Source organism: Henckelia pumila, chromosome 3 (genome assembly GCF_033568475.1).
Source record: "Henckelia pumila isolate YLH828 chromosome 3, ASM3356847v2, whole genome shotgun sequence".
NCBI classification, from domain to species: Eukaryota; Viridiplantae; Streptophyta; class Magnoliopsida; order Lamiales; family Gesneriaceae; genus Henckelia; species Henckelia pumila.
Window position 1 is genome coordinate 31560317 of NC_133122.1, and position 72089 is coordinate 31632405.

General features: G+C 35.6%; 2 protein-coding genes and 1 pseudogene across 2 annotated transcripts; 2 read left to right on the plus strand and 1 right to left on the minus strand.

The window, feature by feature from the left end:
- Nucleotides 1–30305: 30305 nt before the first annotated feature.
- On the plus strand, nucleotides 30306–31824 carry LOC140891147 (probable sugar phosphate/phosphate translocator At5g25400). The gene has a single exon (XM_073299478.1). The coding sequence runs from the start codon at nucleotides 30423–30425 to the stop codon at nucleotides 31476–31478; it is 1056 nt and encodes a 351-aa protein (XP_073155579.1). The 5' UTR covers nucleotides 30306–30422; the 3' UTR covers nucleotides 31479–31824.
- A 3830-nt stretch (nucleotides 31825–35654) lies between these two features.
- Nucleotides 35655–38694, plus strand: LOC140888390 (uncharacterized; annotated as a pseudogene).
- A 1865-nt stretch (nucleotides 38695–40559) lies between these two features.
- On the minus strand, nucleotides 40560–43318 carry LOC140892818 (protein NRT1/ PTR FAMILY 6.2-like). Its single transcript, XM_073301820.1, has 5 exons — nucleotides 43113–43318; nucleotides 42740–42957; nucleotides 41965–42512; nucleotides 41429–41769; nucleotides 40560–41335 (listed from the first exon to the last, which is right to left on the minus strand). The coding sequence occupies exons 1-5, from the start codon at nucleotides 43207–43209 to the stop codon at nucleotides 40854–40856; spliced, it is 1686 nt and encodes a 561-aa protein (XP_073157921.1). The 5' UTR covers nucleotides 43210–43318; the 3' UTR covers nucleotides 40560–40853.
- Between the last annotated feature and the right edge of the window lie 28771 nt (nucleotides 43319–72089).

Below are 72089 nucleotides of genomic sequence, written 5' to 3' on the forward strand. Positions count from 1 at the left end.
GCTGCTCGACGGGTTGAGTTACGTGAATTGCAGATTTTTTAGCATTGTGGTGAGGCTGCTCGAGAGTTGGTCTCGATCGATTCTTTGGCTGGACGCTTGGTTGGAAGCTTCTCCCTCCCTTACGTTGACGTCTCTGTTGATTCACTGTAACGGTGGCTCCCCTCTCTCAGTGACTTAGGACTTTGAAGCTTGGCTTCTATTTTCTGAGTTTCGGCGCGATTTGAGGTTTTTTGTTGTTGTTCTTGTTCGATTTTTGGTGTTTTGCGGCTGTTCTCATGGCCCCTTGCATTCATTTTCCGGTGGTTGCAACATATTTTGGATTGATAAATGGCAGACATTCATTTTATAGTTCTAAAGCTCGCGGGCTTCACCATTGCTGCGGGCAGTCATCTTCCTCCTGCCTCGTTGTTTAAGCTTGGTTTTTGGCGATTCAATCGTGTGACCGTTTGGAGCTTCCTCTTATTAGGGAAAGATGATCTCCTCCAGTGCAGCTCACATTCAAATGCTTTGGACCTCATGTTTTGAAGCAGGGAAATCCCATTAAGGGGGTTATCCAACGAAGCTGATGGATTGAGAATCGTTGACGATGAATCTTGAACATCTCACCCGACTTGGATACCGACTTGGAATAGATAAGTCTATTGCTTATTTTTAAACAATTAAAATCGTAATTGACTAATTTGATTATGTTCTCGGTTTATGGGATATCTATGTTGGATACCGAATTAATTATCATTTTTTTTGAAGCCCGATGTCAGGGAGCCGGGCATGAATATTTCGGTAGCATTGGTTTGAAACAATCAGGCCCACTGGTGAAGCTGTGTGGAGTTGGGATCGATGGATTCTTTGGCTGGGCTCTTGGTGGAAAGCTTCTCCTTCCTTCACGTGGGTGTCGTTTCTTCGGCAGACAGAGACGGCGGTGATCTACCTTGGCGGCTGGGTTTTGGGTGCTTTTGTATTTTTTCTTGAATCGACTCGGGTATAGGTGCTCATTTGTTGCTGGACGGATCTTACACTTTCGGCCTTTCAAGTGCCCGGCTAATTGCTTCTCTCACTGCCATTCAAGGTTTTTGGCTTAGCACTATTCTATTTTACAAGTGTTCCAATGATTGCATACTTTTAATTTTGCAACCCGGGTGATGCGAGGCCCCGATATGTTTTGATACCCGGGTGATGTGAGGCCCCGGTATATTTTGACAACCCGGGTGATGTGAGGCTCTCGTATATTTGGACACCCTAGATGATATTAGTCTCCGGGATATTGGGCATTACATATGCACTTGGCTGGACTACAGATCTACGATTTCCCACTCGAACGAAGAGAATCGAGATGAGCCCGAATTGAAGAACTCGAGAACTGATCCCGAGCTTGAAGCGCCTATTTTCTGGTGAAAGCATTTCCTCCTGTTGGTGGAAGAGTTGTAGCTGGAGAGTTCCTTAATTATGCTGGTGTGTGACCCAAAAGCCCGGGCTATAATGTTACTTGCCTCGGGTCATGGCTGGGTTTTTAGCAGAGAGAGTATGAAGGAGATGGAGCAAACAAGGAAAACCACCATATTACGACTACAACGGTAGCCTCATCTTCTCTCCTAAACTCAGCGTCCACCGCGCCGTCGGGGCATCTCTTGAGCTCGGGAAGGAATGATTCGCCAGGAGCGATATTATTATTGCACCCATTCTCGTGGACAGGTACGTGGGATATAACCAGTCACTCGGATTGGAGCTCCCTTCGGCGACTGCTGGAGGAGTTACTTTCCGCCGCTTGCATCAACAAGTTTCAACATATTCAAGTGGATGGAATCAGGCACATACTATCAGGCCTCAAGCAAGTTCGCGCCATGGATTTTCGAGGGTCATATTTAGGCCCCGGGTTTTTAAACTTACCTTCAATGCGAGTATGAAAATGATTACGGGGAAGATGTGCTTCACTCGAGAGGACGAGCAAGGGAGTTTCTTGGAGATAGAGAGACCGGGTCTTAAAGCCATCTCGTCATCAGCCAGCCCGGGTCTCTGTGCCGATTCTGTCCGAGCCAGGATGGGGTCCTCGGTCACAGATGGAGAAGCGAGGGGAGCATGCGGGAATATCAACTCCAAATCTCATCCGGGTTTTCCGAGCGTATGGACCAGATATATTTATTTGTTGGAATATCTAAATGACTTTGTGGAGGAGTCTGGGCTGCTGAACATGGTGAGGTTTGGGAGTGGAAGGTGACGTGTGAGGAAGGTGAGAGAATACAAAAATACAAATGAATGGTGAGATAGAAAGTGGGTCAAGGTATGGATGATTATGAAGTGTGATGCGGGGAGAAAGTAAGCATCTAGCACCCCTTAAATATTTGGGCCCTGCTCCTTAAACATTTATTTCTGTTAGTTCTTTTCCTTGATAATTTTATTGCCAAACTTGTTTGTGGGGCACGTGGATTTTGCCACAAACTTCTTGGTTGGAGTCTTAACTTTCAAACATGTGGACCAATCATATTCATGGGAATTATTGCTCACCATTCGTTTGCACTCACGGATATGCAAGTCGGGCACCTATTTTTTTTTATTACCCGAGCTGCGTTCTCGGTGACAGGAGCATTAAATGGGCAACACCGAGCTCAGGCATGCGATCTAGTAGTAAGGCCCTGATATCTTTATCTCGAAGTCCAGGAGATTTTCCATCCTGGCATTTATTAATAGCCCATGGTGTAGTGACCCGCAATTAATCAAGATAATTAAGGTAATTAATTACTAAATTATGCCTAAATAGTCCAAGATGGATCGGAAGCTCCGAAGTCAGGATCGGAGGCTCCGATCGTGATCGGACGTTCCGATGAGGGATCGGACGTTCCGAACACCGTCTATAAATAAGGGGTCCGAGCTCTCATTCTGTGCACCGATTTCCCTTCTCTTCTCTCTGATTCCTAAGCCTTCTAACTCAGATTTAGGGAGATCTAGGCGTCCTATGGGGAATCCGAAAGTGGCTTAGTGATCTAGACGTCGTCGGAGAGCTTTGGCCTAGTTTTGAGGCTATCGCCAGCAAAGGGCTAACGACGGACGCAGGTATAGCTTTGGCATCCTAAAAATATTTAGAAGTATGCAATAGCTTAGTTAAGGCTTTTAGAGCGTTTATAGTAATGCATAGACTTTTGCATGTGTAGACGCAGTAGAGCAGACTTGTAGGCCTTGGACCTAGACGGGTGTGCTAGGAGTTGACCTGCAGTGTTAGAGGTACGTAAGTACTGACCGAGATAGCCGGCATGATATTTATACATATGTGTGTGATGCATGATGTATGTGCTGTATTGGCTATGTTTTATTGTTTTTAGCACATGCATATGTTTTTACGGAGACTGCATCGGGATGATGTGAGTCATGACTGTTTCCATCAGTCGAGGCGATTCTTCCTGAGGATTCGTGTCTTAGGAATATACGAGTACCACGCGGAGTCGCTCTCTTGCCCGGTACTGTGTATTCCAGGCGCCATGAGTAAAGTGATTTAACCCTGATTTTAAAGTCATGTGCATGCTCATATTTGTATTTATATCATTGCTTCTGTATTGAGCGTTCTAGCTCACGCCCCTGTGTTTGGGTATTGCGTACCTTGTGGCGAGGCAGGTTTGATGCTGGACGGTCCCGGTGGTTTCCAGCAGGGTTGAGGTTGCTACCGTGCATAGGTAGTTTGTTAGGGATTCTGATACCCTAATTTCGTTTTTGTTGTATAAAGAATTATACATTGTTTCTATCGTCGGTTGTATTCTGCCGATTGGATTTGTTGTACTTTGGAATTATCCGCTATTTAACGCTCTAATTATTATTGCTTGCGTTAATCACTCTGATTAGGTAGTGGATCTGGGTAGGGTCGCTACATTCATTGGTATCAGAGCGCATTGCAATTGGGAATTAGTAAAGCGGATTTTAAGAATTGTCTGTTGTTATTGACAGATGGCAGATGATGATTACGAGAGTCAGGCTAGCGGTGGTCGTTGGGGTGATCCACCAAAGAGACATCACCGTAGACATCATCATGAGGATCATAGGCGTTTTAGTATGAACCATTTTCTTCAGATGACTCCTAAGCCATTGGTGGGTGGCGAGGCTCCTGCAGTTGCTTAGGACTGGTTGGAGCGTATGGAGAGTTGTTTTCGGGAGTATCAGTGTACTGAAGCCCAGAAGATGGAGACTTTAGCTTTTGTTCTAGAGGGAAATGCGAAGAGGTGGTGGAGAGCTACTTCTACTCCGTTTATTGCCGCCAGGGGTACCGCTACTTGGGCTGAGTTTAAGTCTTCCTTCGAGAAAAATTACTTTCCTCCAGCTTTGCGTCAGACAAAGGCGAGCGAGTTGCTGAGTTTGCGACAGGGTACTATGACCATTGATGAGTACCAGCAGAAATTCTTTGAGCTTCTTTCTTTCAGTCCCCATATTGCGAATAGCTCAGAGACGATGCATGATCTATTTCTTCAGGGCCTTAACCCTGACATTCATCAGTTGGTTGTCGTGGGCAGAGAGAGGAACTTCAAGAATTTGGTGAACAATTGTCACCAGGCAGAGGACAGTCTGTAGAGGAACAGGACTTTTGGATCTTCTGCATCCAGACCATCTAGCTCTTTGGGTCCAAGGGCCCAGTCTTTGAAGAGACATGGTGGTACTTCTTCTTCTTCTTTCGGATCTGGCAATGTTCATCGTTTTGGTGATTCACGACATTGTCGTTAGTGCAAACGGAAGCATCACCCAGGACCGTGTCCTCATATCACTGGTGTTTGTTTTCAGTGCGGCCAGGAGGGTCATATGAAAAGAGATTGTCCCACTTTGGCCGGTACAGTGAGTGGTTCGGGGAGTGTTGGTGGTTCTCAGACCACTATCTATCAGTCACCGCAGTATCAGCAGCAGCCTTCGCAGCAGCAGCGTCAGCAGTCGCAGCCATCGCAGCGACATCATTCTCAGTCTTCTTCGAGAGGACAGTCATCACGCCCGCGTGCTCAGGGGCATGTGTTTGCGCTGAACAAGGAGCAGGCTCAGGCAGACAGTGAGAACATGATTGCAGGTACTTTTAGTTTGTGCGGTTTTCCTGCTTATCTTTTGATCAATACTGGTGCTTCGCATTCATTCATATCAGTTCGGTTTGTTAAGATGCATAGATTACCTTTTGTTTCCTTAGACGTCTTGTTAGCGGTTTCGACTCCGATGGGTCAGGAAGTCTTAGCTAAGCGTCTTGTTTTGGGTTGTATTTTGGGATTTGAGGGACATCTGTTAAGTGCTAACCTGATGGTTTTAGCGATGGATGACTTTGATGGTATCATCGGGATTGATCTTCTGACTTCGTATCGAGCGGTAGTGGATTGCTACCAGAGATTTGTCCAGTTTCTCCCCGAGGTTGAGGATGCTTGGTATTTCTATGGTGAGGGAGCGCGACCCCCGATGCCAGTGGTTTCTGCTCTGAAAGCCCGACGTGCTTTAGAGTCTGGCGGGGAAGGCTACCTGATCTATGCGATTGATGCATCCTTAGAGGGTCCGGACATGGAGGAGATACCAGTAGTCAGTGAGTTCCCGGATGTGTTTTCCGACGAGATTCCAGGGTTACCACCTGTGCGAGAAATCGAGTTTGGCATTGACTTGTTGCCAGGGACAGCGCCGATTTCCCGAGCACCGTACCGATTAGCTCCATCTGAGAGGGGAGAGTTGCAGCAGCAGTTGCAAGATCTTCTTGATAAGGGCTACATTCGACCCAGTGTTTCACCTTGGGGAGCCCCGGTTCTATTCGTCAAGAAGAAGGATGGTTCGATGCGTTTGTGCATTGACTATCGTCAGTTGAACAAAGTGACAGTAAAGAACAAGTATCCTCTCCCGCATATTGACGATCTGTTTGATCAATTGCAGGGTACTACTGTCTATTCCAAGATCGACTTGCGTTCTGGGTATCATCAGTTGCGAGTTAGAGACGAGGATGTTTCGAAGACAACATTTCGTACTCGATATGGGCACTATGAGTTCTTAGTGATGCCATTTGGTCTGACGAATGCTCCAGCTGTTTTCATGGATTTGATGAACAGGGTTTTCCGAGAGCTCTTGGATAAGTTCGTTGTAGTGTTCATCGATGACATCCTTGTGTATTCTCGTAGCATGGATGAGCATGCCTTTCATCTTCGTACTGTTTTACAAACCTTGCGAGAGCATCAGTTGTATGCTAAGCTCAGCAAGTGTGACTTCTGGATTGACCGAGTTGTGTTCCTTGGTCATGTCATTTCTAGAGATGGAGTATCAGTGGATCCTAGCAAGACAGAGGCTATTCTTAATTGGTCGCGCCCGATGACAGCATCTGAGATTCGTAGTTTCTTGGGTTTGGCCGGATACTACCGTCGATTCGTGGAGAATTTCTCTCAGATAGCTAGGCCTTTGACACAGTTGACGCGAAAGGATGTTTCTTTTGAGTGGTCTTCTGCGTGCGAAGACAGTTTTCGTGAGTTGAGACGTCGATTGACGACTGCTCCAGTACTATCCTTGCCGACTGGATCTGGTGGTTTTGTAGTCCACACCGATGCTTCTCTTCAGGGTTTGGGATGTGTGTTGACTCAAAATGGGCATGTGATTGCCTATGCCTCCAGGCAACTAAAGACTCACGAGGGAAATTATCTCGTATATGATCTAGAGCTTGCAGTCATTGTCTTTGCTCTGAAGATATGGCGTCATTATTTGTACGGTGAACGATTCCAGATTTTTACTGATCATAAGAGTTTGAGATACCTGTTCACTCAGGCAGAGTTGAACATGCGACAGCGCCGTTGGATGGACTTGCTAAAGGAGTATGATTGCGAAATCAATTACCATCCAGGATCTTCTAATGCGGTTGCTGATGCGCTTAGTCGCAAGATTTATTTGAGTTCCCTTCGTACCAGTGCAGTGTCACGAATGGTTGAAGAGTGTTGTTCCTTGGGTTTCACTTTCCGTCATAAGAAGGAACAACAGGGAGTTCGTGTTGCGTCTGTGCTTGCCGAGCCAGCCTTGTATAGACGTATTCGTGAGGCACAGGGTGTTGATCCCAAGATTCAGAGATTAGCCCGATTCACTGAGGGTGAGAATTCAGCTGGTTTCCATTTTCAGGCGGATGGTTTGTTGTGTCTTTCTGGCTGTGTGGTTGTGCCTGACGATTCCACACTTAGAGACGAGATCTTATCGCAAGCTCATCATAGTAGGTTCTCAGTACATCCTGGCAGCATGAAGATGTACAAGGATCTACGTACTCGATTTTGGTGGAAAGGAATGAAGCGCAGCATTTATCAGTTCGTGTCCCGATGCCTTGTGTGTCAGCAGGTCAAGGCAGAGTATCGTCGACCCGGAGGTCTACTTCACAATCTCGATATTCCTGAGTGGAAGTGGGAGCATGTGACGATGGACTTTGTCACCCATTTGCCTATGTCTTCCAGGAATTGCGACGCGATTTGGGTTGTTGTTGACCGATTGTCGAAATCCGCGCATTTCTTACCATATAATCGGGATTTCACCTTCGACAGGATGGCACGACTGTATGTGCAAGAGATTGTTCGTTTGCATGGTATTCCACTGAGTATTGTGAGCGACAGAGATCCTCGTTTCATCTCAAGATTTTGGGGAAGCTTTCAGCGTGCTCTTGGTACCACTTTGAGTTTGAGCACAGCGTATCATCCAGAGACTGATGGACAATCGGAGAGGACTATCCGTACTCTCGAGGACATGCTTCGAGCTACCGTAATGGATCTTGGCCCAGCATGGCACGATCATTTTCCATTGGTAGAGTTCGCTTATAACAATAGCTACCATAGCAGCATTGGCATGGCACCATTTGAGGCTCTTTATGGACGTCGTTGTCGTACACCTTTGTTTTGGGACGAGGTTGGTGAGCGACAGGTGGAGGGTCCTCAGATGATTCAGCAGATGACTGATGCAGTAGAATTGATCCGACGCAGGATTAAGGCATCCCAGGATCGACAGGCTAGCTACGCGAACACTCACCGCAGGCCACTTCATTTTGAAGAAGGAGAGTATGTATTCTTGCGTGTATCACCTTTCCGAAAGGTGATGAGGTTTGGTCTCAAGGGTAAGTTGTCACCAAGATTTATTGGTCCTTTCGAGATTCTCGAGAAAGTTGGAGACGTGGCTTATCGTCTAGTCTTGCCACCGAATCTTTCGAAGATTCATGATGTGTTTCACGTGTCTTTGTTGAGACAGTACGTGGCGGATCAGTCCCACATCTTGCGTCCGACTGAGGTGCAACTAGACCACGATTTGTCATATGTGGAGAAACCTCTCAGGATTCTCGACAGGAAGGACAAGGTGCTTCGTAACAAGCGCATACCATTGGTGATGGTACAGTGGCAACGCAGAGGTACAGAGGAAGCTACTTGGGAGTTGGAGAGTCGGATGTTAGCCGAGCACCCCGAGTTGTTTTAAGATTTTGTACTCTGTTGTATCGAATGTATATTGTTCAGTTGTAATAAGAGCATTGATTTTGCGTACTATGTTTTCCTTAAGATGTAATTTCGAGGACGAAATTTTTTAAGTGGGGGAGAATGTAGTGACCCGCAATTAATCAAGGTAATTAAGGTAATTAATTACTAAATTATGCCTAAATAGTCTAAGATGGATCGGAAGCTCCGAAGTCAGGATCGGAGGCTCCGATCGAGATTGGAAGCTCCGTCGGCAGGATCGGAAGCTCCGATCTGGATCAGTGTACACGTCATCGGTTACGTTAGCACAGTGACATCATGGCTGACGTAATATCGGGCGATCGGAAGCTCCGAAGGGGCGATCGGAAGTTCCGATCGTGATCGGATGTTCCGATGAGGGATCGAACGTTCCGAACGCCGTCTATAAATAAGGGGTCCGAGCTCTCATTCTGTGCACCGATTTCCCCTCTCTTCTCTCTGATTCCTAAGCCTTCTAACTCAGATCTAGGGAGATCTAGGCGTCCTATGGGGAATCCGGAAGTGGCTTAATGATCTAGACGTCGTCGCGGAGCTTTGGCCTAGTTTTGAGGCTATCGTCAGCAAAGGGCTAACGACGGACGCAGGTATAGCTTTGGCATCCTAAAAATATTTAGGAGTATGCAATAGCTTAGTTAAGGCTTTTAGAGCATTTATAGTAATGCATGGACTTTTGCATGTGTAGACGCAGTAGAGCAGACTTGTAGGCCTTAGACCTAGATGGGTGTGCTAGGAGTTGACCTGCAGTGTTAGAGGTACGTAAGTACTGACCGAGATAGCCGGCATGATATTTATACATATGTGTATGATGCATGATGTATGTGCTGTATTGGCTATGTTTTACTGTTTTTAGCACATGCATATGTTTTTACGGAGACTGCATCGGGATGATGTGAGTCATGACCGTTTCCATCAGTCGAGGCGATTCTTCCTGAGGATTCGTGTCTTAGGAATATACGAGTATCACGCGGAGTCGCTCTCTTGCCCGGTACTGTGTATTCCAGGCGCCATGAGTAAAGTGATTTAACCCTGATTTTAAAGTCATGTGCATGCTCATATTTGTATTTATATCATTGCTTCTGTATTGAGCGTTCTAGCTCACGCCCCTGTGTTTGGGTATTGCGTACCTTGTGGCGGGGCAGGTTTGAGGCTGGACGGTCCCGGTGGTTCCCAGCAGGGTTGAGGTTGCTACCGTGCATAGGTAGTTTGTTAGGGATTCTGATACCCTAATTTCGATTTGGTTGTATAAAGAATTATACACTGTTTCTATCGTCGGTTGTATCTGCCGATTGGATTTGTTGTACTTTGGAATTATCCGCTATTTAACGCTTTAATTATTATTGCTTGCGCTAATCACTCTGATTAGGTAGTGGATCTGGGTAGGGTCGCTACACATGGCACTATCTCCGTCATGGCAGTCCAGGAAAGCCCGTGGTAATTCACGGCACTGCCCGTGGTAATTCACGAGCAGTTAAACCCAGGTGATCTACCACCCTGGTACTCAAAGCCCATGGCAACCCCATGACACTTAAACCCAGGTGATCTACCACCCTGGTACTCAAAGCCCATGGCAACCCCATGGCACTTAAACCCAGGTGATCTACCACCCTGGTACTCAAAGCCCATGGCAACCCCATGACACTTAAACCCAGGCGATCTACCACCCTGGTACTCAAAGCCCATGGCAGCCCCATGGCACCCAAAAGACTAGGCGATCTTTCACCCTGGCACTCATTTAAAAGTCCATGGCAGCCCCATGGCACCTACTCAAAGTCCAGGGCAGCCCCCTGGCATCTATTTGAGGCTCTGGCATCTACTTGAAAGTTCAGGAGGAAAGCTATTGCATGTTACTCGGGTTTGGAGACTAGCTTTTTTGGGACAGCAAAGCAGGTCCTAGCCCGACTATCTTTGGGATGAGTGGTGATACCCTGGTGAAATATCCCGAGTTATCACAAAACCCGAGTGGTTGTCAAAAGCCCGGATGCAAGATGGTTTCTAGGTTGGTGGCAAGAGAAGATCAGTGAAACAGGGAAAATGTGTCTTCCCTTCCCTTGCCAGAGGAGTCTTGCCTTGCCAAGAGGTCTCTTCCATTTCCAAGATGTGTTCTCCCTTCCCTGTCCAGGAGGAGTCTTCCCTTGCCAAGAGGTCTCTTGTCTTGCCAAGAGGTATCCTCCATTCCTAGGCAGAGAACCCTCCGGAGCACCCTGGCCCCGAGCACCCTGGCCTCCCAGCACCCTGGCGTCCAGCACCCTGAAGTCCAGCATCCTGGCCTCCCAGCACCCTGGCCTTGAGCACCCCGTCATCCAGGCTAGAGGACCCTTCCCAGGCCAAATCATAACACGGGTCCCATAGCATGGGCACCATCTGGAAGTGACAGAGAGTAATAATGAATAGGCATGGGCACTGTCCAAAAATCACGGAAAACATCTAATCACATTTAATAGATGTCAGAAACCCATAACGTACAATTATTGGGATCTCTCTGGAACTCTTATAAATATCAGGCTCTCTGCCTTGGCCATGGTATGTTCTCTTACGTTCATCTACATCTTCACATTCACACTCAATTTCTCTAAATCTCATAAGCCCACTCCATACATCTTAATCTAATTTAAGCATCGGAGTGGCGACGCCGGAGAACCTCTCTGGCGCCCCCACTGATGAGTTTTTCTTGTTTCTTGGTGCGTAGGATAGCCTTCACAACGAGGCAAGGAAGCTTGCTGCTATTTCATCCCCGGAGTCATACCCACCCTCGGGTACCCTTTTTATGATAATCGCATCATCCATGATTGTCACGCTTATTAACGAAAGCTCTCCAACCATTATGTGGCTACTGGAGTATTTACGAATAACAACTGGCCCCCTTAGCCCACTTCAATTCACAAGTAAAAGTCGATCATACTCTCATGAATTTACGACTGATTCTCTCATGGTGGTGCACGCAGTCACTCACCCAAAAGAGAATTTCAACTACTTAGGTACAATTGATTTGGATATTGTTCAAAAACTTCTTGATAGTTCTCATGGTTCTAAGTTTTTTTATGTTAGAAGAACGACGAACCAAATTGCACACTCTATCGCTTGTTTTGCTACTTCCTTCCCCTTCCAGTTTGTTTGGAAAAGTTGAGATTTTCTTATTTGGTTGGTAAATATCTTGTAATGACTGATTTATCTTTGTCATAATAATATTACAAGCTATAATTATCGTTAAAAAAAAATCGATCATTCTCCCCCTGTCTTGCTTGTGTGGTCGGTTGTTTTATGGTCATTCCTTCTAACTTTTGATTGGATTTTGTTATGATGGTGTACTTCGAATTCAGAAAATGATTGCGTCAACAGCAGCAACAAAGATGAACAAAGTCGAGGCGAGAGAAACTCTCTATCCGCAAGACGAAATTGCCCGTTAATAGTGCTCAACGTTGGCGGCAATCGTCTCTAAGATACAATGACTATTCAATCGAAATATAGCAGCACAAAAAATATCTCGATCTTCGTCGAACTAAAATATGTAGTAACTTTTACTTTTGTGAGAATGGGGGAAGAATTTGTAGAGAAATCTGATATTAAATCGTTTGATGTTATCAGATGTTTTTCAGATGTTTCTCTGCGTTATAACAGTCATATATATATATTATGACTCCAAAATACACGATTTATGGCGTAAGAATGCAACCCATGACAGAAAAAACCCAGAAACAGTCGTGACTTTTCAGTCTACAGAAGGCGCGCTCGGGCTATAATATTCTACCGCTCGTGCGGCCAACTTTAAGCCAACCTTCTGTCTCGCAATTTTGGCGTCGTGCGCGGGCGGTAAGATTTTACCGCTCGGGCGCAAGCCACTTTGAACGATGCGCTCGAGCGGTAATTTATTACCGCTCGAGCGCCCAACTTCTGCCAAGTTTCTGTCCCGCATATGAGGTGCTGCGCTCGAGCGGTAATAATTTACCTCTCGGGCGCACTCAATAAAATAGTAAAATATTATTTTAAATAAATTTTATCCAAAAAGGATAATCGGATCAGAAGACTGATGTAGCCAAAAATTACAAGTATTGGTACGTAAGGTCTTTAGGATGAACCTTGCGACGTAGAGCACTCACGTAGCGTAAGTTGAACCTTGCAGCGTAAGGTGAACCTTGCAACGTAAAATAAACACGTAGTGTAAAGTGAACCCTTTAGCGTAAACTGAAACTTCGTGGATCGTCACCTGCGTCACAAACAAATGTCAGAGGCGCCGGGCGGTTCCTTGGCGTAGGCACTCCGACGCTCAAGTCAGCCGAGAGCACAATGATAATCTCCCAAAATAAAAAAAACTCAAATTGGTGAAAAAAATGAGAATGTACTTTGAATATGGAGATGTTCCTCTATTTATAGAGTTTTAAGAGTGCCTAATGGGCTTGGGCCTTGGGCCATAAAATTGGGCTTAGACTTAATTAATATATTAGTATCCATCACAATTTATATTTGATGGATATTTAAAATCTTAAATTAACATTTTTTGGTTGATTTAACACTAGTATTAAAGATTGTAAATTCTCGTAACTAGCTATATGGATTTTTAAAAATCAAACCATTCATACGTTTTTCAATTAAAAAATATTTATTAAGTTTCATATTAGCTTAGTGAGTAAGTGACATGACATATCGAGACATCATCGCTTTATTAATATATCTTCTTTATATTTTTCTTTTTTTGGTACTATTGATGTCTTTTATGCTTGACAAATAGTTGTAAAGCTTATCTTGATTGAGCTACAATCTAGTCCGAAAGTGGAGATAGAGATGAAATCCCTTTTTCTTGTCATAAAAATAATCGTTCCATCAAGGATACGATGGAGCAAGCAATATTTTTGAAGAATTAAATCGATCACGATTCACAAAAATTACTTAAGAAGTATTTGTAACCTTTTATAACAAGTGATTATGGATTTTTTTTTCTTGACAAATTTGTGAAGAAATAATTCATAATCACTTAATTTTAGTTATTGCAAACTCTTCCTTAAATAAAAATGTTTGTGTGCATACTATGCGCATATACTTTTACTTAGGGGTGGTTTTTCGGTATACCTTACTACAAATATATATTGGTATGAAAAAAATTCATACCGATACCGATAGTAAAATTCCGAAACTTTGGTACGAAAAAAATCCATATTGATACTGTAAAGATACCGAAAAAAAATTCGGTATACCGAAAAAATGTCTATATATCGAAAAAATTTCGGTACGGTATGCCAAAATTCCGATATTTTGGTACGGTATGCCAACCCTACTTTTACTTATCCATTGCAATTCGCAATTAACTTTGCTAGAAGCAAAAGAGGTCATTCAGATGGAACACTTTTTCATCTATTTATCTTTTACTATCACTTGTTACTTCTTCACTCAAAAAGAGCAAATCGACTTGAGAAAATTTCAGAAAAGCTTTATTTGCTGAAATCAGTCCTATTATGAGCTTGAAACTGGTGGATAATAAAATCAGGTTGGGTACATTAAAAACCTGCAGGTTGCTGACTTGTACATAAGAGGATAGATACATGTTCGACATTTTTTTTAAGATGATAGTCGATAGAGCACATAACTGCAATAATTCAGTACACATTGGATAAATTTCGCTAATGTAATAGCTTTAATTCAAACCATGTCACACGGGTAAAATACACTAGGCAAATCTTATGTTCAATTTTAATTGATATCGATGAGGAAATTATATATATATATATATATATATATATATATATATATTACTATTTAATTAAAAGTTTGACCCTTTGATAACTAACTATCACTTTGGTGAAACGCAAAATGAATGTATATTAATGGTTTTTTAAAAAAAAAAAATTAAAGAAGATATTTATCGATAATTTCTCATTTTTATTAGTAATTTGAAGCTTATTTTTCTATTTTTTTTTTCAAAACATCATTTCTTTTTGAATCCATGATACTATCTTTATCTATACTAGTATTCCACTTGTGGGATGCATAGAGTGTTATTTTTATGTTATTTTTGATAAAATTAGTAAATATGAGTGTTTGAATAAATAATTAAAATATAAATAAATTAAGGTTAAATTGGATTAAATGATTTAAAATCTATCAATATAAATGTATCTTCATTGTTTAGATAACTTTTTAAAAAATAAAATTCATCTTGATATTTATTACTCTACAATTGAGGTTATCACAACGGATTTCAAATCCTTCGAGTATTGGAATCAATTTAAAATCAGTTTAGATAACTATTTAAAAACAGTTTTAAACGGTTGAAATAATCTATTTGACATCTTGTAAGATGTTTTTATAAAAAAAAAAGTTGGTACACTCCTATTTTTTTTAAAAATGTCTTATTTTAATAATTTTCTTCTTCATATTATCTTTTTATATATTAAATTTTATTATTTTGAAAGAATTTATTTATACAATAATTATAAATTTGATGCATGAAATATTTTTATTCTATACAAAAACAAAATATAAATTTTTTAAATTTTAAAATTTTTAAACTTAAAATAGAAAAATAGAAAAAAATAAAATATAAAAATAAATAAAATAAAATATAGATACATAATATTTTGATAAGATAAGTTACATTAAACTCTGTACAATTAGTATAAAATATTATTTATATTAACAAAAATTATTATATAAATTTAAATAAACAAAAACAATTATAAGTATGATAATGAAAAACAATTTAAAAATTACAATGTATATTTATATATATTTTAATAATATTTAGATAAAAAATTATATCACTCAAATCATAATATTATATTTTTTGGAATATCTTATATTATATATATCTATATTTTTGAATTCAATCATATCTTATTTGAATTTTTAAATTTGATGATAATGTCTTCACTATTTCGGAAATAATTTTTCGGTTGAAATATATATAATTTTTAGATAAAATAATATTATCTTTTTTTGAATATTCAATATAATTATATATATTTATAATTTAAATTTGATCACATATTATTGTATTTATAAATTTAATGATAATTGTTTACTATTTTCCGAAAATATTTTTGGACGGAAAATTTTTATGTTTCTATTTTTTGCACACTTTTCTGCATTCTAAAATTTTTATATTAAATAATATATCGTTCATAACATCATCGATTTTTGAATATTTGTTGCGTATATCTATATATGCACATAGACAAATCAATCATTCTATTAAAAGTAAATGTTAAATTTTATTTGATAAAAAAGACTATTTTAAATTTTTTACAATCTTATTTTATGTATAGTTAAAATTCTGAATTAAATATCATATCACTAATAATAATATTATTTTTTTAAATATTTGTTGAGTGTTATATATACACCTTTAAATTAAATTTTGTTTCATAATGAAAAACATTTTTTTAAAAAAATATTCTATCATATTTTTATAAAAGTAAAAAATTAAATGTTGTAAAAAGAATATTTTGATTTTTATTTTTAATTCAATAATTGTTTTAATTTATATTTTCAAAATTTTAGTTTAACTATTTGTAGGTGAGTTTTTTGTTTTTTTATATATAAATATTAAAGTTATAACAAATATCATGTACAATGATATTTACAACAATAATATCCAGATATTTTATCGCGATATTTTGTATTTAACTTATCATGATATTTTGATATATTAAATTCTTGTATTGAATTTTTTTGATTGTAAAAATTTGGTGTACAAATTTCGTTGTATTGGGCAAAACAACCAACGCAAAAGACAAAAATTAAATTTTGTTTAATCACGATAAAATATATTTTTATTTTTAAATTAAATAATATTTTTATCTATATTTTAAAATTTTTAGATAAAATATTTTATCATTTATAATATCATTTCATTTTTTAAATATTCAATATTATCTCTATCTATAATTTTGAATTAAATAATATATTATTTGTATTTTTTAATTTTATGATATCTTTACTATTTTTAAAAATGTCTTTTGGGGGGAAATTTTGTTTTATTTCTATTTGAGGGACTTTTTTGTTTTATATATAATATAGATTTTTATATTCAATTATATCTTTATCTATATTTTAAAAATTTTAGATTAGATAACTCTTAATACAAAATTTGAAAAAAAAATTTCATTAACTTGGAATAAATAAAAATTATCATTTTTAGATAAATATCTCAATTATTTTTATTTTTTAAGAATAAAGATCGTACATAGATTAAGGGATAAAATCAATGTTTACAAGATTGGAGAGCTATTCTGAAATACAATCATCAACATATTCAAATCTAGAAGATAAAATCTATTATTTGCGAGCCAAATGATGCGCCACATGGTTAGCCGATCTTCTCATATGTTTTATCGAACAGAAATGAGAGGGAACAAACATCACTTTGATTTCTGCAGTCACCACACCCATTGGACTTCTGTACGTCTTCTTCCGGCAAAATAATATTTCAATGATATAATCAAGCAATGCATGAAAAATGTCAATAAGTTTTTTTGGAAAGTTGGAAACACCGAAAATTATGTCTCAAAAACTGTCGATGCACGTTACTTTCCATAATTAAAGTTGAATTTGATATAAATATCAAAATATTTTATAACAATTAAAATATAAATTAACGCAGAATAACATATAACTAGTGCGAAGAACAGTAGAACATCAAATTAAAAGGAAGATTTTCCTTGGTAAAAAGTTCCACAAGCGTATCTAAATAAGATGGTATTTCAATTAGTCATCGACATTTCTTAATTGGTAAATTGAAATTCCAAAATTAATTTACACAAAAATTTGTGTGAGAATATTTTACAAATAAATTTTGTGATATAAATATTATGTCCAACTCGACCATAACAAAATTAATTTTTATGTCGATTGTCTCGTCTCAAAAAAACGTATACTTAGTTGCATGCGTATTGCGTGGTACAGACGATTAAACATTAGTTGCTTACTCGCTTAGGATCGGCGTGCCTCTCTTTTAAATTTTACTAAAATTAGTTATTCCTCACGTCATATATACATAAATAATTTAATATGAATATAACTATACATATGGTACTTTTTTGTGTGAAATTTATGTATAAGGGTAGGGGTGGGCGTTTGGGGTCGGGTATCGGGTACCCGACCCGACCTGATCGGGTAAAAACCGATCGGGTCGGTTATTTAAAAAAATTCGGGTTTGGGTTCTGTAAGGCCCGGGATTATTTACTTTTAATCCGAAAATATTTAATTTGGGAATATTTAGAGTTTAGAATTAAATTCTAATATTCTTAAATTGGAAAGGATTGAAATTGAATTAAATCGCTTTTCCGGGGACTGAATTGCAAATAGTCAAAAGTTCAGGGACTAAACTGCAAATATGATATATATATCTCAATTTCCACTTGAATTAAGCTGAATACACGTGCATATCAGATTTTGGAAAGGAAAAGAAACAGAGGAATCGTCCAAACCTTCAAGAACTCCATTTTTGTCCCGTTCAAGCTTCGATAACTTGCGTTCCGGTTGTCAGAAATTCCAGATAAATATATATCTGCGATCACAGCTCCGAGACCTTCGATTTGGTACATGTTTTATTCACATATCTCAGATTTTATTTTTATGTGAAAGATGGACAATTATGATTTTATCATATATGCGTATATCAGCTGTACCGATCGTGTATTCGCAGACGGTTCGGAAAAAGACTGTCGTTCGGATTTTATATGAATTTGGGAAGAATAATTCGACCACTACCATGTTTGATTGATACTGATTTTTATGGTAATGAGATGATATGTTAGAGATTATACGTTATCTGGATTGTTGGATTGATTTGGATATTGTTTGGATTGCCGGTTTTAGCCGTTATGCCGTCGATTTGCAAAATGTCAAGACTTTGATATTGTTGATTGAACGAAGCATGTTTTGAATGGCATCTGATCTTGTTAGTTATTCGATATGTAATTTATCAGCTTTCTATCGAAGTTGCCGAACTCGAGATCTCCGAGTCAAACCGAGAAGGATTTGAAGCAAGGTTTGCTAGCATTTGCACTTGAGATTGAGTTGAGAAGTGGAGCAACCTTTTGATATGAATTTTCATTGATGTACTTGCAGATTTGAAGTACTTTCAGACGTGACATAGAAAGATATAAATGACAGCAAATCCAGATGGGATAGAACGCTTGAAATAGCTTTCATTTCAAGTATTCCCATGTCAATCACATACTTGTTTCTTTATATTTCTTATGTGATTATTTGTTTGTACTGCTTTGTTTGCTTATATGCTTAGTTGTTCAAGATGTGTTTTATAGCTTTTAATGCATACAGCTTATGTTGCATTCATCTTGAACTCCAGCCTTAATAGCACAGAGGGCAGCCATCGCCTAGAGTGCAGATGACGTTTGGAGAGCTGTAGTGAGTGGCATGGACTGTAAATTTATTTCTAGAGTCAGCTTGACTCATGGCACAGAATATGGATTTATGTTCAGAGCCAGAAGACTCACTATAGTTGTACCAAAGTCAGAGGACTAAAATACTTGATGCCGCCTCGAATGGGAGTATCGGTGGTTTGATAGTTATTTTATTCCTTGGGATCCTAAAGAACTAAGTTTTATTGATATCAGCTTGATAGCCTTTCTTTGCCATTTGCATTGCATTCACGTTTATTATCTCGCGTTTAAAGTTGTTTATACTGGGATTTTATTCTCACCGGAGTTATCCGGCTATTGCTTTGTTTTGTATGTGTGCATGGAAATAGGTGGGGCAGGAGCTAGTCAGAAAAGACAAGGATAGCTCGAGATTGAGGCATAGCAAGTGAGGACACGGGCTTAAGTAGCACGACTTGTACTTTATGTTGTTGAACCATGCTAGAAGTGATACAAGAACTTTGTATATTATGGCTTGAATACATGCTAGTTTATGTTTATTATGTTTAGAAGCTTGTAAGAAGTTATAAAATAGCATGTATTTGATTTTGTAGCATGTATAAAAGATTATGACTTGTTTATCCATTCTTTGGCAGCAGATTTTTGATAGCATATTCCCCGATCGAGCGAGACCCTGCCTTTTAAAACTTGCCCTAAGATAAGATTAGCAACCCGGGTCCCCACAATAGGTGGTATCAGAGCATAAGTTTCTGGATTTAGATAGAAGTTGATGAGCGGGGTAGTTTGAGTCTGTCTGATTGTTTAATATTGCATGAGAGTACATGTTATATCTGATTATGTGCATTATCTGCTAGCATGCTTTATATATAGCAATAATTATGTGCTTGCATGATTATGTGCTTTTATTGCTACTGCATGCTATATATATGCAATAGTATTTCAGAATATCCTTAGTCAGAACCTGAATTCTCATGAGAATGCATGAGAATGCTTATCAGAGAAGGATGGAATAAATTTCTGCATATTATATTGTTTATGCACTAATCTGTTTGACAATCAGATATGCCTCCCCGTAAAGCATCGGTCATTAGACAGCCATTAGTGGTTCCTCCAGCTGAACCAGTACAAGTACCACCGCCAATTGTTGAAACTCAGAATGCACAGGGTAGTACATCTACTGACCCGTTGGATCCTACTGCTACTCCAATGGAGACTTTGTTAAAGCGATTTCAGTCATTCAAACCGCCAAAACTGAAAGGAACAGAAAACTCAGTTGATTGTGAAAATTGGCTTGAAGATATAGAACAACTATTTGAATCACTTGACTATACAGATGATCGTCGTATCCGACTGGTAATACATCAACTTCATGAAGTTGCCAAATGTTGGTGGATTACTACCAAACGGGCATTGGAACAACGAGGTACGATTATCACCTGGACTGTATTTAAAACTGAGTTCTATCAACGTTTCTTTCCAGTCTCCTACAGGAAGGATAAGGGTGCTGAATTTGCCAATCTAAGGCAAGGTAATTTGAATATCGAGGAATATGTGGCCAAATTTTCAAGTCTTTTGAAGTTTGCACCACATATAGCAGCTACTGATGAAGCAATGGCGGATCAGTTTATCAATGGCCTTAATCCAGATGTGTTTACCTTGGTGAACAGTGGAAGACCAAATACTTTTGCTGACGCCTTGAACAAAGCTAAGGGAGCAGAAGCGGGGTTAGTGCGACAAAGAGGAGCACCGTTCATTCTACAGCCAGTACCACAGCCTGTATCAGCATCACTTCCACAGAATCCGCCACAGTTTCAGCAACCATCTCTCAGATTTGAGGGAGGAAGCAGTGGCAGAAAGGATTCTCGTTTCAGGCCAAAGGGAAAGCAATTTAAGAAGCCAGGTAGTAGTTCTTCAAGTTCTAGTGGACAGAGACAGTTTGGGGCAGGTCAGAGAACTGGTGAATCAGGAGCATTCTGTTTTAAGTGTGGTGGAAAACATTCAAGTGATCAGTTCAAGGGTGTGACAGGTAATTGCAATATTTGTCGTCAACCTGGTCACTATGCCAAGGTATGTCCTCAAAGAGCTATAGGTGAAAGTTCTTCTCGACCAATACGTCAGACCGAAAGGCAATCAGTGCATTCATTTCAGCCTCAGCAACCTCAGCAACAGACCAGAGGAGGAGGAAGCCATGTTGGGTAACTGGCGTTCAGATCAATCACGATTGATACCCGGTGCAGCGGAAGTTTAAAATATTTAGTATGGAACAATTTCATAGTGTGGGTATCAACCATACGATTAAATTATTTGTGTGTGTAAAATTAAATAACTATTATTAAATTTTACCTTCAATCTCGAAGCGAGATTATTGGACACCACACAGATTTCTCTGCGCTTCTTGTATCTCCCTGGAACTGATGAACAAGCTTTCCTTCAATCAGGTCCACGAATGGAGGTTTAATCCCTCTGATAGATTGCACTAGAAAATCTATCAGAAGTTTTCTGCGAAGAGAATAACGAATTTGATTCGCTAATCCTGTCTGCAATTCAAAATCACAGACCGGAAAATCTCTGACAGAGAGAGGGAGGGGCGGCCGAATTTCTAAAGAGAGCTAGGGTTTTTTTTTCGAAAACTGTCTCTCAAAATTATGACCAACTGTGTGTAATTTCTGTACTGCAATAACTTATTTATAATGCAGGCCACTAACACCTTAGGGCCCATTAGTCATAAGTTGAGGCCCGACAAGCAAAGCATGCATGTTCAGAAATTAATATAAAATTCATCGTGACTCCGATTGATAAACCGATTTTACCAATATGCACAGAAACCATTTCTGCACATTTTAAAGTCGAGATAAATTTTCCTGAATCCGAATTCAGTGGTTTCCAAAAAATGTACATCCCTATGTCATTTTAGGAAATCCTACTCCCTTACTCTTATTTAAGAAGTCCAACTTCTTTATTCATTAAATTTAACTCTTTAAATTTAACTATCTCAACGGGGATTAAAACTCCATTACACTGTGTGACCCTCAATGGTTCAGGGATACAGCTAGCCGTGGGCTCACAACTCCTTGTGACTCGGAACAACGATTTCCGACTTGCCCAACGAATCATGGTAAAGCGCCTAGCAACATCGCCCCATGATTCCCTAGGTATCACTGATAGTGCCTACAAGAACCAGTAGATTTTGGTTAGCATACAGTACGGTCCCTTCATCCATATATCCCGATCGAATCAACAACCATTGGTATATCGAGAGTCGCTCAAGATTCGATAACTATGCAATACATCTTGAAGATCAAATTAGTGACATCGCATGTGCTACTAAGAAACTATTTCTTAAATCACATCAAGTACTCTGGCCAGAGATTCGTCACACTAATATCTCCTCAGATCGCATAGGATATCCACACTCGCAAGTATGTGGTGAATCCTTGACAACAATGCATCGACTCCTATATGTGTTGTAACTGTACCCAATCCCGACACCTGATGACCCCCATAGAGTCGGTAAACGAGTCAAAGCACAGTACTAGCATATAGAGTCTCCATGATGTTTCAAGTAGTAAGGACTAATGGTGTACAACCAAAAACGCGGACTTTATCCACTCGATAAGTGATAACCACTTGGAAAGTCCGGATAGGGTAGTTCGATTATTCATCCTATGAATATCCATTTGCATGCTTCGAACATCTCCATGTTCCCTACCAATGAAACGTGGTACTCCGCATCGCAAATGCTAGTCTCAAACTCGAGCGATCCTTATCCTTATTATCGGACGGCTCAATCGACTAGGAACAGTTTAGAATATACAGTGACTATAAGATGTATTTCATGATAGACATCCCCATGTTCTACCACATCTTACATACACTATAGTATATTCAAGGTCTTTATCAAAACAACAATAGTATATCATAATATAACAATATGAAGAAAGATAAAGTCATTGCCATTAATAAAAGTGTAAATTACATTAAACAAAAGATCGTTTGTACAAAGAGTCATCAAAGCCCATAGCCACAAGTTGGCTCACTGGGCACCCATTCTTTCAAGCCAGACTGTGACTCAACCTCCTAGACAACAGGCTCGAGTTTTTGCACTTACTGAGGAACAGGCACAGGCGGCACCTGACGATGTCATAGCAGGTAACTGCTTTATTTATGGTTATCCTGCCTATGTTTTGATAGAAACAGGTGCATCTCATACATTCATCTCTGAAAAATTTGTTATGATGCATTCTTTATCTTCTGAGTCATTGCCTACTGTTGTTTCTATTTCATCACCGTTGGGTGAAGGTATTATATCTGTTCGAATGATTCGAAATTGTGCGTTGCAATATGACGGGAATGTGATTAATATAGATTGTATAGTACTTGGATTATCAGATTTCGATTGTATTGTTGGTATCGACATGTTGACCAAGTACAGAGCAACTGTAGATTGTTTCCAGAAAGTGGTTCGATTTAGACCAGAAATGGCATCTGAATGGAAATTCTACGGTAAGGGTTCTCGAGCCAAGATTCCTTTGATATCTGTGTTATCTATGACCCGTTTATTGCAGAGAGGGGCGGAAGGATTTCTGATTTATGCAGTCGATGTATTGAAATCCAGTCCAGCAGTAACAGATATTCCAGTTGTGTATGAATTTGCTGATGTATTTCCTGATGAAATTCCTGGTTTACCTCGAGTACGAGAGATAGATTTCAGCATTGATTTAATGCCAGGTACACAACCAATATCCAAAGCTCCTTACAGAATGGCACCTATTGAATTGAAGGAGTTGAAGGATCAACTGGAAGATTTGTTAGCCAAGGGGTACATTAGACCGAGTGTTTCACCTTGGGGCGCTCCGGTACTATTTGTACGAAAGAAAGATGGTTCCATGCGCTTATGCATTGATTATCGTCAATTGAACAAGGTAACCATCAAGAATAAATATCCACTGCCTAGAATAGATGATTTGTTTGATCAGCTACAGGGTTCAGCTATCTATTCGAAGATTGATTTGCGATCTGGATATCATCAGCTGAGAGTACGAGATGAAGATATTCCTAAAACTGCTTTTAGAACAAGGTATGGACATTATGAATTTATCTTCATGCCTTTTGGTTTAACCAATGCTCCTGCAGTATTTATGGGATTGATGAATCGGGTATTTCAGAAATATTTGGATGCCTTTGTCATTATTTTTATCGATGATATCTTGATCTATTCCAAGAATGTACATGAGCATGCTGAACATCTCCGACTCATTTTACAGACTTTGAGAAATGAGAAATTATATGCTAAGTTATCGAAATGTGAATTTTGGTTGTAGAAAGTTGTGTTTCTTGGGCATATTATTTCAGGTGATGGGATTTCAGTGGATTCAAGCAAGGTCGAGGCTGTATTGAATTGGCCTAGACCTACATCAGTACCAGAAATACGGAGTTTTATGGGCTTGGCAGGTTATTATAGACGTTTTATCAGAGATTTTTCCAGCATTGCGAAGCCTATTACGCAACTGACTCAGAAGAATAAGCCGTATGTCTGGACTGAAGCCTGTGAAACTAGTTTCTTGGAGTTGAAGAAAAGGCTTACAAGTGCACCTGTCTTGACGATTCCATCAGGTACAGGTGATTTTGTTGTATATTGTGATGCTTCTCACACGGGTCTGGGTTGTGTGCTTATGCAGAGAGGTCATGTTATCGCTTATGCTTCGAGACAGTTAAAGCCACACGAGACTCGATATCCTATCCATGATCTGGAGCTTGCCGCTATTGTCTTTGCATTGAAGATATGGCGACATTATCTTTATGGTGAGAAGTTTGAAATCTTTTCAGATCACAAAAGTTTGAAATATCTGTTTTCGCAATCAGAATTGAATATGAGACAGCGTAGATGGCTTGATTTATTGAAAGATTTCGATTGCGAGATTAAATATTATCCAGGAAAATCTAATGCAGCTGCGGACGCCTTAAGTAGAAAGGTATGTTCTTTATCCTTGTCTACGATAGGTGTATCTCAAATGGTGGAAGATTGTTGTCTTTCTGGATTAATATTTGCAACAGATATGCACCCTATCTGTGTTTGTGCTATACGAGCTGAGCCAGAACTTTTGATACGAATCAAAGAAGCACAGAAAGAGGATCAGAATATTCAGAATTTGATTGCTATGGTCAGATCTGGACATCAATCTGAATATCAGGTCAGTGCTGATAATGTGTTATATGTGAATAACAGACTTGTTGTTCCAGATGTTTCAGCTTTGAAACAACAAATCTTGAAAGAGGCTCACAGTAGTCGATTCAGTATTCATCCTGGTGGCAGAAAAATGTATAATGATTTGAAAATGCAGTATTGGTGGAAACAAATTAAGTCAGATGTGATTGAATTTGTAGCCAGATGTTTGAATTGCCAACAGGTAAAAGCAGAAAGAAAGAAACCAGGTGGTCTATTGCAGAGTCTATCAGTTCCAGAATGGAAATGGGATCACATTTCCATGGATTTCGTTACACAGCTGCCACGTTCATCCAGAGGGTGCGATGCCATTTGGGTGATTATTGATCGTTTGACGAAATCAGCATGTTTTATTCCGTACAGAATGACGTACAGACATGATCAGATGGCAGAAATCTACGTCAGAGAAGTGGTAAGATTACATGGTGTGCCTAAATATATTGTTTCAGATCGAGACCCTAGATTTACATCACACTTTTGGCATAGCTTGCAACAAGCTCTTGGTACTCAATTGCATCTGAGTACAGCTTATCATCCTCAAACAGACGGACAGTCAGAGCGGACTATCCAGACACTTGAGGATATGTTGAGAGCTGTAGTACTAGATTTTGGTACTAGTTGGCAAGATTCATTACCACTTGCAGAATTCTCTTATAATAACAGCTATCAGACGAGCATTGAGATGGCTCCTTTTGAAGCATTGTACGGAAAGAAATGCAGATCACCGTTGTACTGGGATGATATCTCAGATGTTCCTGATTTTGGGCCTGATATGATCCGAGAAATGACAGAGAAAGTAAAGCTTATTCAGAAAAGAATGATGAAAACAGCTCAGGATAGACAAGCAAAGTATGCAAATATCAGACGACGACCTCTATCTTTTGATCAGGGAGACAGAGTTTTCTTGAAGATTTCTCCGTTTAGAGGTACGGTCAGATTTGGAAAGAGAGGAAAGTTATCTCCACGTTTTATCGGTCCATATGAGATTATCGAGAAGATAGGCGATCTTGCTTATCGACTTGCTCTTCCTCCATCTTTGTCTGGTATTCATGACGTATTCCATGTCTCTATGCTGCGGAAGTATCAGCCTGATCCTTCCCATATTCTTCAGCCTGATGAAGCTGAACTTGACGAGACTCTTAGTTATTTTGAGCAGCCTATTCAGATTCTTGATCGCAAAGACAAACAGCTCAGAAACAAAATAATTCAGCTAGTCAAAGTTCAGTGGAGTCGACATGGCATCGAAGAAGCGACTTGGGAGACTGAGTCAGACATGAGACAGAGATTTCCAGAGTTGTTTCATTGATGTGAGTTCTTATTTTGTTTTATGCTATTTCATTATCTTATGTGTATACAGATTGTCTATACAGCTTGCTTGTGATTTCGAGGACGAACTCATGTCTTAGTGGGGGAGAAATGTAAGGCCCGTGATTATTTACTTTTAATCCGAAAATATTTAATTTGGGAATATTTAGAGTTTAGAATTAAATTCTAATATTCTTAAATTGGAAAGGATTGAAATTGAATTAAATCGCTTTTCCGGGGACTGAATTGCAAATAGTCAAAATTTCAGGGACTAAACTGCAAATATGATATATATATCTCAATTTCCACTTGAATTAAGTTGAATACACGTGCATATCAGATTTTGGAAAGGAAAAGAAACAGAGGAATCGTCCAAACCTTCAAGAACTCCATTTTCGTCCCGTTCAAGCTTCGATAACTTGCGTTCCGGTTGTCAGAAATTTCAGATAAATATATATCTGCGATCACAGCTCCGAGACCTTCGATTTGGTACATGTTTTATTCACATATCTCAGATTTTATTTTTATGTGAAAGATGGACAATTATGATTTTATCATATATGCGTATATCAGCTGTACCGATCGTGTATTCGCAGACGGTTCGAAAAAAGACTGTCGTTCGGATTTTATATGAATTTGGGAAGAATAATTCGACCACTACCATGTTTGATTGATACTGATTTTTATGGTAATGAGATGATATGTTAGAGATTATACGTTATCTGGATTGTTGGATTGATTTGGATATTGTTTGGATTGTCGGTTTTAGCCGTTATGCCGTCGATTTGCAAAATGTCAAGACTTTGATATTGTTGATTGAACGAAGCATGTTTTGAATGGCATCTGATCTTGTTAGTTATTCGATATGTAATTTATCAGCTTTCTATCGAAGTTGCCGAACTCGAGATCTCCGAGTCAAACCGAGAAGGATTTGAAGCAAGGTTTGCTAGCATTTGCACTTGAGATTGAGTTGAGAAGTGGAGCAACCTTTTGATATGAATTTTCATTGATGTACTTGCAGATTTGAAGTACTTTCAGACGTGACATAGAAAGGTATAAATGACAGCAAATCCAGATGGGATAGAACGCTTGAAATAGCTTTCATTTCAAGTATTCCCATGTCAATCACATACTTGTTTCTTTATATTTCTTATGTGATTATTTGTTTGTACTGCTTTGTTTGCTTATATGCTTAGTTGTTCAAGATGTGTTTTATAGCTTTTAATGCATACAGCTTATGTTGCATTCATCTTGAACTCCAGCCTTAATAGCACAGAGGGCAGCCATCGCCTAGAGTGCAGATGACGTTTGGAGAGCTGTAGTGAGTGGCATGGACTGTAAATTTATTTCTAGAGTCAGCTTGACTCATGGCACAGAATATGGATTTATGTTCAGAGCCAGAAGACTCACTATAGTTGTACCAAAGTCAGAGGACTAAAATACTTGATGCCGCCTCGAATGGGAGTATCGGTGGTTTGATAGTTATTTTATTCCTCGGGATCCCAAAGAACTAAGTTTTATTGATATCAGCTTGATAGCCTTCCTTTGCCATTTGCATTGCATTCACGTTTATTATCTCGCGTTTAAAGTTGTTTATACTGGGATTTTATTCTCACCGGAGTTATCCGGCTATTGCTTTGTTTTGTATGTGTGCATGGCAATAGGTGGGGCAGGAGCTAGTCAGAAAAGACAAGGATAGCTCGAGATTGAGGCATAGCAAGTGAGGACACGGGCTTAAGTAGCACGACTTGTACTTTATGTTGTTGAACCATGCTAGAAGTGATACAAGAACTTTGTATATTATGGCTTGAATACATGCTAGTTTATGTTTATTATGTTTAGAAGCTTGTAAGAAGTTATAAGATAGCATGTATTTGATTTTGTAGCATGTATAAAAGATTATGACTTGTTTATCCATTCTTTGGCAGCAGATTTTTGATAGCATATTCCCTGATCGAGCGAGACCCTGCCTTTTAAAACTTGCCCTAAGATAAGATTAGCAACCCGGGTCCCCACAGGTTCGATATTGTGCTTTTCGGGTTGGTGTCGGGTAGTAATTATACTACCCGATCGGGTTCGGGTACCCGACAAAACCCGACAATTTTTTTTTTTTTAAAATTCAATATATAATAGCATGTATTATTCAAAAACATATCCTTTCTATTTTCATTATATTGCTCTCAACTAAAATGATCGTTCGTTTTTTTTGGGATTGGGTATACATACATCTATTGAGAAATGATGATTTTTTAATTTAATTTTCCATAGATTTCGATTATTTAATTGTTTGATAGAGTTGAGAATATATTTTTTCAAAACTTGTGAAAAATAAGTAAATATATGAGAGTAGAAGTAGCTCACAATCATAAATATATGTATTGTTTTTAATTTTTACATTTTTCAAATTTGCAAAAAAATAAAAATAAAAAAATCCCGGGTACCCGACCTTACCCGAAAAAATCGGGTACCCGATTTATTCGGATCGGGTTTTTGACTACCCGAAATGTCGAGTACCCGACATATCGGGTACCCGACCCGATGAAACCCGACCCGCGCCCACCCCTAAGGGAATTAATTATCCCAATTTATATGAAAACCAGGAAATTTTTCACATTGATTGAATAGTCTTGTAATGAAGGACATTTCATCTCATCAATAAAATTACAATAGATTTCACCGTAAAAAAAAAATTCCCAATAAATTTTTTATTTGGATTTTTAGGAAAAATAATTTTTTTGTTACATTAACTAGTTTATTTTTTGGTCTTGGTCAATTAACTTTTCAAAGTTTGATTTTGGTACATTAACTTTTAATTTTCGATTATTTTGGTCCAATTGCTAACGTGACAACTTGACATATCGCAATTTTTCGATGTTAGGTGAACATTTTTCTGTGTCACGTCATCCGTTTGACCAAAATAGCCGAAAATCAAAAGTTAGTGTACCAAACTTTGAAATTTTCACAAAATCAAAATGGACAAGTTAATGGACAAAAAAATGTTTTTCGAGGTTTTTATTCAACTATATTTTTTGCGCTAATAAAAATAAGATGTTTAGTGGAAGAAATTACTTTTGATTTCTTTCTCCAAACATGCTATTCTCTAGCCACGCAACGAGCGCTGTGGCAATAGTTTGATGTCATATAATGTTTATTTATATATATTTTTTATATTTTGATTGTAGTTGACTATTTTTTATGTTAGTTTAATGTGACTTAATTATTTAATTGTTTCTAAATTAATTGTTCATTAAAAATTAACCGCTTGTTTTCCATATTGTTGTCTAAGTGCATTTATGTAGGATAATTTATTTTTCATCTAATGGAAAATTGTGCAATAAAAAGGTGAATATATGATACATAGCATAAAACTTTTCTTTATAAATTGTGAACATATGAAGTATAGCATAAATTTTGATTTGAAATAAATAGATAAGGGAAATCTTAGCTACATTTCCACTAATACTTGTTTAGTTTGTTTTCATCAAAGAATTATTTAATTATATCTATTTATATAGTCTCAATCATCATATTATATATTCAATCAGGGAGGCGAGATCCTACCTTAAATATTATATATTTAATAATATTTGTAATTTAGTAATATTTAGTATTTAATGTTTTATACCATGTAAATTAATTAATATATTATATTTGATCAAGTATATAAAGAATATAAATATTATTTAATTGTAAATTTTAAATATCATAAGTCTCTTATGAAAAAATCTTACAGATTGCTATTCTACCCTATAACAAAAGATAATATTTTTAATATAACAAATAATATATTTTTATAGCAATGTCAAATATGAGATGCATGTCACAAAATTAATAGTGAAACTATGAGTTTTTGTGTATTTATAAATAGAGGGCTTGATGAAATAAAACAGTAAAATATTATGGAATATTCTATATTAACTAAAGGGAATCTAAATATTTTCTCGAGAAAAAAAAACTTAAAATTTATAATCTTTGATTAGTAGTTAATCAAATTACGCTTCCCTAAGAAGTCTCCTTCTCGGACTCAAAAGCCATTATATATGTATATTTCTTCCATAACTAAAATTCTTCACTACTGACAGAGAGACAGAGACAAAGAAGAGTTGCAGAAGAGAATCAAGAATGGGGAAAGGCGGAGCTTTGAGCGAAGGCGTGGTGAGGAAGATCGTGCTTTCGTATACATATGTGGCGATATGGATCTTCCTGTCTTTCACTGTCATCGTCTACAACAAGTACATTCTGGATCGAAAGATGTACAATTGGCCTTACCCCATCTCGCTAACCATGATTCACATGTCCTTCTGTTCCTCTCTCGCGTATTTGCTGGTCCGGGTTTTCAAGGCGGTGGAGCCAGTCACCATGTCTTGGGATCTTTACCTCAGATCTGTGGTCCCGATTGGACTTTTGTACTCTCTTTCACTCTGGCTTTCGAATTCTGCTTATATTTATCTGTCTGTGTCGTTTATTCAAATGCTTAAGGCGCTGATGCCTGTGGCTGTGTATTCGATTAGTGTTTTGTTTAAAAAGGAGGGGTTTAAGTCGGAGACGATGGCGAATATGGTTTCGATCTCGGTTGGGGTGGCGATTGCTGCTTTTGGCGAGGCCAAGTTTGATTCTTGGGGGGTTATGCTTCAATTGGGTGCTGTTGCTTTTGAGGCCACTAGGCTTGTTATGATTCAGATCTTGCTTACTTCTAAAGGGATCACTCTTAATCCCATTACTTCTCTTTATTATGTGGCGCCGTGTTGCTTGGCCTTCTTGTTTGTTCCATGGGTTCTTGTTGAGTTCCCGGCATTGAAGGAGAATTCGAGCTTCCGTTTTGATTATGCGATTTTTGCGTCCAATTCGTTCTGTGCTTTTGCCCTGAATCTTGCTGTGTTCTTACTTGTTGGAAAGACATCTGCTTTGACCATGAATGTGGCCGGTGTGGTGAAGGATTGGCTCTTGATTGCTTTCTCTTGGTCGGTGATTAAGGATACCGTGACTCCCATAAATCTGTTTGGTTATGGATTGGCTTTCTTGGGGGTTGCGTATTACAACCACTCGAAATTGCAGGCCATGAAGGCGAAGGAAGCGCAGAAGAAGGTGCAACAGACTGATGAGGAGGCTGGAAGGTTACTTGAGGAAAGGGGAGGTGAGAATAGCAGTGATTCGAAGAGGGACGTGCCTGAGGATTGATTGGCTGGTATGATCACCTATAAGAAGTTTTGCTGCGAATGGGGACAAAATCGAATGCTGGATACTCTTTTTGAGGATGAGTGGATGACTGGCTTGCTAAGGTGGTTCTACTTGGGTTATGTAGTTTTAGGAATTTATTTTATGTGTTTGTCGTATTTATTTTCTGTTAAACTTAATAGTTTTTGTCGTTTCGTGTTACCGAGGATGCGAGGTTGCTCATGTTGCCAGACTATGTTTCGAGTCCAGGAACGACTTGAGTTAATGCTCATTTTTCCTTGTTATTATGAAACTCATTTTAGTATAATCTCATTGATCTATATTCATACAAGCATGGTTTTTGTTATCATCTAATGTTTTCTTAATTCCTGTCATGCAATGAATGGTTTCTAATCCTCCAGTTTCACAAGTGTGTTCCATTTTACGTGTTTTGGATTACGCTGGCGTATATAGCTTTAGCTTCAGATTGATTCGAAAACAATGCCATTTAATACAGTGAGCGTCATGAGATTGTCGATTAGTAAATATTAGCAGTATCTTCTTGCTTTGTAGGGTCACGTGATTGTCGATTAGTCAATAATAGCAGTATCGCGTTTCATCATATATGAATTTTTTCATGAACGGTGTCCATTAATATTGATTTTTTTTTTAACTCTGATTTACACACACGCGCATATATTATATTCATGCAAACAATATGCATGTATTATGATGACTATATAATATTTCCTTATCCATTTTAGATCTTATCAATGTACTGGTCCTCAAAGTTTGAATCATTTGATATGTTGATGAGTTTAAAGACTGCATAATCGCTACCCTAATAGTTATAAATTTCTTGGCCTAATAAGTTAAGCTTGTTACAATACTAGAATTGTTGATCATTAACTTCTTTTGGTGTTTATTTGAAGCACTTATTATCAGAAGCTTCTGAAACCCTATTTCCGGGTGGAGATGAATCCATGGCTGGCTTTTCATGTCTTATTACCATATGAAGAAGTATCCGCGTTGTCTCTTTATTTATTGCTTTTGCTTGTGTAATGCCCTTCATAAAGTTGAAATATACTCCTATCATCTTCCTTCTTCCGCCTTTCATTGCACGTTTATTGCTTTATATTTACGTGAAGTTGTATTAAAATCTGAATTTTGCACCCGTGTCCTTTTAAATCCAGTTTGATCTTGATTTTAGGATTCGATATCTAACCTGGCCAGGCTTTCAGGGATGACAATGTTTTGCTGAAATGGAGTGAGCAATTGTAGTCGCGTCTTGGATTTGGTACCTTTACTTTCTGTGGCTTGATTTTGAATATGATGCAAGCTTTACGGTTGAAATTTGTACTTTTCAACTATCTCAAAAAATTCTTGATTTTTAGAGTTGCTCTGATTTGGTAATGGTTATGCTTATGTGATTGATAGCGAGAGAGTTCTTGATCTTTCTTGCTTGCTTGTCGAATTTCAATAAAACCAGTCTGTGATCATTGTACGGCATATTTTGATTGTGGTGTGAACTTCATCCTTCAAATGGCTGGCATTCAGCATTTGCAATGTCTTTATCTTTCTCCTGCCTGTTAACTTAGTTACCTGCAGAATGTCTGTGCATTTGCGGATCGATGTCCGTTGGACTGTTTTTTGAGATGCATTGAATTTTTTCAGGATCATGAGGTTCAAATAGATCTGCTAGACTATTCAAAAGGTCTCATTTTCGTGTTAGATCACGAATGTCGAATCCAAAACTAACCCGACCTTTTGTAAGATTCCAATGCATGATTCACAGCAGTTTTGGTATGTGTTATTATCGGATAGTATATACGGTTGGATGGAAATACCAGTTATAGCTGTATTACGAATGTAGTCAGAATATATGAATCGGGTGTAGCATAAACTAAACCGATAATGAGTAACTTTGTAAGGTGCTTTCATGGAATCCAGATCAAATTTTTGTAGAATACAGGTCATATTGGGATAGGATGTGGCTCAGGATTTGAAATTTTGGGTTCCTCGTATGGAAATTGAGATGTGTAATGATCCAAGAGCTAATATTTGATCAGATCATAAGAGGATAAATATCATATCATAGAATAATCCGAAATTTTGGCAGCCATATTGCCTTTTCGCGAGCTATGCGTGATTTGGCTCAAAGCCCAAAAGAGTCTTGTATGTTATAAAAGTATTTTTCCATTTAAATATTACGTTAGATAATTTTATTGATAAAATATATTTGTTTCTTTTTAAAATTTTAAATTAGATTAGATATTATTTACTACTAGTATAATCGCACACACGCGTCGCGTGTGTATAAAATTATATAATATATTTAACATTTAATGTTATGTATTATTTTTTCGATAATATTTAAATTTATTTTTTTTCATTTATAAAATAATATAAAAATAAATTTAAAATTTATTTATCAATTTATCTTATCTATAATTTTTAGTTGAGAAAAATATGGAAATTAGAAATATTGAAATTTAAAAAAAATAAATAAAAATAAAAGTGTAATATTTATAGCACATAAGGGCAATTTCGGCAAATGAAAAATGGTGTCTAAGGGGGATATTTTTTATATATACTAGTTTAATAGCACACACGCATTGCGTGTGTATAAAATCATATAATATATTTATATAAAATCATATAATATATTTAATATTTTATGTTATGTATAAATATTATTTTTTTGATAATATTTAAATTAATTTTTTTCATTTATAAAATAATATAAAAATAAATTTAAAATTTATTTATCAATTTATCTTATCTATAATATTTAATTGAGAAAAATATGGTAATTTGAAATATCAAAATTTCAAAAAATAAAATAAAATAAAAAGAAAAGTGTAATATTTATATCACATAAGGGTAATTTCGGTAAATGAAAAGATGGTGTCTAAGGGGGAGATTTTTTATATATAGGGAGAGACTAGCGTCTTTATTCACACAATGCATGTTACAAATTGATTTTTTTTTAAATATAATTTTTCTGTAAAAAAATTTATAAATCTATCTATATATAAAAATAAGAAAGTATGCTAAAATAAGAAAACAAAATTTTTCCCGCCCAAAGCAGGTTACTAAGTATAAAAATATTGCATAAATTTTGCATTGAAAAAATATTAACATAAATTATTATGAGATAATAAATAACTGATATTTTTGCCTTTTAAAGTAGAAAAATTGTTGCTGGATAAGAATAAATTTGATCTATTACTTTAAATTTATTTAAAGATTATATTGTGAGAAAATAATAAATTAAATTTTTGTCCCCCGTTGACAAGATAATAAAAATATTAAATTTTTCTTTCTATCAACAATCCATTTCAAGATCATGTTGAATTTAAATTTTTTAAATTTAGTAATCAATCCATAGATTAATATAAAACTAAATATTTGCTTTAAAAAAAAACAATCAGCATGATTTTCAGATCCATTTCACGTTATAATTCAATAAGTTCCAAGATAATACATTTTAAAAAAATCTGAAAACTCATTTAACGTGATATTTAAATTTTAAATTTTTAACAAACCAAAATCCATTTCAAGATCATGTTGAATTTAAATTTTTTAAATTCAGTAATCAATCCATAGATTAATATAAAGTTAAATATTTGCTTGAAAAAAAAACACAATCAGCATGATTTTCAGTACCATTTCACGTTGTAATTCGAATACTTCCAAGATAATACATTTAAAAAAAATCTTAAAACTCATTTTAACAAGATATTTAAAATTTAAATTTTTAACAAACAAAAATCCATACAAGTTCATATTTAATTTATTTAAATTTTTTAAAAATGCTAATCAATCCATATAGAATAATATAAAGCTAAACATTTGCTTTGAAAATAATCAAAGCAAACCGATTTTCTTTTTTCATCTCACGATATATTTTAGCTCAACCGAGATTTTGATAAATGACACCCATCTTCAGCGCAATTAGTGAGGTTTCTCCAACCATGAGTTTATGTGCTATAAAGCTGCGTTTAGTTCATCTATATGAACCCAAGTCAAAGAAAAACGAAATTTTCAGTATATAATGTGTCTTCCACGATCATGAGGTAAAATTTAGCAATAGAATTGTTTGTTTTCTTGCTGAAACATTAGAAATATAAATATAAATTGTATGCCCGTCGTATTTTACAGGGTTCACGCATTCATGGGACGATCACAAATACGGTTATGGACAAGTTTAGACAAATTGTTAAAGAGGGACATTTGTTTGCTTTTAAAGATATTATAATTGTTCAAAATCACATGTTTTACAAAACAATACAAAATAAATACAAATTTTTGGTTGTTAAGAATTCTCGCGTCTGTGAGATTTTTGAAGAAACATTTCCGTCCAACATGTATGAATTCAAATCATTTGGAGAGCTGAAAAATCAAAAAGTGGTGGATGAAAAGATACTTTTTGGTTAGTCAAATTTATTTATTATTTAATTACTTTTTAACGTAATATTATCAAACAAAAATTTAAATCTAATCATTTTTTTTTCTTTTGTTTTCCAGATGTGATAGGTAAGATAGTGACGAGGGAATATCCGCGAAATAAAGAGATAGACGGACGTGTTACAGAACTCATAAATATCATCCTTGAAGACAAAGAGTAAATATTAATATTTCAACTTCTTACTTGTTATTCATGCTAATTCATTTTTATTTACTCTCCAGAAATAATCGCATGTACACCTTAAGGAAGTTTGGTTGATGATTTAATGACTCACTTTGACAAACATGGTGAAGAGTCTGTTGTGATTATTCTTCAAATGTGTAAGTCAAAAATATTTCAAGGTGAAATAAGTGTATCTACTGCCTACCAAATCACCAAGATGTTGGTGAATAAAGATTTGGATGAAATCAAAGATGTTCGAAAAAGGTATTTTTTATATATTTTATTGATTGATTTATTGGTAATGACATTAAATTGTTTTTTGTTTGATAAACAATTGTAACCATTTGATAATAAAATTTTGCATGTACAGATTGAGTCCCGAGTGCAACAACCCCAGCACTGTAAGAACAACCTCTCTAACAATTGCACAGAGTTTATTAGAAGAAATTACAGCTTTGAAAGAAATTTTCAAAACTATTGAACAAATTTATGAGAACAATGAGGTATAGTTATGAGATTAAATATCATGTTAATCTTTCTATATGTTATTTTTGACTTATGATTATTTTTCATCATTTTTTGATTTGGAGGTTGGTAGCTTTTGGTTTAATGTTAAAATAACAAGTGTTGAAATATATGGTAAATGATATTATTTGTCGTGTGCAAATTGTCAAAAAAAAAAAGTTACCCTCGTTGGTGAGAGACTCTATTGTGAAAAATGTATTCGTTTTGATTTGAATGAAAAAACGAGGTTCGTTACAAAACTCTATTGTCATAAGTTTAATTTTTCAATACTGATAAATATGATGTATAATAAACTGAATTTATTTCATAGGTTTAAGATACAACTTCGTGCGATGGACCACACGAACAATGCTTCATTCTTGCTATGGTAATGGGACAAAGAGTGCATTTAGCTTATTGGAAAAACAACAATAGATATGAGATCTTTGGTACTAAATGAGGTTTGAGAGCCATATGCAATTTTTTAAACTCCTTTTTAATTATATTTTTATAATATAAATTGATACAACTGACAAAATGTACAGGATTCAAATGATGAAAAAATGCCTAAGGAGATGCAAGATTTGGTACATATCGAAGAGTAATGTTCAAAATTCAAATTACGCAGGACAAAATAATGGATTTAGAGGGCCATATACTGTCATCAAGCTTACAACAGACACTAACATTATTAAAAAATGTAGTGGAAGCATTCTAGACAATCAAGTAAACTAAGAACTGATGAATTTTTCTATACATTATTATTATTCGCAATACATCAACGATCTTACTCATGTCTTTAATTTTATTATTATATAGGAATCAAGTGTTATTTCCAGATCAAAGAATACTGAACAAGAAAACTTCTAGGTGGTATTTAAAGAATTTTTTTCATATATGAATTAATTTATAATTTAATTAATGATCTTTTTTACAAAAAATAAAGTTAATTAAATGTAGATTTTTTCGGATGAAGATGTGGTCCCAACGTCAAAAACAACCAAATTCATGTCAAATGATGATATGAGCGACAATGCTTTGATATGAGCGAAAATACTTTGACAATGCTTTCAACTCCCATTTGGAGGCAAGACAATTGTATTCGGTGGTGATTTTCGACAGATTTTGCCTGTTATTTCGAAGGGAAGTAGACATGATATTGTTCATGCTACTATTAATTCGTCATATCTATGGAGACACTGCAAAGTTTTGAGATTGACTAAGAATATGCGACTGAATTTGGCTTGTGATGAAGGTGATGAAATTAAGAGATTTTCAGATTGGATTGCAAATATAGGAGATGGAAAAATTAAAGAACCAATTGATGGTTATGTGAACATTGATATTCCGGATGAAATGTTGCTGAAAGTCTGCAATGATCCTTTTGCAACAATAGTGGAGAGTACATATCCGTTGTTTGGTACTACGATAAGTGATACAACATACTTCTAGCAAAGAGCTATATTAGCACCGACTCTCGATGTTGTTCAATCCATAAATGAATACATGACATCGCTAAACAATTCAGAGGGAAGATAGTATTTAAGCTCTGATTCTGCGTGCCATTCGGATAAAAATGTTGATCTATTGCATGATGTCCATATGCCCGAATTCTTAAATGGAATTAGATGTTCTGGAGTTCCGAATCACGAGCTAAACTTGAAGGTTGTAACTCCGGTTATGTTATTACAAAACATAGACCATTCTATTAGATTATGCAATGGAACTAAATTGATTATAACGAGGCTTGGGAACCATGTTTTGGAAGGACAGATTGTTACTCGAAGTAATACTGGTCATATAGTTCTTATTCCAAGAATGTCATTAACTCCTTCTGATCTAAGAATTTCTTTCAAGTTTCAATGAAGACAATTTTTGTTGATTATTTCGTATGCAATGACAATTAACAAAAGTCAAGGACAATCATTATCTCATGTATGACTTTTTTTGAAGAAACCTGTTTTCAGTCATGGCCAACTGTACGTTGCTTTATCCAGAGTTACAAGTCCTAAGGGCCTCAAACTCTTAATATGTGATGCAGATGGTAACCAGAAAAATTCAATGACAAATGTCGTATTCAAAGAAGTTTTTCATAATTTGTAATTGTTTTTTTTTCCACGTCAGATGTAGTAGTCACTGTTAAGTTAGCTTGTTTATACATTTTAATTGAATTGCCAAAATTATAGTATTATTTAATGTTTAATAAAATTATATACGAAATAAGCTTTGTGCATCGCACGGGTGAAATACTAGTTCTGTTAAAACTAAAAAAATTTAAAATGTTGTTTTGATAATACTATGGCGATCAGATTATTTGAAAATTAAAAAAATATGGATAAAGCTGAAAATACAATATATTAGTGTAAGATATATAGTATTTAAAACTAGAAAAGTGTACATGTGCTGTGGTTAATTAACTATTGAAATATGTAAGAAATTTAGATAATATTTAAATTAATGGTGAATTAACAAAGAAGATGATGAAGATGTTTCATTAACACATAATATAAAGAACAAAATTAGGGATACAATAGGAATTCATAATTGAAAATGGTATATTTATGTTAATAAAAAAAATGTTAGATAAGTTCTTATGATTTTTTATTAAATAAAAATATAATGTTTTTGCAATTTGAGAAGAGATATTTTTGGTTTGTCAAAAAATACATCAAGACATCAAAGTTATTTACTTTTTTAAGGTCCCAACTTTAATAATGGCGGGCACAATATAAAGTATAAACATTAAATAGTCTGCGTGCAAAGATGTGGTAACATTGGCAATGTTTTAGGTTAATCTTTTAATATCTAAAATATTTAAGAACATTGTTGTAGTACAAAATATAAACTTAGAAGATTTTCCTTTGTCCATATCTCATAAAATATTCTTTGAAACTTCCGGTAAAAAAAAAAAAATCTTGAAACAATCTTCATCGAGAAATAAAAGATCTTCAACGAGATCTTTAAATTTAGTAGTATAAATAGATTTGAAACTATATTTGTGAGAGTTTTGCTATCCTGCCCACCCATCGTGCCCACCTAATGTGTCCACCATGAGGTGACACTCAACTATTGTACGCACAATTCATCACATCCAATAGTTGACTGCCACCTCATGGTGGGCACATTAGGTGGGGACAAGAAGTGGGCAGGATATCAAAATTAATATTTGTGAATCGTCAAGTTTTAGTTAAAATGGAAATTCAAAATAATAAAATTGTTTAAATTAAATTAATCTTTTTATTCTCAAAGTAATATACCGCTAGACCAAATCTAAAATTTTGTTTATGTACATTTCTATGGTTTAAGTTTTGAAAAGTATATTACGTCTTATATACACATAAATACAACTTCTTCGGTTTTTTTCTTCATTGAACTTATATAATAATAGAATTTTCAGTTTAAATAATATACACAAAATTTGAAAATTTACGAATAAGTTCTATAAACATGAAATTATTATCAATATAGAGATTGAATAAATATTTCGATACAAAAACATGTTCCAAAATAAATATATCCCTCGAATTAAAGTGTGTATATAAAATTTAGTTTATATCAAGCAATTTTAAATGAATTATTATTTATTTTTGTTAATTCATTATCTCAAATTTGATTATAAACTTATGAGATCAACCGATGAATTTAATCATTTTTTAAATTATAGTATTGTACAATTAGTTTCGAGCTGTTAGGAGTAGATGTAGATAAAACTATCCGGTCTCAAGACTGAATTACAAGTGCAAATAATTTATTAAATTATTCTCACATGAATATAAATAATATATTCAAACAATATCCAACAAATCCATGTTGGATCCATGTTTAGGTCCCCTCTCTGTGACTAGGCGTTACACAATATACAAAAAGAAACGGGTGATGCTATATGTATACGGAGGGTTATATATTGGATTGCACGTTATAATTGACATTACATAAATATCCTGTATTTTGAAAAGAATTTTTTCAAATAAAATGAAGGGATAATTTTATAATTTCATTGAAAGTATGTAACCCCAACATATAGCCCTTCCATGTACATTTAACATTTTCTTACAGAAACAAAGTACAGACAAACCCAATAAACATAAGCATCATTTCTATAAAGAGGACCCGCAATCTTGTCTAGTATAATGAATCCAAGTTTCTCTCCCTAGTTGAGAAGAGATATATTTACAAATCTTTATCTATTGTGTAGCTTTTCATGAGACCGATCCATCTGAAACAGAAAAAATAATGGACAGAAACACAAGTCCCGCATTAACTCAATTCGAAATCTGCGCTTTCTTCCTTATAAACCATCTAGCACAGCAGATAAAGAGCACAAGATTGATAGCGCAAAGCAATGATATGAACCCGTAAAAAAAATCCAATCTACCCCTGTTAACATCTGGCGGAAGCCAATTATGCTTATCTTCAGTCACATTCCTTATGACTGAAACCATTATAGTGCTCACGAAAAACCCGAAAGCTATTGTCGTAAGAAACAGGCTCGTGCTAATTGATTTCATCCCTTTTGGCGACTCGGACAAGAAAAAGTCGAGCTGTCCTGTGTATACGAATCCTTCCGCAACTCCGGCTAGAGCAAACTGTGGCACCAAGAAGAACGCACTCATCGGTAGGGTTAAAACAACGCCGTTTGTAGATTTTATGACCTTCAATCTTCGAATCTCGACTAGTGCTGCCACCCCCATTGCTAAAACGGAAAAGAAGAGACCGAAACCGATTTTTTGGAGATTTGTTAAACCTGACAAGTTTCAAGAAAAAGTTAGTTAAACATTTTCAAGAGAAAGGGCATGTCTGATTATGATTATAAAGCAATGCAAAACCATGTATATACCTTTCTTGCCTGACTGCTTTTTGAACACATAGATTACCAAACGATCATAAATTCCGAGGGACAGCAATATGGCTCCAATGAAGAAGACATTGAATGAGCCTGGTGGGATTTGAAATGAACCGATAGACCTTCTCAATGTGCCTGCTTGTAGCACAGAATAAGTGATCATCTGTGCGTGTACGGTCCAAAGCATAATCGTCGTTGCCCAAATTGGTAGCAGCCGGCTCATCATTTTAATTTCCTCCACCTTTTCGACGGAGCAGAGTCTCCATGAATTCTGAATACCAGATTCGACATTTGCGGTGTCAGTTTCATCTATGATGGACGCCTTATCCAAGAAACTACAAGTTCAAAAAGCAGACACATGGTGACAAGTTTTAATATGTTATCCCAAGAAAACAAAACAAAGTAGATTTAAAAATTGCCAAAAACTATATATTTTTCATGTGAATCGTGTCTCCGATCTCTCATTGTCTTAGTACTATGATGTAGCAAATCAATATGGACTTTAGTACTATAGTGAATTAGTAATATACCTGAAACGAGCATTTTGAGAATTTCTCGTGTCCTCTGAGTTAGTATGGTACAATTGTTGTATGTTGGAGGGAAATTTCAGGTTTCTTTTCCTTATAGCAGCTACCACTACTTGCATAGTTTGAACAACAGGGCTCCCAACGCATTTTTTGTAACGATATCTTCGAGTTCTTGATAGAAAAGTGACAATGGCGAGCCACATCAAAACCGTGATACTTCCATAACCCCATACTCGAGCCACTTTGTCTTGTATATAAACAAACACCGAAACCGCAAGGAGTGTCCCAAAACTGATGAAAAAGTAGAACCTATTGAAAAAGTGTACCATTTGAGCTTTCTCGTTCTCATCCTTTTGGTCAAACTGATCCGCCCCGAAGCCAGAAACACTACATTTGATACCACCTAGTCCCAAGGCGACGGTATACGCAGCTATGTAGAAAACCGCCATTTGCGTACCATTAGCTTCTATGCAATCGCTTGACAGAGTAGGATTACATGGAGGCGGGCGTAAGCTGGGCAGAACCGTTGAAAACGCCAACAGCCCGGAACCCTGTGGACGTCGTTGAGGCAACAAGAAATAAGAAAACATAAATCTGATTAAAAGGCACCTATTTGATTTGGTACGTCACTAAATCATTCAATCAAAAAGGCTGATCAAGATTTCTTGACAAGTGCTTCTATATATACTAGATCCAAACTGGGAACATGTTGATTTATAACAAAAAATTCATTAAAGACCATTTGGCCTAAGCAAATGGGAAAGTAAAATCCACTCACCAATGCATGAATATTTGCAAAGATTGCAATAGTCCAATATCTTCCTAAGAAAGTGTCCGCAAGTATGCCTCCAAAAATGCTCAAAAGAAAAGAAAAGCCACCCCAATTTGTGACTATGGTGGAAGCAGTGGCACTAGGCAGATGCATGGTCCCGTGGATGTAAGTCACAAGGTTCACCCCGATCGCCATCGACGACAGCCTTTCGCAGAGCTCCACCACTGCACAAAAACACAAGAACAGAGTTCCCTCAACCAAACCATTTCATGCAATACATACACAAGAACAATATATCCACAAACAAACAAAAAAACAACATATATATAATAATTCATGAAAATCACGGGATTGAAATAACGTAAGACAAAGGAGTAACCGAGAATGGACGCCGCAGAAACCCAGCCGCCGGTGGTGGACCTGTCAGCGGGATGACCCTTGTAATCCACAGCATCATCAGAAGCTAATTGCACCATTTTCGTTGGTGTTTTGTTTACTCCGAGTTTACGTTCCGATCCCAATATATATATACTGATTGAACTAGTTGGATTCTTGTTGATCCATTCTTCTCTCGCGGAATAAATATATAGTAGGTACTTTCCGAGGACCCCGGAAATCATTGTTAGTGGTGTACTGGATTAATATTAGGCTACGCAGCATAAATATTATCCATACTCGATCTCAACAAAATTATTATCCATATATACTCCCAACAATATATATATATACATATATATATACACACACAAAATATTAATTAAAGGTGGTATTTGAATGTGATTACATATATATATATATATACATATATACAAAATCTACTACGATGTCACGGATAAATTTTGTGAGACACATTTACTATTTGAATCACCCATGAATAATGATTATTTTTTTTATTGTAAATACGAGTAGAATTACCCGACGTTGGAAACATGAATTTTAAAACCGTGGCTAAATTTAACCATGGTTTTTAAAAATCCGTGGCTAAATAGACAATTTTTTTGTAGTGTCATGAATTAATAATGAATATATTGATTGAATATATTGATAATGTATTAATAAATCCTTCAAAACATTATATTATATTTGAAAATCATGAATTTAAAACGATTAGAATACAAGCATTTCATATTTTCTAATATGTTTTTTTTTTATTGTAAAATAGAAATCGAAAATACCTTAATCGACAAAACATAGCTATACCTGAATATTTATCTAAATATTTTTGTTGTTTTAAGATTAATGGTATTTTTTTTTTAATTTTACCTGTAGTAGTGAATTATCTTAAAATTTTACAATATAGATGGGATGTTGAATTTAAAATATTGGTAAAGATAAGATTGAAGATTAAAAAAATAAATAAAAAATAAAATAAAAATACATGTATATTACTTTAGGATAGATTGAAATTACTTGTAAACAACATTTTTGCGTAAAATTAAAATAATTGGTGCTGTAAAAAAATTGGTATTACTGCAATTTCATTATAGAATTCACCAAATTAATTAAAAAAAATTAAGAGTAAATAAAAAATATCTTTAAAATAGTGTAGATTTGTAATTAGATAGTACTATGATAAATCAAAGGCGAAAGATTTGAAGTGGTGATTTTTTTTTTATTTTTGTGGAAAATTTAAAAAGATATGGTAGATTAATTTCATTTTCAAAATCGAATAAGAAGCGATGGAATGTTGAATTAATCAAGTTTGTAATTTATGCTTTAGGATCATACGTGAGGGATCCGTATGGAACTATGGATTATGGAATGTTTAAAAAAAATTCACAAATATGAAAAAAAATAGTTATTCTAGAGACTTTAATTTTAATTGATAATATACATTTTTATATGTCTACATTGATATGTATTCGTCCACTAAAAACGTTTGTTTAGCAATTCCATAATTTTTTTTCCCACAAATATATAAGGCCAAATTATATGACATGTGATTCATGTCCTAATCTTAGAGAACTTTTCGCTTTATGTAACGTGAAAAATTGTCTTAAAAGTTTCATTATTTTACCAAAATATGCCTTTCGATCGTCGAATTCCCATCAAAACTTTTTTGACAACTTCTTTTTTTTGGGAAAAATAATCAACAAAAGGTTTGATTTTTGTCCTAAAAAATTGTGACGATTTATATTAAAAAAATATTTCCATTAAATTTGTTCATTCAATTAAACCAATTTATATATATTTAATAATAATTTAATTAAAATACTACTTAATCAGATATTACGTACACTCAAATCATATAATGCGTACAACTTCCCAAAAAAAAAAATCATATCGTACACAAGTCACAACAATAAAAGATGGGATTTAGGGAGCACCAATTTTTTTAACACAAACAACCGAAATAAACAGGTTCGGTCTCTAAATTGGCAACTGATGTATCATTTATTATCTACCGTTAAATTAGAGACTGATTTTAAAATATCAATCTTGTTATAGATAATTTGTTGTAGATGATCATTGAGATTAGGTTTATCATGTTATCTACTATTCAAATCTGTGAATACACTCTATAAAATGTTATCTACTATTCAAATCTGTGAATACACTCTATAAATAGAGGACTTCAATAATGAATAAAGCACTCATATTCATTCTCTCATTTCCATATTCTTTATATCTTTAACACGTTATCAGCACGAGTGCTCTTTGAGGTAAAACTCAAAAACAATTTTTTTTTTGAATGCTATCGATGCAGCACAATATTTAAATTAATATTGATACCCTCGAAATCGCAGAAATTTTGGTCTTATGTTAATACTCCTTGTTCTAAATTAATGCTCTTGAAGTAGCACAATATTCAGATTTGATATTTATACTCTCGAAATAGCACAAGATCTAGGTTATGTGGATGTTCTTGAAGAACGCAAATTCATAACTTTTATTAATGCTCCTGAAGTAGCATTACTCTTGTTCTATATTGATGTCCCTGAAGTGACGTAATATTTAACCTTCAAGATCTATGATTCAAGATAAGTGCTCTTTGAGGTAAAACTCAAAAACAATTTTTTTTTGAATGCTATCGATGCAGCACAATATTTAAATTAATATTGATGCCCTCGAAATCGCAAAAATTTTGGTCTTATGTTAATACTCCTTGTTCTAAATTTATGCTCTTGAAGTAGCACAATATTCAGATTTGATATTTATACTCTCGAAAATAGCACAAGATCTAGGTTATGTGGATGTTCTTGAAGAACGCAAATTCATAACTTTTATTAATGCTCCTGAAGTAGCATTACTCTTGTTCTATATTGATGTCCCTGAAGTGACGTAATATTTAACCTTCAAGATCTATGATTCAAGATATTAAATCTTTTTGATGTTCTTGAAGAATATCGATTTATATATATATATATATATGATATATATGTCTAGTTTGAAATATATGATATATAATATATCCGATAATTATTAAAGTAATGCTAATGAATTTATTTGGTAGATTTTTTTTTGGAATTTACGATGATGATATCTTTTTCTTTATTGATGCGATTGTATTTCATAGATTTGTATTGAGAATATTGATGTAGGTTGGTATCGTGCACATATAAATTGCATGAATTTAGATTCACATCATTATCCAATACTTAAAACTTGAGCTTTTCAATTCAAATTATTTTCATTTAGTGCCTGTCCTTTTGTTAATTTATTAAAATTATCTCATAATTAATGTGCACATATTATTATTTATGTTCACTGCTAAATTTTCATTCACGACTTTAAAATCTTATATGCATATTTATATTTATTTTATTGTGTATTAATGAATATTTATGACTTTTGTGTTATGTATAGATTTCAGCATGTCGAACATTACCAAACTTGAATTTGAAGCACTAGATTTAGCTGGAAAAAATTATTTGTCATGGATTCTGGATGCCGAGATCCACCTTGTCTCTATGAATTTAGGGGATACAATCAAAGAAGGAAATAAAACGTCCCAACAGGATCGTGCAAAAGCACTCATTTTTCTTCGTCATCATCTCAACGATGGGTTGAAAGCTGAGTATCTCACTGTGAAAGAGCCACATGAGCTTTGGAAAAATCTAAATGAAAGATTTGACCATCAGAGAACTATTGTTCTTCCAAAAGCTCGATACGAATGGATGCATCTACGCTTACAAGATTTCAAGTCTGTAAGTGATTATAATTCTGCATTATTTAAGATCAGTTCCACACTAATACTTTGTGGAGAGAAAGTCACTGATCAAGACATGTTAGAGAAGACATTCTCCACTTTCCATGCACCAAATGTGCTCCTGCAGCAGCAATATCATGAACGTGGATTCAAAAAGTACTCCGAGCTAATATCTTGCTTACTAGTTGCTGAACAAAATAATGAGTTGCTCATGAAAAATCACCAATTGCGCCCAACTGGATCTACACCATTTCCTGAAGCAAATGGAACTTCATTTCCTGAAGCAAATGCTAACTCGGCTCAAAATCATAACAATGAGAGCAGGCGTGGGCGTGGACGTGGGCGTGGCCAAAGAAGAAACTATCATCAACAAATTGAAAAGAAACCTAAGACAAGCCACCAGCAGTGGAATTCCAGTAATGAAGAAGGAAATGAGAAAAGTTCAAAGGAGTATGAGGATAAATGTTATAGATGTGGGGTGGAAGGACATTGGTCTCGTACCTGTCGTACGGCAAAGCATCTTGTGGATCTTTACCAAAATTCGATCAAGGGAAAAGGAAAAATAGAGACAAATTTTATGGATACTGATGATCCAGTTGATATAACTCATTTGGATGTCTCTGATTTCTTCGCTCATCCTGATGGAAATATAGATCATTTGATTGGGGGTGGTATGTTAGAAAACAATGAATAATTATTTTCTATGGCCTCGTGTCTACTTTGGAGTTCAATTATTTTGTTTTTAGGTTATCTTGGTTTCGCTTTGGTTTTCAATTTCAATTCATGTTAGGATTTTTGGTGATGTATTTTATTATTATTCAATAAATTTTACTTATTTTTTTTTTATAGCTAATTGAGTTATATTTTATTTTAGATTAATGATGAAATATCATGATGAATGCCTCGCAGACAGTGGTACAACACATACCATCCTTCAAAACAAAAGATATTTTTTGAAATTAACATTAGCTGAAAATAATGTTATAACAATATCTGGTGCATCAAAAATTATTGAAGGCTATGGAAAGGCAAAAATCATTTTGTCAAATGATACAATCCTATACATTGAAAATGCACTATATGCTAGCAAATCCAGCAGAAATTTGCTCATCTTTAAAGATATCCGTCGAAATGGATATCATATTGAAACATTAAATGAGAATAATGTTGAATACCTTGGTATTACATCTATTATATCTGGCCAGAAGCAGATAAAAGAAAAGTTATGTGCACTCCCTTCTGGGATGTATTTTACCACAATAAAAGCAGTTGAAGCAAACACTTGCACAAACCAGAAGTTTGTCGACCAACAAAGCTTCAAACTATGGCATGATCGGTTTGGTCACCCTGGGGCAACAATGATGCGCAAAATAGTAATGAACTCACATGGACATCCTTTAAAGAACCAGAAGTTTCTTTTGCATAATGATTATTCATGTGTTGCTTGTTCACAAGAAAAACTAATTATAAGACCTTCCCCTACAAAGGTTGATGTTGAAATTCCAACCTTCTTGGAAAGAATACATGGGGATATTTGTGGGCCTATACATCCACCATGTGGACCATTTCGCTATTTCATGATATTGATTGATGCGTCTACTAGATGGTCACATGTGAGTTTGCTTTCAACTCGAAATATAGCATTTGCTAGATTACTTGCGCAAATTATTAAATTACGAGCTCAATTCCCAGATTATTCAATCAAGAAAATTCGTCTTGATAATGCTGCTGAGTTTAAATCGCAGGCATTTGATGAATATTGTATGTCAATAGGGATTTCAGTTGAGCATTCAGTTGCCCATGTTCATACACAAAATGGCTTAGCAGAGACATTTATTAAACGGTTGCAGTTGATTGCTAGACCATTACTGATGAGAACGAAACTTCCATCTTCTGCGTGGGGTCATGCCATAATACATGCTGCATCATTGGTTCGCATAAGACCAACTAATTATCACCAGTACTCACCCTTACAACTTGCTTACGGTCGAGAACTTGATGTTTCTCACCTTCGAGTATTTGGTTGTGCAGTTCAAGTCCGTCTCCCACCCACACAACGAACCAAAATGGGTCCACAACGTAGAGTTGAGATTTATGTGGGATTTGATTCACCATCTATTATTAGATATTTGGAACCTTTGACAAGTGATCTTTTTACTGCGAGGTTTGCAGACTGCCACTATGATGAGTCGGAATTTCCAACTTTAGGGGTAGTAAATTTGTATCCTGAAGAACAACGAAAAGTTAGTTGGAATGAGAAAACACTATCCCATTATGATCCTCGAAATAATCAAAGTGAGCAAGAAGTTGAAAGAATTATTCACTTGCAAAGAATTGCGAATCAATTGCCCGATGCTTTTGTCAATACAAAGAATGTGACAAAGTCACATATACATGCAGAGAATACCCCCGTGAAAATTGATTGTTAGAACCTAATGGGGGGGGGGGGGGGATTTAGGTTCTATTGGCAACTTTAGCAATTTAAAGCGATTATGCAAGTACGCAAGCGGAAGACTTAAGCAATCAAATAATAAGTGCGGTAAATAAATGCGTAATGTAAATAAAGCAGTAAAAGGGATAAGAGATGTTTATGGAAGTTCGACGATAAATCGTCTACGTCTCCCCTTCTTGGTTAAGTCGATTAACCAAGGATCCACTAGCACTTCGAATGTCTTGGCCTTGATGGCTCCAAGGATAGCCTTACAACTTGACACGATCACCACGCCGATACAACTCAACACTCTTGGCCTTAAGGGCTCCAAGGATAGCCTCAAAACTCATAAAATACACATGGCTTCACACACAAGTGTTTACAAAACCGAGCAACCAACTCACAAACAAACAACCCTCGATTTTACAACCCCGTATACAACTCGATATGTGAATATATTTTGAACACTCAAAAGGGGCTACAAATTGCTCAACAAATGGCTTGAATAATGCTTGAGAGGATTGTGAGACTTGAAGATGTTGGGATGATTTGAATGGCCTCGGAATGCCTCCTTTTATAGATGAAAATTCGGCATCGATTGGAACTTCCGCTCCCTGCATTGGAGCTTCCGAAATTTGAATTCTGAGACACGCGGGTGTACTGGATCGGAACGTCCGATCCACTTCGGAGCTTTCGATCGGCGCAATAAATGTGTTGTCGGGCAAAAGTCTTCCGGACAAGATTATCAGGCGGCCGTTCAAGATCGGAACGTCCGATCACGTTCGGTGATTCCGATCTGCTTCACTTCGTTGCCTCCGATCTGCTTCCGAACAATATAATATTCTTAGATAATGATCAGACCTTCCGATCATTCATTGGAGCTTCCGAACTTGTTCTTCGTAGCTTCCGTTCTTCATTCCGAACAATATAAAACTCCCTGGAAATAGATCGGAGCTTCCGAACCCTGATCGGAGCTTCCGATCTACCCTTAGCTTCCGAAGACGCTTCTGATCATGATTGGAGGTTTCGATCTCCAATCGGAGCTTCCGATCCCGTAGCAGTATACTTCTTCGAATTTTGTTTCTGATCTTGAGTATGAATTTAGTCTTAATTCATCTTGAAAATTTTAACTTTGTAATAAGCTCAATGTAAATATTAGTAACATTTTAACCTAGTTTTGTTAATCATCAAAACATAGAGAAATAATACTTGTTAATGCATTAAAAAAATTAATCTCATAATTCGAGATTTATATGCGTTTAAGGCGTAACAATCTCAACAACATTAATCTCATAATTCGAGATTTATATGCGTTTAAGGCGTAACAATCTCCCCCTTTTTGATGATCACAAAACTTGGTTAAAAACAGGAGATAAAATATACAATAATCATAAACAATTTTTATAAGCAACAGAGTTTAACGGATAAATAAATTTTATCAGATAAACAAATTTTATCCCAATTAATATAAGAAATTTTATCCCAATTAATATTTAATCATTAATTCTCCCCCTTTGTGATAAGCAAAAAGTAATGAAACATAGAATTAAAAAATACGCAATAATTTCATTACAATAATAATTTTTAATACAAAGCAAGAGAAAAAATACAAAAAATAAAATAAAAATCTAAGAGTCATCATCATGCTGCGGAGGAGGATAGCGAGTGGCAAAGTCATCAAATCGAGTCTCCAGAGAGGCAACTCTAGCAGTCAACTCGGTAAAATGAGTGTGCATACTCGTCTCAATGCGATGAAGAGTCTCGAAGAGTCGGTCGCTAGGAAATTGGTTTATTGGTGTAGGAGGAACCTCAGGAGCTTGGAAAGGAAGATTACCAATGGTAGATGCAAAGGCCTCAAAACTGGAAGGGGATTGAATATCAGTGTTGGGCGGACCAGTCGGAAAACCTTTGGTTTGGATAGAGTGAGGAAGAGAAGAAAAGTCTCGATGAAAATCAGTAATAGGAGAAAATCTAGAAAAAGCTCGACTAGGATCATCAACCCATCGAGAATACACAGGATTCCAAGATAAATCCATCCTGATAATAGACTGATGGTTGATGATATGACCCGACTGGATTTCAAGAGAAGGGATCCCCTCAAAATCAATATCAAAACGACTCAAAATCCGGTTAATAAACCGGGCAAAAAGAAAGGAAACCTTTTTAGCCGTCGTTGCCGTGTGATGCATAGTCTACATAACAAGGCGCGGAAGGTTGAAAGGTCGAGAGGAGATGATATGAAAAAGGATATACAAATCCAGATATTTGCAAGTGGAGAGGTCTCCACTGCGGGGAACTATGGATGTGGTAATGAGTTTTTGAATGATTTGGAAATCAGGACAAAGACTCTTGAGATGGATTTGATCGTCAGCACCAGTGGCTTGTCGACCGAGAATAGTAGTAAGAAAGAGATTACGATCAAAGTTTGGATCATTTTGTAGCCAATTTTGGGAAAAGTATTCACCGGGTCCATTCCTGGGAAGATCAAACCAGGAGGATAGATCAGCAGAAGAAAAGATGATATGCCTTCCTTGAACGATCGTGGCAATGGTGATATCACCATGCCCTAATTCGAGTTCAAGGTTTGCATAGAACTCGTGAATCAGTGGAGAAAAGATTCGGTCGGGGACAGATGGCTGAAAAAAGGATTCCCAATATTGAGCATTGATTAAGTTCAACAGAAGGAGATGGGATTGGGCCAAGTAGGTAGTATCTAATATACGACCCAGATGAATAGGACGATGCAAATAATCATCAGGAATGGGCCTAGAAACAGCTGGTTGGGTAGGATCACGGATAATAATAGGGCGACTAGAACTCTCTTGATCGCGACGGCGTTTGACAGACATTTTTATAGGTTGGAATCGGATGAAATAGAGAAAAGAGAAGAAATTTAGGTGCAAGAAATCGGACTGAGCGATCTGATATTTATAGGGGTTGGAACAATCGGAAGATCCGATCCGGATCGGTCGTTCCGATCGTGCGGTCCACTGAGGTAAGGCCATGTGTCGATCGGAAGCTCCGAACAGGCTTCGGACGTTCCGATCCTGAGGCGGTAATTAAAGATAAGGCGGTGAAAAGTAATTTGAAAAGACGGATCAGATGGGGATCGGACTTTCCGATTGTGATCGGTGGTTCCGATCCTCATCTTGGAGGGAAAATTTACCGCGCAAGTTGAAAAGTGGCGGGATACAGATCGGAAGTTCCGATCTGGATCGGTGGTTCCGATCTGCCTTAGGAAGAAAGCATGATTTCGACTCTTTTAAAATTTATTTTATTTAACATTTAAGCAAATAATTCACATAAAAATGTGAGCTTCTTAATTTTGAATAAATACAATTGATTTGTATTATCCAAAATTAATTTGCTCGAATTTAATATTAAGCTCCCCCTTAATATGACATTAAATTTAATTTATGCCTACAAGTGATTACAACTCAATCATGCCAAGTTCACCACGCAAAAGAATAAAAGTATTTTCATCTAGTGGTTTTGTAAAAATATCGGCAATTTGATTTGTCGTGTCAACGTATTGAAGTTCAACTTCATTTCGTTCGATGTGGTCACAAATAAAATGATGACGAATGTCAATATGTTTGGTGCGCGAATGTTGAATCGAATTCTTTGTTAGACATATGGCGCTAGTGTTGTCACAGAAAATAGGGATTTTTGAAAAAGAGACGTCATAGTCGAGCAATTGATGCTTCATCCAAAGAATTTGCGCACAACAACTACCAGCAGCCATATATTCGGCTTCGGTCGTTGACAATGCAACACAATTTTGTTTCTTTGAAAACCAAAAAACTAAACAGTTTCCTAAAAAGAAACAAGTTCCACTAGTGCTTTTTCGGTCCACCTTATATCCACCAAAGTCGGCATCACAATATGCTTTTAAATCAAAGAAAGAATTTTTCGAATACCACAAGCCGAGATTTGGAGTATTTGAAAGATATTTGAAAATGCGTTTTAAGGCGAACAAATGTGATTCCTTTGGACATGATTGAAATCGTGCACACAGGCAAACACTAAACATAATGTCCGGTCTACTAGCAGTAGCATATAATAAGGAGCCAATCATACTAGGAAAGGAAGAATGATCTACAGTTTTACCATTTTCATCCTTGTTGAGTCTGATTGTTGTGCTCATCGGTGTAGATGATGATTTTGTATTCTCCATTCCAAACTTCTTTAGAATCTCCTTGATGTATTTGCTTTGGTTCACAAAGAACCCATCATTGCACTGTTTGATTTGTAATCCGAGGAAATAGTTAAGTTCCCCCATCATACTCATCTCGAAGTGTTCCTGCATCAACTTAGAGAACTCTTGACAAAGAGTTTCATTAGTAGAACCAAAAATTATGTCATCAACATAAATTTGCACAATTAATAAATCATCTTTGTCATGTTTAGTAAACAAAGTAATATCAATCTTTCCTCTTGAAAAATCATTTGAAATAAGAAAAGTTGATAGTTTTTCATACCAAGCTCGAGGAGCTTGTTTCAAACCATACAAAGCTTTCTTTAGTCTATACACATGATCAGGTAATAATGCATCAACAAAGCCATCAGGTTGTTCAATGTACACCTCCTCTTTCAATTCACCATTAAGAAAATCACTTTTGACATCCATTTGAAATAACTTAAAATTTCTAGAGCAAGCAAAAGCAAGTAGCATGCGAATAGATTCTAGTCTAACAACAGGCGCATAAGTTTCATCATAATCTATGTCTTCTTCTTGACTATATCCTTTAGCAACAAGCCTAGCTTTATTTCTAGTGATAGTGCCATGCTCGTCAAGTTTATTCCTAAACACCCATTTAGTACCAATGATAGATCTATCATGCGGCCTAGGAACAAGAAACCAAACATCATTGCGTTTAAACTCATTCAACTCATCTTGCATAGCAATAATCCAAGAATCATCTAATAAAGCATCATCAATACACTTAGGTTCAACATGCGAAACAAAAGCAAGATGATTGCAAATATTATTAAGAGAAGAACGAGTGGCTACTCCCTTCGAAGAACTTCCGATGATAAGATCCATTGGGTGATCTTTGTGAAGCGTCCAATCCTTCGGAAGTGGTGTTTCCTCAACGAAAACATCTATATCATTTAGGCTTGAGGAAGCCAACTCTTCTTCGAGTAATTCTACATCATCAATGTTAGTGCGAACAATAGTAGACATAGATTCATCAAAAATAACATGCATAGATTCTTCAACAAGTAAAGTGTGTTTATTAAAAACTCTAAAGGCCTTACTTGAGGTAGAATATCCGAGAAAGATACCTTTATCGGATTTGGCATCAAATTTGCCAAGGTTGTCCTTACCATTGTTATGTATGTAGCATTTGGAACCGAAATCTCGAAAGTAAGAAATGTTAGGCTTTCTCCCTCTCCATAATTCATATGGAGTTTTCTTGAGAATTGGCCTTATTGATACGCGATTGATAATGTAACAGGCAGTGTTCATTGCTTCAGCCCAAAAATATTTTGGTAGAGAATGCTCACATATCATGGTCCTCGCAATCTCTACAAGTGTCCTATTTTTCCTCTCAACGACCCCGTTTTGTTGAGGAGTCCTAGGACAAGAAAAATTATGACCGATGCCTTTCTCTTCACAAAAGTTTGAAAAACTCTCATTTTGAAATTCAGTTTCGTGGTCACTACGGATCTGCTTTATTGAAAGATTTTTCTCATTCTCAACACGTTTCACAAAAGTTTTAAAATAATCAAAGGCATCATTTTTGTGGGCTAAAAACAATGTCCATGTGAATCGTGAGAAATCATCCACAATGACAAATGCATAAAGCTTTCCTCCTAGGCTAGCGTTCCTCGAGGGACCACATAGATCTAGGTGAAGAAGTTCAAGGGGCATAGAAGTTGATATAAAATTTTTGCTTTTAAAAGATTCCCTTGTATGTTTGCCAAGTTGACATGCATCACAAATAGAATCTAATTTTAAATTGAGTTTTGGCATACCAACAACTAAATCAAGTTTAAAAAGTTTTTCTATGGTACTAGGACCAACATGACCTAGTCGTCTATGCCAAAGAATGTTGTCATCAACATTCAAAGATACAAGGCTTTTAATATTTGATAAAGATAAATTATTTAAAGAAACCTTGTATACATTTTCACTTCTATAACCTTTGAAATTTATGGATTTGTCAGTCATGAGTGATATGGTGCAGTGTTGGGGAGTGAATTTGACTTCATAACCTCTATCGCACAATTGACTTATGCTTAGTAGATTATGTTTAAGCCCATTCACTAGGAGTACATCATCAATCAAGCAAGATTCAGATATACCTATTGAGCCGATTCCTTCGACAACTCCTTTGTTGTTGTCTCCAAAGGTGACAGTTCCCTTCTCCTTTGGTTTGATGGATTGTAGAAGCTCCTTGTTTCCCGTCATATGTCTAGAACATCCACTGTCTAGATACCATATGCTAGGGAGAAAATTTTTCCTATTTCCCTACAAGAAGAGATTTTGGTACCCTTTAGTTCTTTTGGGTCCACAATGTTAGAAAAGAAAAATACAAAACAGATTTCCAAGAGTTCAGTCTCTCATAGCGACATCATCGCCACTTTCTAAGAGTGCTCCCAGTAGTAGGTAGAGCTATGTCTCTTTAAAAACCTATTTTCTTGGACAGAGCAGCGTTTATCAGGAAGACCAGTCACATCAAGGCAATTTAAACCGGTCTATGATGAACTCCCTTAGATCATGATCTCATAATGCCAACTGATGAGTTGTTAAGTACTCTTAGGCCTCCATTTCATATAGATCTTTTTATCATATTGATATTTTAAAGATCTACACTTATGTCTAGCATGTCCTATTTTACAACAGTAAGAACATGCAGGAGGTGATCTCATTTTTGCTTTAGCAATTAGACTAGTGAAATCTATAGATTTCTTACCATACCCTATTCCACCCTTATCAAAACTACATTTTTGCATGCTTAGTAAATTATTCAAGTTATTACTACTTACATTGAATTTATCAAAAGATTTCTCTAAGTAAGCTATGTCATCCTTTAATCTTATGTTTTCATGCTCCTTAGTTTCTAATTCATGTTTGAGCTTTCTATTTTCTTTTCTAAGAGATTTAGTCATATCAAACATGTTTTTATATGCATGTAGTAGTTCATCATAGGAAGGTACCTCATCATCGTCGTCGGAGACGATGTCATCACTTTTAGTCATGAGGCAGATGTTGGCTTCCTCCTCGTCATCGTCGCTATCGCTCTAAGTGGCTAGAAGTGCTTTCTTCTTTCTCTTGTCAACTTTCTTCTTGAGAGGACACTCATTTGCATAGTGGCCTTGTTGTTGACAGTTGTAGCAAGTAACTTCCTTATCCGGCTTCTTTTGGAATTTGTTTCCTCGCATGAATCGTTTGAACTTTCTTGCGAAGAGCGCCATATCATCATCATCATCATCTTCTTTGGATTGGCTAGATAGAGCAATCCCCTTTGCCTTGGTATCTTCTTTCTTTAATTCCTTCCTTGTTGATAATTCCAGCTCATGGGTTTTTAGAGTCCCATGTAGTTGATCAAGATCGTAGGATGCGGTGTCGCCTTTGTTTGACTCGATGATGGCCGTCCTCTTGGCATCCCACTCTTTGGGTAAGGCGCGTAGAGCTCTCCTCCACACTTGTTTGGTTGGATATTATTCCCCGAGTTGGTCTAGCTCATTGATAATATGAGTAAGCCTTCGGAACATAGTATTTACATCTTCGTTTGATTCCATCTCGAATGTTTCATATTTGAGTTGGAGTAGATCGATCTTCGTCTCTTTGACTTGATTAGTCCTTCATGGCATATCTCCAACTTGTCCCATATCTCTTTAGCGGATGAGCACATTGAGATCCGGTTGTACTCATTCATATCTAAGGAACAATGAAGAATATTCATGGCTTTAGCATTTTGAGAAATTAATCGCATGTCCTCCTTGGAAAAGTCGTCCATTCCCTTGGGAATTTTGACACCCTCAACCTCTTTAGTAGGTATGTAGGGACCTTTCACAGTAACTTTCCAAAGATCATAATCTACGGATTGGATATATAGGGACATTCGGTTTTTCCAATATCCGTAGTTTATGCCATTGAAAAGAGGAGGACGATTTGTTGATTGCCCTTGAGCATAGTCGCTCGCTAGATTTGCCATAGAGCCTTTTTGAAAATATTTTGTAAAAAAGGTGGCTCTGATACCACTTGTTAGAACCTAATGGGGGGGGGGGGGGATTTAGGTTCTATTGGCAACTTTAGCAATTTAAAGCGATTATGCAAGTACGCAAGCGGAAGACTTAAGCAATCAAATAATAAGTGCGGTAAATAAATGCGTAATATAAATAAAGCAGTAAAAGGGATAAGAGATATTTATGGAAGTTCGACGATAAATCGTCTATGTCTCCCCTTCTTGGTTAAGTCGATTAACCAAGGATCCACTAGCACTTCGAACGTCTTGGCCTTGATGGCTCCAAGGATAGCCTTACAACTTGACACGATCACCGCGCCGATACAACTCAACACTCTTGGCCTTAAGGGCTCCAAGGATAGCCTCAACACTCGTAAAATACACTTGGCTTCACACACAAGTGTTTACAAAACCGAGCAACCAACTCACAAACAAACAACCATCGATTTTACAACCCCGTATACAACTCGATATGTGAATGTATTTTGAACACTCAAAAGGGGCTACAAATTGCTCAACAAATGGCTTGAATAATGCTTGAGAGGATTGAGAGACTTGAAGATGTTGGGATGATTCGAATGGACTCGGAATGCCTCCTTTTATAGCTGAAAATTCGGCATCGATCGGAACTTCCGCTCCCTGCATCGAAGCTTCCGAAATTTGAATTCTGAGACACGCGGGTGTACTGGATCGGAACGTCCGATCCACTTCGGAGCTTCCGATCGACGCAATAAATGTGTTGTCGGGCAAAAGTCTTTCGGACAAGATTATCAGGCGGCCTTTCAAGATCGGAACGTCCGATCACGTTCGATGATTCCGATCTGCTTCACTTCGTTGCCTCCGATCTGCTTCCGAACAATATAATATTCTTAGATAATGATCGGACCTTCCGATCATTGATCGGAGCTTCCGAACTTGTTCTTCGTAGCTTCCGTTCTTCATTCCAAACAATATAAAACTCCCTGGAAATAGATCGGAGCTTTCGAACCCTGATCGGACCTTCCGATCTACCCTTAGCTTCCGAAGACGCTTCTGATCATGATCGGAGGTTCCGATCTCCAATCGGAGCTTCCGATCCCGTAGCAGTATACTTCTTAGAATTTTGTTTCTGATCTTGAGTATGAATTTAGTCTTAATTCATCTTGAAAATTTTAACTCTGTAATAAGCTCAATGTAAATATTAGTAACATTTTAACCTAGTTTTGTTAATCATCAAAACATAGAGAAATAAGACTTGTTAATGCATTAAAAACATTAATCTCATAATTTGAGATTTATATGCGTTTAAGGCATAACATTGATGTCCCTGTAGGAACAACTAATATTCAAACTGCAAACGAATCTAAAATACGCCAGAAGCGTGGTCGACCAATTGGTTCAAAGGATACTATACCTCGAAAAAGAAAGGTACAAGATAAAGAAAATTCAAAAGCTCCCGAAAAAGCAATTCCGGATGATATAGTAAGAGAAATCAATGAACCTGGTGTTATAAATATTCCTGAAGAATTGCAGCTCAGTGAAAATAATGAGTTTTCAATAAATTACATATCATCTCGAAAATTGTGGGATCGAAATAACACAATTATTGATAATGTCTTTGTCCTAAATGTGGCCCTTGACATTATGCATAATGGGGACCTAGAACCACAATCAGTTAATGATTGTCAAAAAAGAAATGACTGGCCAAAATGGAAGGAGGCCATACAAGCTGAATTAGATTCACTAGAAAGACGTAAAGTGTTTGGACCCATAGTTCAAACACCTGAAAACGTAATCCCAGTAGGATACAGGTGGTTTTTTGTACGAAAAAAGAATGAAAATGACGATATTGTAAGATACAAAGCTCGACTCGTAGCCCAAGGTTTCTCGCAGAGACCTGGAATTGACTATGAGGAAACATATTCGCCTATGATGGATGCCACTACTTTTCGATTCCTGATTAGTTTAGCAGTATCAAAAAGTCTTGATATGCAACTCATGGATGTAGTAACTTCTTATCTTTCTGGTTCACTTGATAGTGATATATATATATATGAAAGTCCCTAAAGGACTCAAACTATCAGAAGAAAATAATGCAACTCCCAAGACTATGTTATCAATAAAGCTGCATAAATCCTTGTATGGATTAAAGTAATCTGGATGCATGTGGTACAATTGTCTTAGTGAATATTTGTTAAAAGAAGGGTACACAAATAATTCTATTTGTCCATGCGTATTTATAAAAAAGACAGATAAGGGTTTTGCAATTGTGGCGGTATATGTTGATGATCTAAATCTTATTGGCACTCCAGAAGAGCTTGCTAAAACTGCCAATTACTTGAAAAATGAGTTCGAGATGAAAGACTTGGGAAGGACAAAATTTTGTCTTGGACTACAGATTGAACATTTACAGGATGGGATATTTGTTCATCAATCATCATATATAGAGAAGGTATTAAAACGTTTTTATATGGATAAGGCACATCCATTAGCATTACCAATGGTTGTTCGATCACTTGATGCTAAAAAAGATCCTTTTCGACCACTTGAAGATGGAGAAAAGATCATAGGTCCAGAAGTACCATATCTAAGTGCGATTGGAGCATTGTCATATCTAGCAAATTATACTCGTCCTGATATAGCATTTTCTGTTAATCTTCTAGCGAGATATAGATCATGTCCAACCCGAAGACATTGGAATGGTGTAAAACACATTTTTCTTTACCTTCGTGGTACAACTGATATGGGATTATTTTATTCAACAAAATCAAAGTCTTCTTTAGTTGGATATGCAGATGCAGGGTATCTTTCCGATCCACATAAAGCTAAATCCCAGACAGGTTATGTGTTTACACGAGGAGACACTGCCATATCATGGAGGTCAGTGAAACAATCTCTAACAGCAACATCTTCAAATCACTCTGAGATTATGGCAATGCATGAAGCAAGTAGAGAATGTGTATGGTTGAGATCTATGACGCAACACATCCAAGAATCATGCGGGTTGCCAACAACCAAATATAGCCCAACAGTTATATACGAAGACAATACTGCATGCATTGCACAATTAAAAGGAGGCTACATCAAAGGGGATAGAACAAAGCATATCTCACCGAAGTTCTTCTACACACACGAGCTTCAAGAAAAAGGTGAAATTGATGTCCATCAGATTTGTTCAAGTGATAATGTAGCTGACTTATTTACAAAGGCACTGCCGACATCAACTTTCAAGAAATTCGTGCACAAAATAGGGATGCATCAGTTAAAGGACCTTAGATGATTGAGATCAGGGGGAGCATCTATTGTTGTACTCTTTTTCCTTCGTTCAGGTTTTTCCATTGGGTTTTTCTGACAAGGTTTTAACGAGGCAGCACTCAAGCCCCCATATTTCTCTGTAGCGATTTGTTAATTCAATAATCATCTAAGAGGGAGTGTTATAGATAATTTGTTGTAGATGATCATTGAGATTAGGTTTATCATGTTATCTACTATTCAAATCTGTGAATACACTCTATAAATAGAGGACTCCAATAATGAATAAAGCACTCATATTCATTCTCTCATTTCCATATTCTTTATACCTTTAACAAATCTCTAAATTTCCGATTGATATAATATAATCGGTTGCTAATTATTTAGAGATTGGATAAATTAATTGGTCTCTAAATTAGTAACTGATGTAATACGGGGAAATTGGTTTCTGTGTTTAATTGCGTTATCTTTTAAGAAAATTATATCTTAATTTGATTAGATAAGATAAATATCTTATATTCTTGTGAAAAAGTAAAAATTTATGGTAAAAATTAAAAACACAAAAACTCAAAATATATCAAACTCTACAATTTATATAATTTTCTCTCTTAAACTTGTGTTTTTCATCACAAATATTGAGGTCTGTTTATAGATCCTCAATTGAGAATTGTCCAAAATAAATATGCCATCAATTACATTATAATCAAAAAATAAAATATCATACCATCATTATCACACAATAATTTTTAACCTAATTTAAATATTTAATTTCCAATACTCCCTTTGTGATGACGATCGTGATATTACGAGTTTTTTTATATTGCCTAGTTAAAAACATTACTAGGAAAAACTCATTGGGATAAAAATCATAATAATAAAAAAATAGTGCAGCCACGTAAACTTTTCCTCATGTTAACACGAACGATTTTTCACATATGTCGTAGATTACGCATCCGAATGTTATATATATGAGTTCTGAATATTGCCGTAGGAAGTGCCTTTGTGAAGAGATCTGATGAGTTCTCACTTGATTGAGTGTAACATATGTGACGCCCGGGGCTGAGAAGGCGGGGAGTGATCGCCAGTGTCAAGACGTTGCACGGACAATTAGAGGCTCCTGGTAGGCTTCTAGGCAGAGGGAGACATGAATGAACCGATCCCATGCCGGAAAGAGAGGGATTCTGAAACTGTGTAGGTATGGGACTGCATAGTTGAGGAAGGCTTAAAAGAGTTTATATGTACTACTCATATCAAGAAGGTGCATCTTTTTTTCGGAAGCTCATCACATAAGAACTTCAAAGTTAAGCGTGCTTGACTTGGAAAAATTATAGGATGGGTGACCACCTGGAAAGTTTCTCAGGGTGCGTGTGAGTGAGGACATAAGCACGCTGAAAAAACTCGTCTTGATACAGTGGGTCGTTACAAATGGTATCAGAGCCGACCTCTCTTAGTACAGTATGCTTCGGAGACGAACCAAGCGGAAGCTGGCGGTCATGTGACGCCCGGGGCTAAGGAGGCGGGGAATGCTCGCCGGTGCCAAGACGTTGCACAGACAATGAGCGGCTCCTGTTAGGCTTCTAGGTGGAGGGAGACATGAATGAACCGATCCCGTGCCGAAAAGAGAGGGATTCTGAGACTGTGTAGGTATGTGACTGCATAGTTGAGGAAGAATTAAAAGATTTCATATGTACTACTCATTTCAAGAAGGTGCATCTTTTTTCGGGAGCTCATCACATAAGAACTTCAAAGTTAAGCTTGCTTGACTTGGAAAAATTATAGGATGGGTGACCCCCTGTAAAGTTTCTCAGGGTGCGTGTGAGTGAGGACATAAGCACGATGGAAAGACCCGTCTTGATACAGTGGATCGTTACAACATATATCAATATATTTATTCTTCTCATGCTCTTGAGTGTAGGCAAAGAACTTTGGAGGGATATGTTTGGTTCTATCACTTTTGATGTATACTTATTTCATTTGAGCAACACATGCAGCATTATCTTTATATATTGTCACAGAATTTTTGTCTACTGATAATCCACACGAGGTTTGGATTTGCTTGGTCATGGACATTAGCCACACACATTCACGACTTGCTTCATGCAATGGAATAATCTCGGCGTGATTTGATGAAGTTGTTACGAGTGTTTGTTTTTGTGAACGCCAAGAAATTGCAGTGCCTCCACGAGTAAATACATAACAGGTTTGAGAACGTACTTTATGTGGATCAGATAAATATCCAACATCAGCACAACAAATGATACTTTGATTGGTATCTTTTGTGTGCAAAAGTCCCAAATTTGTCGTTTCTCGTAGATAACGGAATATATATATGTTTAATTCTATTCCAGTGCCTCTTTGTTGGATATGAACTGAATCTTGCCAATAAATTTACAACAAAAGATATATCAGGTCTAGTACAATTTGCAAGATATATAAGAGCACCAATGACACTTAGATATGGTACTTTTGGACCAAGAATAACTTCATCATCTTCACATATACGAAATGGATCCTTTTCTATGCTTAATGATCTTACAACCATTGGAGTACTTAATAGATTTGATTTATCCATATTAAAACATTTAAGGACTTTTTTTTATAATTTGTCCGGTGAACAAAAATTCCACATACTTTTTGTTCGATTTGCAAGCCCAGACAATACTTGGTTTTTCCAAGATCCTTCATTTCAAATTCTTCCTTCAAGTGCATCATAACTTCTTGAATTTTCTTATTCGTTTCAATGATGTTTAAATCATCAACATATACAACAATAATGACATATCCGGATGTTGTATTCTTGATGAAAACGCAAAGGCATATTGGATCATTTACATATCCTTTTTTCATCAAGTGTTCACTTAGCCGATTATACCACATTCGGCCGGATTGCTTCAACCCATAAATGATCTTTGCAATTTCACAAAATAAAATTGTTTGGGTTTTGAACTTTGTGCTTCAGAAATCTTAAATCCTTTAGGGATTTTCATGTATATATAACTATCAAGTTATCCGTATAAGTAAGATGTAACAACATCCATAAGACACATTTTTAAATTTTCAGACACTGCCAAACTAATCAAATATCGAAACATAGTTGCATCCATAACGAGAGAATACGTTTCTTCATAATCAATTCCAGGCATTTGAGAAAAATCTTGTGCAACAAGTCTAGCTTTATATCTTACTATTTCATTTTTCTCATTTCGCTTTCGAATAAAAACCCATTTGTATTCAACAGTTTTACACCTTCAGGTGTAAGGACTATAGGTCCAAAAACATTACGTTTATTTAGTGAATCCAATTCAACCTGGATGATATCTTTCCATTTTGCCCGATCCTGCTGAGTTTTACATTCACCAAAAGATTTTGGTTCATGATCTTCATTCCCATTTATGATGTCACATGTCACATTATAAGAAAATATCTCATCATTTTCTTCAATATCTTTTCGGTTCCATATTTTTCCAGTAATAATATAATTGATAGAGATTTCACGATTCTCGTCAGTTTGTGATTCTGATAGAATATTTTCATCATCATGTGTTTTTTCTGGAACACCATTTTCTATTTTGTGATCATCGTGTTTCTCTAGGCATTTTTTTCTCAGATTTTTATCCTTGGAACCGACTGGCATTCCAAAGCGTTTTATGACATCATGAGTGTCTTCAATTTGTTTATTTGACATTTCAATTCGAGTAGGGGCATTTACAGCAGGTATATATGATTTTGTTATCCCTTTTGTGTCTCCAAATGTATCTGTCGTTTGATTTTCTATTCTTTGCAAATGCACAATTTTCTATACATCTTTCTCACATTGTTTGGTTCTTAGATCCAAATGTAACAATGATGGTACATACCATGCGATTTATTTTTCGATGTGTTTCTTTTCTCCCCTAACATTGGGAAGATTCCTTTATTAAAATGACAATCAAAAAAACGTGATGTAAACACATCGCCTGTCCGAGGCTCAAGATATCGAATGATTAATGAGCTATCATAACCAATATAAATACCAATCCTTTTTTGAGGACCCATTTTTTATCGTTGAGTTGGTGCAATAGGCACATACACCATAAATCCAAAAATTTTCAGAAGAGAAATATCTTATTCTATACCAAATGCAAGCTGCAATGGGGACTATTTATGATATGCACTTGATCTGATGCAAATCAATGCAGCATGTAAAATGGCATGTCTTCATATAGAAATACGGAGTTTTGTTTTATAATCATTGGTCTAGCAATCAGTTGTAAACGTTTAATCAATTATTCAGCTAATCCATTTTGTGTATGAACATGAGCAACATGATGTTCAACAGTGATTTCCATCGACATACAATAGTGTTGAAAGTCTGGGAAGTAGATTTTTCAGCATTATCAAGTCTTATTTTCTTGATTGTATAATAGAAAAATTGATTCCGCAATTTTATTATTTGAGTCATTAATATTTCAAATGCCACATTTCGAGTTGATAATAAGCATACATGTGACCATCTGCTAGAGGCATCGATCAATACCATAAAATATCAAAATAGTCCACATGGTCGATAAATTGGCTCACAAATATCACCCTGAATACGTTCAAGAAATATGAGTGATTCAGTTTGGATTTCAGCTGGTGATGATATTATAATAAGTTTTTCAAGAGAACATGTTTTAAATTAAAACTTATAATTCTGAAAGATCTTCTGGTCTTTCAGTGGATGCCCATTTTTATTTTCTATAATTTTTCGCATAATTATTGAACCAGGATGTCCCAATCGATCATGTCAATTGGTTAATATTGAAGAATTATTAACCACCATATTTGATTCAATTGGACATATATGTGTATAAAGGGAGCATTGGTAGTTTCTTAACTACATATTTCTTTCCTGACTTATATGTGGTAAGACACACATATTTTTGATTTTCATCAGTCATTGTCTCAGTATCATACCCATGAGAATATGTGTCATTAAAACTCAACAAATTTATTTTCGATTGTGGTGAATATAAAACATCATTTATCAGAAATTTTGTACCATTAGGTAACAAAAAGTGTGCTTTACCCCAACATTCAATCAAGTCTACAGGACCTGATATTGTATTCACCGTTGTTTTTGTTGGTTTTAGTTCCAAGAAATATCTTTTATCTCGAAGAATAATGTGTGTTGTACGACTATTAGGTATGCAAACTTTCATGGGTTTATCTTTGCTCATAGCATTTTTCATATCTAACTTCGAAAAAATATGCAATAAAGAAAAATTATGGACCATATATATGCAAAATATAACATGTTTCATAACACAAGAATACATGAAAAATACACTATGTTACATTCTAGAACAGCCCCCACAAGAATACGCAAAACCTTAAATTTGGCGACGCAAAAACACGTCGCTAAAAGAATAATTTTTTTTTAGAACAGCCCCCACACGGACCTTGGTCCGGACCATGCACGGACCATAACACGCTTCCTCACCATAGAAAAACCAACTAGAGCTCTCAGTCGTACGGAACTGAACAAGCTTCTGGTAACAATCCACAGTAGCTCAGTACGTAGTCAAGATGTGTATACCCATAATACAATCAAAATCATCCATCTATTAATCAATGTCCTCGAAATCATTCAAAAAAATTAGCGGCATCGAAATGAGTTGAACCACTTAAATGGTTATTGTTTTCAACAAAATTGGTCTTTTTTTTTTCCTTTATCGATATTTTATAGAGCTTACAAAGGTGCTCAGGGGATCGGCAAGTATGTGACCAATGTCCTGAAGTGCCACATCTATAACAAACAGTCTCAGATATTTTTGAGTGATTTTTATTTTCACTCATGTTTTCATCCTGTCTTTTTGGTGGGTGGTTCGTAACGCCCTTTTGAGATCAGTTATTGAAGTAACTATCTCGATTGTTTTCATATCCATGGCCGCGACCACGACCGTGATCATTTCTACGTCCACGCCCATGCCCACGTCCTCGACCTCGTCCACGACCAAAATCTTGTCTATGCCTTTGATTTTGGTTTTCATTTTTAATTACGACATTTGCTTCTGGAAATGCCGTTGATCCAGTGGGTCGGGATTGAAGATTTCTCACTAACAGTTCGTTGTTCTTTTTCGACACAAAAAGACATACGATGAGTTCAAAATATCTCGAAAATTCACGCACTCTATACTGTTGTTGTAGAGTTATATTCGATGCGTGAAAAGTGAAAAATGTTTTCTCAAGCATTTCCATTTCAGTAACAACATGTCCACAAAATTTCAATTGCAAGACTATTCGATACATCGCAGAGTTATAATCACTGACTTTTTTAAAGTCTTGGAATCTCAACGTATTCCATTCATCACGGGCGATCGGAAGTATAACTTCTCTTATATGCTCAAATCTTTCTTTCAACTCTTTCCATAAAATCATTGGATCTTTTTCTGTGAGATACTCACATTTCAATCCCTCATTAAGATGTCAACGTAAAAAAATTATAGCCTTTGTTTTATCATGTGAGGGTGATATATTATTTTATTTGATGATATCACTTAGACCCAAAGACTCAATATGCATTTCTACATCGAGAGTCCATGACATATAATTCTTTTCAGTGATATCGAGCGCAACGAATTCAAGGTTTGCCAAATTTGACATGGTGGTACTAGAAAAATAACAATACATTTTATTAGTTAATTTTTATTAATATGACAATACAAAATAATGAAAAAACAACGAGTACAAGAAAGTTTAAAAATAAATGAAAAGTGCGAGTTGGATATTCACCGATAAATATAAGACTCATGAGTATGATAACCATAATAGTTATAAAAAATAGACCTTAAAATGTCATTTTCTTCTTCTTCGAAAAACCGAGGAGAAATTATTTTTGAGAGAAAGAGTAAGTTTGATGTGATTGAAATTGAATTTGAGCTATTATATTTATAGTACAAAAACTACCCGTTTTGTCATCGTTTGTAACTGTTGAAAGTAAGAAAAAAATTGATTATGTGTTGAATATAAATTTGTGATAATCATGTGATACATATAATAATAATTATAATAAAATAATTATGTATATAATATCACATTATTATAATGAGGTGTCATAGACTCCTTTTATATAATAATGTGAAATTATACAAATATAGTTATCGCATATATATACAATAAAATTATATAAGCATTAATATATAATCATATCACGTTATTATAACGTCGGTGTCGTAGAAATCTTTTTATATAATAACATGAAACTATATATTAATATAGTTAGTATATATATACATAATAAATATATATCATATCACGTTATTATAAAGTCGGTATCATAGAAATCCTTTTATAAATAACATGAAATTATATATTAATATAGTTAGTATAAATTCAGGTATTTTATATCACATTGCAATATTATAATGAGGTGTCATAAACTACTTTTATATAATATTGTGACATTATACATATATAATTAATATATTATAATATATACACAATAATAATTCATGAACATAAAAAATATTGCATTAAGTAAATATTAGATGCAGTAAAATAAATGTTAGTGTTAAACTATAAATTTCATTTAAAACAACCGGCAGAACCACGTTATCGTCTAAACAAAATATATAATTTAATATATAATAAGAATAAATTAACAGTAAAATAAATATTCTTACTATTGAATATATATATAAATATATAATTTTGATTTGGTGCAGAAAAATTGTGTGCGACCACTAAAACCCGGTAGTGGGTTTTAGTAGTGAAAAAAAAACAAAAACTAGTGGGTTTTAGTGGTCGCACACAGTTTTCCTGCACACTGGTTTGCAGGGGAACAAGATTATATATATATATATATATACCTTTTTCCTTGTGTTTTGGAGCTTAGAAAAATTTGGAGAACTTTAGAGCTTCGTGCTGATAACGTATTGTGAAAAAGTAAAAATTTATGGAAAAAAGTAAAAATTTCGAAACTAAAAATAAAATTTATGGTAAAAACTAAAAACTCCAAAACTCAAAATATATCAAACCCTACACTTTATAAAATCTTCTCTCTTAAACTTGTATTTTTCATCACAAATCTTGAGGTTTATTTATAAATCCTCAATTGAGAATTGTCCAAAAAATAAATATGTCATCAATTACATAATCAAAAAAATAAAATATCATAACATCATTATCACAAAATAATTTTCAATCTAATTTAAATATTTAATTTCCAATATATACCAATTAATTACATAATTTATATTAAAAATATAAATCAATTATGTAATTATTACTACTTTATATTTATTATGAGAAAATGTTTGTCCGAGATATAATTAAATATTTGAAATTTTGAATAGTTGGTCCCAGAACTTATAATATTATTTAAAATTTTGTCTATAAATTAGCTAATTATTCAGTAGTTGGGTCTTTTTTATATCATGAATTTATAAGCGGAGATTTAATTAGCTATATGGAAATCAATCATTAGTTTTTTGATACACCATTCTTGTCTACTAGAATCTAGATAATTAATTTACTTAATTTAATAAATTGGATACACAAAAAATCTTGCATGCCATTAATACGGGTAAGTTTTTTGTGATAAGCACGATCCATATATAAATTGAAAATAAAACTTTTGGTATAAAAAAATCAATACTTTCATAGTTCATGTCGAGCGAGAGGTCTATCAATTAACACTCCGTGAAACGTGGTCTGATCATATAAGTTTCGTGTTCATGTTATTTATGCACGTCTCTCTTTTAAGTGTTGCCTCACGCAATTGCATTCATTAGTTAGACATTTAAATTTGCTCATTTACATATAATAAAATAGCAGTATATTTCAACCTAAGAGCCAAAAGTTCCAAGAAAAATCTCCTACTATAACTATATAAAATCTAGTAATGTGTTCCAGTAATCAATGACACAACAATTTCTTTATTTGTTAGTCTTTTTAGAAATAAATAAATAAATAAATAATTTTTATTTTTTAAAAAATATGTTCACTTGGGAAAAAACACATTCTCGTACGTGTCTAACCAAATTTGACTCAGATCTAAATTAATAAATGGTTACCCCAAAAACTCGTATTGCCACAAACATAACTGTATACAATAGGCGACACTAACAACTATTCCGTATTCGTCTCTATTTTATGAAATAATTAATGTAACTTAAGTTGTGATAAGATTTCATCGCACCACCGTGCAAACCAATGTACCAATTTGAATGCTTCTCTTACTCCAAAAACATATAAGGATACTTTTTTAAAAAAAATATATAATGCATTACTCAGAGTAATCTCGACGTATAACATCGTGTAACTAAGACAAAAAACCAACCAAACACCGCATACATGGTTTAGGACTAGAAAGTGCAAGGTTAGCCAGCTTATGATGTAAGGTCCAAAATCCACTAAACTCGTTCACGGTGATTTAAAATGACTTTAGAAATCTTATTCCTTTAAATTGTTTACGTTATGATTATACGATAAGATTTCATGATATGATTTTTTATGTTTAACATTTTTGTTTAAGCTATAGTGTCAGATTGAGTTTGATTCTGGACTCACGGGCGAGACTAACCAATGAGCGAGGTGATAGTCTGATAGAGTACATTTTTACGAGCGCTTTAAGTATAATATTAATATGCTTATTACGTATGAGTCGGGAGATAGTATTTTTATCAAACGAGTCAGGACATGTGATTGACTGCATTTTTAAAGATGAATACACACTACGTATTGAATGATCATTATCCTATCTATCTACTCGGGTCCCCACCCCATTATTTCTCATGTCCCCTTGTTCCCTTTACTCACTTTCCTCCCCCTCCTCTACACAGTTCCTTCCCATTCTCTCTATTCTCTCATCTTCACCTTCTTGTTTCTTTCTTGAATCTTCACGGTTCTTCAAGATTTTGGTAAGCCAAAGTTCCAAATCCCATTCTTTGTGTGGTTAGCTCGTTGTAAAGACTCCGGATGAACTCCGTCTCCATTTCAAGGCAAGTTTTAAAGCTTTTGAAACCACCATACAAGAGTATAAATATTTTGATATGAAATGATAGGAGTTGAGTATTTTGTGCATGAATTTAAGATTTTGAAGAAGCATGAAGTTATGACGTTTACGAGATCGTGAAACATATATCGTTCTTGATGAATTCTTGATGGATGTTTTGTGTAGTTGGATCTTTTGGAATCTTATGGTATTTTGAAGCTTTTAATGCAAGTTAGGATTTTGAGTAAAGGAAGTTCATGTTTGAAGTTTAAAGTATTGAAATAGTGTTTAGATATTGTTGGGTTGAGTTGTTTTGATGCATAATTGTTCAAGTTGTAGTATTATTTTAATCCAACGCTTTGTAAAACTTGATAATTGATGTTGGGAATGATTTTTAATGTGTCGAGTGTTGATGTTTCAAGTTTAGTTAAGGATTTGAGGTGTTTTAATGCAACTGGTCGAGCAAATACTACAACTGAAAATCAACTCAAATATATCTATCAATTAAGCTCGAATAAATCGCAAGTAAACGAGTCAAGTAATAATATAGTGTACAAAGTACGAGTATCGTCCCACAGAGGTTGATTTGTGACAAAATTACTCAAGTATTATTCTTTAGTTAATAAAGATGAGATGAAAATAAATTAATAAACTAACATAAAAGAATGAAACAAAAATAAATTAAACTCAGAAAATAAATAAACAATTGTTAGGATCTCGGTTCACCTAACCTTTTTTCTTCTCTAACGATTGAAATTCAGTTCTCAAGTCATGCTTTTGACGGAATTCTCCTATAAATATACTCTGTCTAGCTATATTAATTTAATTAACAAATTGCAATAACCAAGTGTCCTTGTATTATTTAACAATTGCAAATGTATTAATGATTTGTGGAATCCTCTAACTTTCGACTTATTGGACTATAACTATCAAAATTTATCCAACATCATATGTCTATGCAAGTTATAGATCCATGAATTATATTACTCTATCGTGTTATAAAATCTCCTTTCAGTATCAATTATAACACATAAAATCAATTCGAAGTTGATCAATCTCCAAAATTGCAATAAACACATAATATAATCAAGAATGCATAAAAACCAAATTCAATCTTCAAGAAGAAATCAAAATATAGTTTTGAGGGTAGAATCCCCTAAATCCCAACAAACAAAAGTAATCTAGGATGAAAAGAAAAAAAAATCGCTTCTCTGTGGTTGGTGTTCCTCCTTGAGTTTTTCACGATCTTCTCCCTTTCTGCGCTCTTGATGGCCGCCTCCTCTTCTCGATCTATCTCCCCTTTCTCACGTATGAAATGTTCCTTTTATATGTGGTTGAAAGCCCATCAAATAAAGCCCCAAAAAATAGCAACTTTTAATTTTCGAAAA

Coding starts and splice junctions, on each gene's coding strand:
- LOC140891147 (XM_073299478.1), top strand. CDS start 30,423: ATGGGGAAAGGCGGAGCTTTGAGCGAAGGCGTGGTGAGGAAGATCGTG.
- LOC140892818 (XM_073301820.1), bottom strand. CDS start 43,209: ATGGTGCAATTAGCTTCTGATGATGCTGTGGATTACAAGGGTCATCCC. Junction 41,770..41,964: donor TCTCAAAATGCTCGTTTCAG/GTATATTACTAA, acceptor TTGAACTTGTAG/TTTCTTGGATAAGGCGTCCA. Junction 41,336..41,428: donor AAAGCAGTCAGGCAAGAAAG/GTATATACATGG, acceptor GAAACTTGTCAG/GTTTAACAAATCTCCAAAAA.